Source organism: Oncorhynchus clarkii, chromosome 18 (assembly GCF_045791955.1).
Source record: "Oncorhynchus clarkii lewisi isolate Uvic-CL-2024 chromosome 18, UVic_Ocla_1.0, whole genome shotgun sequence".
NCBI lineage: Eukaryota > Metazoa > Chordata > Actinopteri > Salmoniformes > Salmonidae > Oncorhynchus > Oncorhynchus clarkii.
The window spans coordinates 49,434,775-49,506,863 of record NC_092164.1 but is presented as its reverse complement, the minus strand read 5'-3'; the positions used below and the strand labels follow the sequence as shown (position 1 = coordinate 49,506,863).

The 72,089-nt window shown below is 43.1% G+C and overlaps 1 protein-coding gene across 1 annotated transcript; it reads left to right on the top strand.

Annotated features, from left to right (window-relative positions):
- Positions 1-30,215: 30,215 nt before the first annotated feature.
- On the top strand, positions 30,216-45,620 carry LOC139372690 (homeobox protein MOX-2-like). The gene is made up of 4 exons (XM_071112475.1): positions 30,216-31,232; positions 36,581-36,753; positions 44,853-45,110; positions 45,233-45,620. Exons 1-3 carry the CDS (start codon positions 30,698-30,700, stop codon positions 45,072-45,074), a joined length of 930 nt encoding a protein of 309 aa, XP_070968576.1. The 5' UTR covers positions 30,216-30,697; the 3' UTR covers positions 45,075-45,110; positions 45,233-45,620.
- The last annotated feature ends 26,469 nt before the right edge of the window (positions 45,621-72,089 follow it).

The following is a 72,089-nucleotide window of genomic DNA, read 5'->3' as shown; positions in this document are numbered from 1 at the left end:
CATCACCATCGATCCACCTCATCACCATCGATCCATCTCATCTCCATCGATCCATCTCATCACCATCGATCCATCTCATCTCCATCGATCCATCTCATCTCCATCGATCCATCTCATCACCATCGATCCATCTCATCTCCATCGATCCATCTCATCTCCATCGATCCATCTCATCACCATCGATCCATCTCATCTCCATCGATCCATCTCATCACCATCGATCCATTTCATCTCCATCGATCTATCTCATCACCATCGATCCATCTCATCTCCATCGATCCATCTCTTCACCATCGATTCACCTCATCACAACCAAACATTACATCCCTTTTGCACAGCATAGCACATATTGGCCATAGTTTAAATATAATGACGTCTGCTCTTGAAATGCCAGTCTATTCCCAGTATACAACAGTTGAAGTCGGAAGTTTACATACACCTTAGCCAAATACATTTAAACGCAGTTTTTCAAAAATCCTGGCATTTAATACGAGTAAAAATTCCCTGTCTTAGTTCAGTTAGGATCACCACTTTATTTTAAGAATGTTAAAACGTCAGAATAATGGTAGAGATAATTTTTTATTTCAGCTTTAATTTCTTTCATCACATTTCCAGTGGGTCAGAAGTTTACATACACTCAATACACACTTTCAGATTATGTCGATATAGGACTTGTTTTCCTGTGGATATAGATACTTTTGTACCTGTTTCCTCCAGCATCTTCACAAGGTCCTTTGCTGTTGTTCTGGGATTGATTTGCACTTTTCGCACCAAAGTACTTTCATCTCTTGGAGACAGAACACGTCTCCTTCCTGAGCGGTATGACGGCTGCGTGGTCCCATGGTGTTTACACTTGCATACTATTGTTTGTACAGATGAACGTGGTACCTTCAGGCGTTTGGAAATTGCTCCCAAGGATGAACCAGACTTGTGGAGGTCTACAATGTTTTTCTGAGGACCTGGCTGATTTCTTTTGATTTTCCCATCATGTCAAGCAAAGAAGTACTGAGTTTGAAGGTAGGCCTTGAAATACATCCACAGGTACACCTCCAATTGACTCAAATGATGTCAATTAGCCAATCAGAAGCTTCTAAAGCCATGACATAATTTTCTGGAATGTTCCATGCTGTTTTTTGGCACAGTCAACTTAGTGTATGAACACTTCTGACCCACCGGAATTGTGATACAGTTAATTATAAGTGAAATAATCTGTCTGTAAACAATTGTTGGAAAAATTACTTGTGTCATGCAGAAAGTAAATGTCCTAACTGACTTGCCAAAACTATAGTTTGTTAACAAGAAATTTGTGGAGTGGTTTAAAATAAAGTTTTAATGACTCCAACCTAAGTGTATGTAAACTTCCGACTTCAACTTTTTGTCTGCTTCCAGAATAGCACCCCTGTTTATAGTGGCTAGTGTGTAACATTTGGCCAGAGCCTTGTAGATGGACGGCGAGCCGGGCGGTCTCCGTGTGTGTTCTGATTCTGAACCAATAACCAGGGTGTCAGGAGACGGCTGCCTAATTCTCAGAGAGAGGAGTTTAATCTCTGCGATGCACACACACACACACACACACACACACACACACACACACACACACACACACACACACACACACACACACACACACACACACACACACACACACACACACACACACACACACACACACACACACACACACCTGGTTCTCATTCCTGCAGGATGTTACATCCAGACCTTACAGAATTTGTCAAGCAAGACAAAGACAGTCTGTGCTTGGTAGACTACGACAGGCCCAGTGGAGGTCCCAGGATTTCCGTTTCTAATTGATTCAATTATACATTTGTTTCTGCTGGAGAGGACATTGGTGGAATATACAGTGGCAGTTGAGCTCATATGTAAATTGAGGAGAAAAGCCAGTGTCCATATCGACTTGAAGCATGAGCTTAGAAGTGCAAATGCTGCTTTTATTAATTTGATTCTATGTTTTACATTATATGAAACTTTCATTGCTATGCGGACGATACACAGCTGTACATTTCAATGAAACATGGTGAAGCCCCAAAATTGCCCTCCCTGGAAGCCTGTGTTTCAGACATAAGGAAGTGGATTGCGGCAAATGTTTAACTTTTAAACCCGGACAAAACAGAGATGCTAGTTCTAGGTCCCAAGAAACAAAGCGATCTTCTGTAGGATCTGACAATTAATCTTGATGGTTGTACAGTCGTCTCAAATAAAACTGTGGACCTCTGCGTTACTCTGGACCCTGATCTCTCTTTTGACGAACATATCAAGACTATTTCAAGGACAGCTTTTTTCCATCTACGTAACATTGCAAAAATCACTTCTGTCCAAAAATTATGCGTAAAAGTTAATCCAGGCTTTTGTCAATTCTAGATTAGACTACTGCAATGCTCTACTTTCCGGCTACCCGGATAAAGCACGAAATAAACTTCAGTTAGTGCTAAATACGGCTGCTAGAATCTTGACTAGAACCAAAAAATGTGATCATTATTGTTCCAAGGCTAGCCTCTCTACACTGGCTTCCTGTTAAGGCTGGGGCTGATTTAAAGGTTTTACTGCTACCCAGCAAAGCATTACATTGGCTTGCTCCTACCTATCCCCCACGATTTGGTCCTGCCGTACATACCTACACGTACGCTACGGTCACAAGACGCAGGCGTCCTTACTGTCCCTTGAATTTCTAAGCAAACATCTGAAGGAAGGGCTTTCTCCTATAGAGCACCATTTTTATGGAATGGTCTGCCTATCCATATGAGAGACGCAGGCTCGGTCTCGACCTTTAAGTCATTATTGAAGACTCGTCTCGTCAGTAGGTCCTATAATTGAGTGTAGTCTGGCCCAGGGGTGTGAAGGTGAACGGAAAGACACTGGAGCGACTAACTGCCCTTGCTTTCTCTGCCTGGTCGGTTCCCCTCTCTCTACTGGGATTCTCTGCTTCTAACCCTATTACGCGGGCTGAGTCACTGGCGTACTGGTGCTCTTCCATGCTGTCCCTAGGAGGGGTGCGCCACTTGAGATCACTGACGATCTTCTGTCTGTGTTGGGAGATCCATGTGAGCTATACTCAGCCTTGTCTCAGGGTAGTAAGTTGGTGGTTTGAAGATATCCCTCTAGTGGTGTGGGGGCTGTGCTTTGGCAAATTGGGTGGGGTTATATCCTGCCTGTTTGGCCCTGTCCGGGGGTATCGTCGGACGGGACCACACTGTCTCCCGACCCCTCCTGTCTCAGCCTCCAGTATTTATGCTGCAGTAGTTTATGTGTTGCCGGGCTAGGGTCAGTCTGTTATATCTGGAGTATTTCTCCTGTCTTATCCGGTGTCCTGTGTGAATTCAAGTATGCTCCCTCTAATTCTCTCTTTCTCCCTCTCGCTCCCCTCGCGGAGGACCTGAGCCCTAGGACCATGCCTCAGGACTACCTGGCCTGATGACTCCTTGCTGTCCCCAATCCACGTGGTTGTGCTGCTGCTCCAGTTTCAACTGTTCTGCCTGTGGCTATGGAACCCTGACCTGTTCTCTGGACGTGCTACCTTGTCCCGGACCTGCTGTTTTTCGACTCTCTCTACCGCAGCTGCTGTCTCTAACTCTGAATGTTCGGCTATGAAAAGCCAACTGACATTTACTCCTGTGGCGCTGACCTGTTGCACCTTCTACAACCACTGTGATTATTATTATTTGACCCTGCTGGTCATCTATGAATGCTTGAACATTTTGGCCATGTCCTGTTATAATCTCCATCTGGCACAGCCAGAAGAGGACTGACCACCCCTCAGAGCCTGGTTCCTCTATAGGTTTCTTCCTAGGTTTCTTCCTAGGTTCCTGCCTTTCTTGGGAGTTTTTCCTAGCCACCATGCTTCTACATCTGCATTGCTTGCTGTTTGGGGTTTTAGACTGTGTTTCTGTATAGCACTTTGTGACATTGGCTGATGTAAAAAGGGCTTTATAAATACATTTGATTGATTGACTGATAAGTGGTTTATCCATGCTCTGATATCTGGTTTTATCCCATGCTCTCCACTTCCATACCTCCCCCTCTCTTTCTCCTCTTCTCCCTCTATCTCTCAGGTTTCATATGGATTATGAAAGACATCTTTTCTCTCAGCTGTCTTTCATTCTTGCCTTTGGCCTGATCACATGGACAACTTATACAATGTAACCCTTTGAGCATCTGAGTTTAAGTCCAACCCCTAACACGGGGATTATCCAAAGTACACCGAAACAGATATTTCATCAAGTGACATCTCACTCTATAATCAATGCTAATCAATGGTCAGTACATAACACATTTGAATATCTCAGGAAAAAAGATAACATTAACATATGTTAGGAAAATACAGATCAACATAAAACATACAAATGAATGAGCGGTGAGCGCTAGCACCTGCTTGATATCTAATACGCACATGACAGGCGCACACCCTCCAAACAAAGATAGTCTATTTATTGACAAGATAGTCATGTGACCGCTCTAATAATGGAACTACATGTCCTCAAAGATGGAAGGCAGGTAGGAGGAGGCGAGATCAGGTGGAACTATACTAGCCAATGAGAGGGCAGAAGGTGTGTGAAGATTTAATTTGACTTTGACAGGGAAGACATATTGAGATCTAGGTCTCTTTTCCAAATGTGCCCTGTATAATACAATATAAAATACACTTTAAACACAAATATATATACACACCACAGGAGGTTGGTGGTGCCTTAATTGGGGAGGATGGGCTCGTGGTAATGGCTGGAGTGAAATGAGTGGAATGGTATCAAACATAGAAGCCATGTGTTTGATGCCATTCCATTCCCCCTGTTCCAGCCATTTATATGAGCTGTCCTCCCCTCTGCAGCCTCCATTGCTACACACACATTAGAATACAAAAACATTGTCATGGTAAGGACAAATAAAACATCACAACTCACACAGAGAAACAGTTACATTCATCCACAAATAAATCCCCAATCAATACTTTAAATTGCCTGAACAGCACCAGAACATCAAGATGAAATGTATTTAGAGTTTTGTTCTAGCAATACGGTGCATTAAAACTGAAAGCAGATTTACATAGCTCGGTGGAGACCCTAGAAACCTCAAGAGTTAATCAGTCCTGCGAACGGGGTTAGAAAACTCAGCTGTCTATACTTCAACAGCAAAGTTAGATAAGACAGAATTTTCATGAAGTAGGGCCTTGTAAAAAACTGAGTAATGTAGAAATCTACGGGTCTTTAGCGAAGTCCCGCCAACATTTTGATACAGGATACAGTGATGAGTATCAAAACTGTCACCAGTAACAAAACAAAGGGCATTATGGTAGATGGCATCCAAAGGTTTAAGGGTAGTTGCAGCTGCACTTTGATGAATAATATCACCATAATCAAGAAAAGATAAAAAGACTGAATAATCTGCTTCCTACTGCTTAGAGAAAGGCACAATCTGTTTCTGTGGAAAAACCCAACTTTAAATCTTATCTTCTTAACCAGCTCATCTATGTTTTTTAAACGTCAAGTCCTTATAAATCCAAATGCCTAAGTATTTACATGCGTGAACATGTAGTTTATCTGAAACATTCTTCAGAGAGTTTAAAAACAACGTATGTTTTGTTTTGTCCGTAAGTTTTAAATCAGCAAGGGATTCCTGCATAGCTATAAAATCTGACTGTAGTTTTGACACAGTCAGGGCAATAGCATACATAATACTATCATCTGCATATAGATGAAGTTGACAATTTTCTACAGATTGAACAATGGTGTTTATATAAAGAGTGAAAAGAACAGGTCCCAATATTGACCCCTGTGGTACACCTCTGTGGCCTAATTTCATAATCGCCTGATTTCTGTCTCTAAAAGAATCATGAAACCAAGAACAGGTGTTGGAGCTCAGGCCTATAGAGGACAACTAATTAAATTGAATAGTATGAACAACAGTATCAAAAGCTTTTGACAGGTCCACAAACAAAGCACATTTCATTTTAGTGTCTAAAGCATTGACAAGATCAACTAAAGTGGTTACTGTAAAATAGCTATGCGCCGGCCTAAACCCTGATTGATTTACATTCAAAATACAGTTTTCAGATGAAAAAGAACAATGTGGTACATTTACCAAGGCTTTGAAAATCTTAGCTAGACAAGGAAGCCTTGAAATGGGAAAATAATTATTAAGATCTCTACTATCCCCACTGTTATGGAGTGGCAGCACAAGACCTGATTTATTTCCATACTTTTGGAATATTTCCTGATAATAATGTTAAATAAAAAACGTGGGTTAACTGAGCCTATAATGATGGACGCTGCACACTTAAGCAGACCAGGATCCAATTGGTTGGCCCCTGTGGATTTCTTGTCTATTGCTAGCAAAGCATCCTGGACTTTTTTTTCTGTAAATAGCCTAAAAGAAAAGCTTTGACTATCGTTTCTCTGATCACTCAGCGAGTTTCCCATATCAGCATCCAGCTCAGTATCATTGTGAATAGACTTAGAAGTTATTTCAAAGAGATAGCCTGCTGAAATAAAAATGGTGATTAAATGCATCAATGATGGCATTTTTTCTGTAATGAGGCCAGTGTCTGAATTAATTTGTTGTGGTAGAGAGGAGGAAGTAGAACCCTTCAGGGATTTGACCATTTTCCAGAATTGAGAATTTAGCAGAACAGGCCATAGCGATAGATTGAGGACTCATCTATGTGTCTGTGTCATTATACCGTCTGCGACAGCCTCAATGGCCTCACTGCCCATGCTATCTCCATTTTAAAGTAGTATATTTTCTTCTTCATTGGCTGATTGCGCCCAACTCATAGGAATTCCCACCCAGTTGACTGGTTTAAAATGGCAGAAGCCCTCAATGGCAATGTCCATTCTAAAATAGGTTTTATCCATGATGAGTCCTCTATCTATATCTATGAAAACAGGCACAACTCCGACATAAAGAAGATTGCCGAAATGCCATGTGCATCCACTTATATCAGTACATTCGTAACAACCTAACCATTACGAAACTTTAATTTGATGAAATAACCCCCACGTAGAAAATTAGCATTTAAATGTTTTGTTGACCAAATTCGACCCTCTCGTTGTTCTCCTTACAAAAATTCCTCGCTTCGTGGGCTTATTTTCGTGGACTGATTTAGGGGGAGTAAAACCTCTCACGTCCCCTCTTTCTCACTGCTCAAAATCAGTCCACAAAGAATCTGTGGTATTTTTATTTAATTTAACTAGGCAAGTCAGTTAATTAAGAACAGTTTTATCAAAGACTCAATCATGGACACTTACTGACAATGGCTGCTTTGTGTGATGTATTGTTGTCTCTACCTTCTTGCCCTTATACTGTTGTCTGTGCCTAATAATGTTTGTACCATGTTTTGTGCTGCTACCATGTTGTGTTGCTACCATGCTGTGTTGTTGTCTTAGGTCTCTCTTTATGTATTGTGTTGTCTCTCTTGTCGTGATGTGTGTTTTGTCCTATAGTTATATATATATATATTTTATTTATTCATTTAATCCCAGCCACCATCCCTACATGAGGCCTTTTGGTAGGCTGTTATTGTAAATAAGAATTTGTTCTTAACTGACTTGCCTAGTTAAATAAAGGTTCAATTAAAAATGCACAATTAGCATAGGGCCTACAGGTCGACGATACAATGTAACCTGAAACTCCTCTACAATGTTAACATTTCTACTCAAGTGTGATATTTTGAATAACAACTGTAGAACATGATTAGCAGTAGGAACGTACTTGAAAACGCTACTATGATAGCTAAACATTTAGCAAAGATTAGCAAACGGTGGTTGGCGCCAAATATGAGGAAAATGCAATTGAGTCAGATGTCGGAGGTTGATTGATATAGGCCAACTTAAAATGAATTGATGTCCTCTATTTGTGGACTGGATTTAGGACCTGGCAGAGTTGGCCAGGGGATTTTCATAAATTCAATCCTCAACCCAAAATCTATAAAATATTAAACAGTGTTCTCTTACAAAGAAGATTTTTCATCATTATCCTCACAACGTCACTAGACAGATGTTCATTTCTAGCGTTTTTCCTTTTCTCCTCATTGGCACCTGTAGGATTTTCCCTCATTAGTGAGAAGTGTTGGTTTTGTCACTTCATCTGAAGAGACAGCCATTTTAGTTTGGTAATCACATGGCACAGTAACTGGCAGCAATACTGAGAGAAATAAATGTCACAGGCAATGAAGAGTTATTTTGGCTCGATTATAATTGTTGAATGAGAGTGAAAGTGTGTGTGTATGTGTGTTCAGCGGTGGACAAAGTACTCAATTGTCATACTTGCAAGGTTGGGGAGTAACGGATTACATGTAAGGGATTACTTTTAAAAAACTGTAACTGTAATCTGTTACATTACCAGCCCAAATAATGTAATCAGTTTACAGATAATTTTGAAAAAAGAAGATGATTACTTCATGGATTACTTTTAAATTCTGAAAGGATGTTTGCGCAAAATAATATTTGACACTTCTCTAGTTTCTCAATGACATTCAAATCAACATTGAAAAAAAGTGCAAATTTAAGTTTCTTCCACCTGAGCGTGTCTGACCACAAGTCAGAGACACTATGATGACACATCAAATGTGTTTGATGGATGGCGGGAAAAGAGCAGGAATGGGCTTTTGTAGGCTACAGTCCAAGCTATGTCTTCCAATGGTGCAACTGCTCTCGGCATCCAAAAATGATCCAACTTGAATAAACGCTTGGAGGTAAGAGCCTATGGAATAAAAGTGGGGCTTTTATTGCTCAATCTAATACATGCTGATAAAAACTCGCCCACTTTTGATAGACTTAAAGGGGCAATCTGTAGTTGCTACATCCATTTTTGGACATATTCGTTATGTATGTGTATACTGTATATATATATATATATATATATATATATATATATGTATGTATGTATGTGTGCATTGGTTCTTGAAGTATATACCTTATAAATGTGCTGTCACACTCCAGGAGAACTCAAAATATAAGCATATTTTTCTCAAATGTTTGTAAACATTGTAAATGTAAACAAACACTGTATAGCCTCTTAATTAAACAATACTTTAGATATCATATCAAAAAGCTAAACAATAGGCCTATAGCAAATGCAGCATATGTTATTAATTCTCACATGTAAATAGCACTTTTCAGTGGTGCTCAAAGCATGCCATTCTATGAGCGCAGCATTTATTAATGAGCCCAATCAGTCCTCCATGACAACAAAATCATAAACAACAGAGTAGGGCTGGCTAATAAGTCCTTCGTTTTGGAGTTATGCTCAGGTAGAACAATTTGGCTAATCTACACTTCCATATTTCCAGGTCCTATTCTTGAAGATCAAGGGGTATAACATTTACTGGAATCACTCGAATTCTGATAGACTCGGTTTTTGTAAAGATTTAATTTACTGATTACATTTTTGGACAGGTAACTAGTAACTGTAACGGATTACATTTAGAAAGTAACCTACAAGCATCCTTGAGTAAAAGTAAAAGATACCTTAATAGAAAATGACTCAAGCAAAAGAGAAAGTCACCCAGTAAAATACTACTTGAGTAAAAGTCTAAAGGTTTTTGGATTGAAATATACTTAAGTATCAAAAGTAAACGTAATTACTAAAATATACTTAAGTACCAAAGGTAAAAGTAAAAGTATAAATCCTTTCAAATTCCAATAATTTTCTTGTTTATTTTAATTTACGAATAGCCAGCGGCACGCTCCAACACTCAGACATCATATACAAACGAAGTGTGTGTTTAGTTAGTCATCAGATCAGAGGCAGTAGGGATTACCAAGGATGTTCTCTTGATAAGTGTGTGAATTTGATAATTTTTTCCTGCTAAACATTTAAAATGTAACGAGTACTTTTGGGTGTCAGGGAAAATGTATGGAGTAAAAAGTATATCATTTTCTTTGGGAATGTAATGAAGTAAAAGTTAAATACCCCAAAAAGTAAAGTCGTTTTACATATGTACTTTACACCACTGTGTGTGTGTGTGCCTGCATGAGGGGGTACTTTCCACAGAGGCCCTTCATGGGTACTCATATCCATATCTTCAGCTTGTTCCTCTTACCTGACAGAGAGAGTAAGATCTCTGCCCCTTGAGAGCTTGGGGAGTGCTTCAGGACGTCTACATAGACATATCAAAAGTGAGAGTGGGTCTGAGTAGTTCTAGCCTGAGTATGCTCTTAACACTCTGACAAGTCAGAGCTGACAGGATGAATAAAATACACCTGATCGGGTCACATGGCAGACTGATTTAAGGCTAAAGAGTACAGTAACATTCTCATGATCCCAGTGGATGGTTGATAGGTAACCATAGAAATAGGATGACTACTATAATGGACATTCCCAGTCAAGTCAACGTTCTGTCACATTTCTAGTTCAGTGATAGTTCAGCCCCTCACCATGACATAGACACCAGATGGGTAAATGAATAAAGTTCCTAAATGTGAACACAATATTCATAATGATTATTGTGGTGAAAATACTGTTAAGAGATCCTGACAGTCAGACAGACAGACATGTTATGTGATGTTGTTTCTCCTGCCATTCTGTAGTGTTGGTGTTGATTAATGTGAGTCAACAGTTCACTGTCAGACATCGCCACCTTGTTATATGAGGTAGGGTAGCTGTGCTGTGTACTGTGTCTTGTGTAGTATACATTTATGATGTTGAAATCCCACTTGGAGGAGCGATTCAGCATTTTACTCAGCCTGTGGCTCTCTGTGTTGTCCTAGGTGTGCCATAAAAATTAAGCCTGTCATGTCATCAACTGCAGAAGGCAAAGAGTTTGTCACCAAGCTTTGTTGCCAGGATGATGATAAGCATTTCTTCCTCCTGGTGAGTGCTCATCAGTCATCGCCAGGGGAGATCACTGGGTTCTACTTGGGTGGGCTGGCTGGGGAGTATACTCCGGACATCTGCAGTCAGACAACTGAGAATGAGCTAGTCCAGGAGGACATCTGCAGTCACATAACTGAGAATGAGCTAGTCCAGGAGGACATCTGCAGTCACATAACTGAGAATGAGCTAGTCCAGGAGGATATCTGCAGTCACATAACTGAGAATGAGCTAGTCCAGGAGGACATCTGCAGTCACATAACTGAGAATGAGCTAGTCCAGGAGGACATCTGCAGTCACATAACTGAGAATGAGCTAGTCCAGGAGGACATCTGCAGTCACATAACTGAGAATGAGCTAGTCCAGGAGGACATCTGCAGTCACATAACTGAGAATGAGCTAGTCCAGGAGGATATCTGCAGTCAAATAACTGAGAATGAGCTAGTCCAGGAGGATATCTGCAGTCACATAACTGAGAATGAGCTAGTCCAGGAGGACATCTGCAGTCACATAACTGAGAATGAGCTAGTCCAGGAGGACATCTGCAGTCATATAACTGAGAATGAGCTAGTCCAGGAGGACATCTGCAGTCATATAACTGAGAATGAGCTAGTCCAGGAGGACATCTGCAGACATATAACTGAGACTGACCCACACCAGGAGGACATCTGCAGTCACATAACTGAGAATGAGCTAGTCCAGGAGGACATCTGCAGTCATATAACTGAGAATGAGCTAGTCCAGGAGGATATCTGCAGTCATATAACTGAGAATGAGCTAGTCCAGGAGGATATCTGCAGTCACATAACTGAGAATGAGCTAGTCCAGGAGGATATCTGCAGTCATATAACTGAGAATGAGCTAGTCCAGGAGGACATCTGCAGTCATATAACTGAGAATGAGCTAGTCCAGGAGGATATCTGCAGTCACATAACTGAGAATGAGCTAGTCCAGGAGGATATCTGCAGTCACATAACTGAGAATGAGCTAGTCCAGGAGGATATCTGCAGTCACATAACTGAGAATGAGCTAGTCCAGGAGGACATCTGCAGTCACATAACTGAGAATGAGCTAGTCCAGGAGGATATCTGCAGTCACATAACTGAGAATGAGCTAGTCCAGGAGGATATCTGCAGACATATAACTGAGAATGAGCTAGTCCAGGAGGATATCTGCAGTCACATAACTGAGAATGAGCTAGTCCAGGAGGATATCTGCAGTCACATAACTGAGAATGAGCTAGTCCAGGAGGACATCTGCAGTCACATAACTGAGAATGAGCTAGTCCAGGAGGATATCTGCAGTCATATAACTGAGAATGAGCTAGTCCAGGAGGACATCTGCAGTCATATAACTGAGAATGAGCTAGTCCAGGAGGACATCTGCAGTCATATAACTGAGAATGAGCTAGTCCAGGAGGATATCTGCAGTCACATAACTGAGAATGAGCTAGTCCAGGAGGATATCTGCAGTCATATAACTGAGAATGAGCTAGTCCAGGAGGACATCTGCAGTCATATAACTGAGAATGAGCTAGTCCAGGAGGATATCTGCAGTCACATAACTGAGAATGAGCTAGTCCAGGAGGATATCTGCAGTCACATAACTGAGAATGAGCTAGCCCAGGAGGATATCTGCAGTCACATAACTGAGAATGAGCTAGTCCAGGAGGACATCTGCAGTCACATAACTGAGAATGAGCTAGTCCAGGAGGACATCTGCAGTCATATAACTGAGAATGAGCTAGTCCAGGAGGACATCTGCAGTCATATAACTGAGAATGAGCTAGTCCAGGAGGACATCTGCAGACATATAACTGAGACTGACCCACACCAGGAGGACATCTGCAGTCACATAACTGAGAATGAGCTAGTCCAGGAGGACATCTGCAGTCATATAACTGAGAATGAGCTAGTCCAGGAGGATATCTGCAGTCATATAACTGAGAATGAGCTAGTCCAGGAGGATATCTGCAGTCACATAACTGAGAATGAGCTAGTCCAGGAGGATATCTGCAGTCATATAACTGAGAATGAGCTAGTCCAGGAGGACATCTGCAGTCATATAACTGAGAATGAGCTAGTCCAGGAGGATATCTGCAGTCACATAACTGAGAATGAGCTAGTCCAGGAGGATATCTGCAGTCACATAACTGAGAATGAGCTAGTCCAGGAGGATATCTGCAGTCACATAACTGAGAATGAGCTAGTCCAGGAGGACATCTGCAGTCACATAACTGAGAATGAGCTAGTCCAGGAGGACATCTGCAGTCATATAACTGAGAATGAGCTAGTCCAGGAGGACATCTGCAGTCATATAACTGAGAATGAGCTAGTCCAGGAGGACATCTGCAGACATATAACTGAGACTGACCCACACCAGGAGGACATCTGCAGTCACATAACTGAGAATGAGCTAGTCCAGGAGGACATCTGCAGTCATATAACTGAGAATGAGCTAGTCCAGGAGGATATCTGCAGTCATATAACTGAGAATGAGCTAGTCCAGGAGGATATCTGCAGTCACATAACTGAGAATGAGCTAGTCCAGGAGGATATCTGCAGTCATATAACTGAGAATGAGCTAGTCCAGGAGGACATCTGCAGTCATATAACTGAGAATGAGCTAGTCCAGGAGGATATCTGCAGTCACATAACTGAGAATGAGCTAGTCCAGGAGGATATCTGCAGTCACATAACTGAGAATGAGCTAGTCCAGGAGGATATCTGCAGTCACATAACTGAGAATGAGCTAGTCCAGGAGGACATCTGCAGTCACATAACTGAGAATGAGCTAGTCCAGGAGGACATCTGCAGTCATATAACTGAGAATGAGCTAGTCCAGGAGGACATCTGCAGTCATATAACTGAGTATTGTGTGACTGGAGATGAATACACAAAAACCAGCGGATTATACTGCTCCTCTATGGATGACTTCATGGATATTTGCCTCTTACAAACTGAATACGCCATGCACCATGCACCATGCACCATGCACCATGCTCAGAAATGACAGAGAAAAGAAGTGTTAGCACTCATGTACACTCTAATGTAGAGTACGCTAACCTGGTACAGCGAAGGAAGAACGGCCTCACCTCTTGAGAGATGGGCTCCTCTCAAGGTTTCTTCCTTCTGTGGAATCTGTCCCTGTCACTGTGTTTCTGAGTTTTGGGATCTAGTCCAATGCTATTGATGTGAACAGACACTAAAGTCCTCAGGGGCAAATAGAGGGTAAAACGTTTACCAAACATACAAATGGCAACCCATTATCTCTGTGGGTGATTGACAAAGCTCCACAGACCAAGGCTGTGTGTATAAAATAGTTTAGTGGGGAGTGTGAATGGTTTAGTGGAGGGTAATGGAAAAGGGAATATGTTGTAATGGTGAATAATAGTTATATTCTGGGAAAAGAACACTTCTCTATGACAAATTAGAAGTGCAGCTTTCGAATCCTAAAAATCTGTTTGGAGTTACAGAGGAAGTGCTACTACTTTGCCGAATAGCATTGTGAGCCCCACTGACGGAGTTGGCCTCTTATAGTGAGCATCAGATTCCAATTAGGACCATGCAGAATACATACCTGGGTTCTAATAGTATTTCTTTCTTTCAAATAGTTTGAGCCTGCCTTGGAGTGCCATATGTGCAGGGGCTTGCACTTTGGGACTATTCCATTGGTTCCATTGTACCAGGCAAGCTCAAGCACGGCCGAAGCGTTCAAAATAAAACAAAAACAAGGTCTGTGCAAAATACAGACATAGTGGATTACTTTCTAAAGTCAAGTCCTTTGTCTGATTTTTGGATGTAAGATTCTGCTGTAGACGAATGTGTTATAAAGTTGTCTGATGTCTTGTTTTAAGTGGATACACCAGAGTAGATGTGTTACTGGAGCTAAAAGGCCTTCTAGACTAGAGAGGACCTACAGCAGTGAAAAATCACACGCTTTGGATCATTTGTCAAGGATTTGTCCATTTATAGACTCAATGTGTGGTTCTGAAGTTCTGCCCCCGCATGCTTTCCCCGCCCAAACGCCAAAGGATTTACATGCAACTCAATATTAGAAAGGTGTTTCTCATGTTTGGTATAATCAGTGTATCTTGAGATACTGTACACGATTAAGAGATTGTGTTATGAAGGGTTAGGGTTAGGGTTAGGGTTAGGGTTAGGGTTAGGGTTAGGTCTAGGTGTTCTCATGGTCTGCTGACTGGTGTTCCTGTCCCATGGGGACGTGATCTGTTCAGTTGCCAAGCTCCATAACTATGAGACGCCTCTAGCAGGAGGACCACCACTTCACATCTTACTGGCGCTATTGACAAATTGGACACCTTTATCTTGAAAACTATGAGAGAGAATTACTATGATCACCATTTTACTTGACTCAAGTTCATTCAGCCATAGCGACATTAGACAGTATCAAAGGGAGCTGTTGACATACAATGGGTTGCTATGTAATTCATAGTGTCTCTTAGCAACTTAACATTTGTTTCAGCTTCATTGCGTGAGGTGTCCTATCACAGCAGGTAGACCAGCCGCTGCACCAGTGTTTGTATTGTCTTACTGTAGGGTACGCTACTGTGTAGTAGGCCTAGTGAAGCAGAACTAAGGGTTTTGCTGTGAGAGGTATGAAATGCATCAGGAATGGACTAAGACTGGTTACAAATCGTTTCACCAGCTTTTGGGAATTTTTGGAAAATGTTTGAAACGCAGTCATTATATTTGACTGCTTCTGTCAGGCTCATGAAAACCTACATTTTACTCATGAAAACCTTGTTTCATTTTACTTTCACAACGTCTAGTCTAAAGGAGGCCGTTCGCTGTAACGATGACCTGACAGACTGTGTTTTATGTTCTGTTTTTATTGGACAGATGTCTCTTTTCTCAGATCGCTTCACCATAATGAGAAGGCTGTCCGTGTACACAGAGGACTACTATCGACAACATGCGTATGAATCTCTCCTGGCTCGGACTAGAGGAGAGATTGACTGCATCACTACTGGTCTTCGTGAGAGGTGTTGACATGTTAAAAAGTACCGAGTTGTCTGTTCAATCAGCTTACACACAGCTCAGACACTCATACATACCCCACAAGACATGCCACCAGAGGTCTCTTCACAGCCCCCAGGTCCAGAACAAAGGTGAGGAAAGTCACAGTACTATATAAAGCCATGACTACATGGAACTCTCTTAGTACCTCAGGTAACTCAAACAAGCAGTAAAATCTGATTTATTAAACACCTCACGGCACAATGATGACTGTGAAGAGACACAAGCACACGCACGCACGCACACACACACACATTATTCCTAGTATTGTCATGTAGTACTGTAATATTGTACTGTAATAATGGAGCAATGTAAATTTGTATAATGCACAATGTTTTGTTTGATGTAATGTTGTATCTATGTTTGGACCCCAGGAGAAGTAGATACTGCCTTGGCAACAGCTAATGTTTGGACCCCAGGAGAAGTAGATACTGCCTTGGCAACAGCTAATGTTTGGACCCCAGGAGAAGTAGATACTGCCTTGGCAACAGCTAATGTTTGGACCCCAGGAGAAGTAGATACTGCCTTGGCAACAGCTAATGTTTGGACCCCAGGAGAAGTAGATACTGCCTTGGCAACAGCTAATGTTTGGACCCCAGGAGAAGTAGATACTGCCTTGGCAACAGCTAATGTTTGGACCCCAGGAGAAGTAGATACTGCCTTGGCAACAGCTAATGTTTGGACCCCAGGAGAAGTAGATACTGCCTTGGCAACAGCTAATGTTTGGACCCCAGGAGAAGTAGATACTGCCTTGGCAACAGCTAATGGGGAGCCTTATACCGTTTTTGACAATTGCTTCCACATGATTTCTGAAACTATGGCTCTCTTTTCTCTACACACAAAACCCCAAAACACACACACACAACATGCAAAATGCCACACATCTCTTGCAAAACCAAACACTTCATTCAAAACTATTTGAACTCTTCTCAAAATGGTGTTTTTGGGTCAAAACATACAAACCATAAAATGATTAGCTCTTATATACGCCAACTACACACTGATGTGACAAATGTAAAACACTACAATCTTGTGTCTTTTGCATGTTTGTCATAGCACTCACAGGTACATGTTTGTCATAGCACTCACACGTACATGTTTGTTATAGCACTCACACGTACATGTTTGTCATAGCACTCACACGTACATGTTTGTCATAGCACTCACACGTACATGTTTGTCATAGCACTCACGCGTACATGTTTGTCATAGCACTCACGCGTACATGTTTGTCATAGCACTCACGCGTACATGTTTGTCATAGCACTCACACGTACATGTTTGTTATAGCACTCACGCGTACATGTTTGTCATAGCACTCACACGTACATGTTTGTCATAGCACTCACAGGTACATGTTCGTCATAGCACTCACACGTACATGTTTGTCATAGCACTCACGCGTACATGTTTGTCATAGCACTCACAGGTACATGTTTGTCATAGCACTCACGCGTACATGTTTGTCATAGCACTCACACGTACATGTTTGTCATAGCACTCACACGTACATGTTTGTCATAGCACTCACATGTACATGTTTGTCATAGCACTCACACGTACATGTTCGTCATAGCACTCACACGTACATGTTTGTCATAGCACTCACGCGTACATGTTTGTCATAGCACTCACACGTACATGTATGTGCACAGATATATACAGTATGTATGTATATTCAGTACATATTTACAATATAAACAGAAATACAAGGGGGGGGGAAATAAAATGTATTTCTTTCTCAAAACATTGTATTTTCATCCAGATTTCGGGATGAACATTAACAGACAAAAGAAATAGGCTTGTTACAATAAAGAAAAAACTATTAGGGTGCATCCTGTCTCCTATTTGGGTCTGGCCACAGCACCTCATCGACATCACAAGCCATGTTCTCTCTGGCTCAACAGCGTCTGGAGTGGAGTATCCAGCTCTGGCATGCCCCCTCGTCTGTCACCACAGAACTCCTTGTCCACGTCCTCGTCCCCCTCTTTCTCTCCTCTTCCTCTAACACGCTCTCCAAAATTGTCCTCCATTGTTGTCCAAACAAAGAAAGCAAACCTGAATCCTATTTATCGTGCCCAACCTCTGATTTCTAAGTTAAGAAATGAGCTATAAGTGTTTTCACACGTGAGCGCTGGCTGTAGGTAATCGGTAAATGAGTGTGGCATTTTGAATGGCAGTGTTTTCCAAACCAAACACAAGACATGTTCATTTTGAATGACAGTGTTTTCCAAACCAAACACAAGACCTTTTGAATGACAGTGTTTTCCAAACCAAACACAATACCTGTTCATTTTGAATGACAGTGTTTTCCAAACCAAACACAAGACCTTTTGAATGACGTGTCTAATGTAGAGAACTGTGTTTTGCCAAAAGTGTGTTTTACAATTGCAAACTGAGTGTAAAGCAGATAACGTGCTTGCAGTTTCGCAGACTTGGTCTGAAGATTAGGTACATGAGTTAATGGTTTCAATGAGTGTGCCTCAAGTACCACTTTTGGTGTGAGAGCGATTGTAAAAAAAAAGTAAAGTAAAACTTTAAATACTTAAATACGCAATCTGAATTATGAGAGGACAGTGCCACCTGGTGGTGTGAGGCAGTAATTCTAACCGTATGGAAACTGCTTGAGATACTTTTCCATTGAGATGACGAGGGCAGAGAGGAGGGCTTTAATTAAGTGGGGAGTCACATGGGTGGTGTTCATTGGGCATTAAGGTTATACCTGAACTTGTCCAATAAGAAAGGCTTGTTTTTTTGTTTGAACAAGAGCCTAGTTTGTGGTTAGGGGTGAGAGATCAGGAAAGGGTCTCACACATCTCAGGGCTGGGTGTCTACAGTAAGACCACAGAGCTGTGGACAGACATAGTCTAAGACAGAATAAACATCAAACTTGCCCTTCCACACCACAACACTCTGGTGGTTTTGGTCTTTCTGGTTAGAAGAGAAACACACGTAGGCCTTTAGCCACAAGGGAGAAGGGAACCGACTGACTGTTGAAGGAAATATTATGCCAGTGCCAGTTCTGTTATTTGCTTTCTGAAAATATACAAACCCAAGACAAATAAAGTGAAATGGACCAAGAAATCACTCATTACCACGGCAATTTACCGCACTCCTGGCAGCCAATGGAAATGCAGCGTGTTCACTCTCTGTATTGTTAGTTATTGATGTGAACTGATATTTCGAGTGGGAATGAAGGGGTGAATGTTTCTGGAGGAGAATATTCATAACTCTATGCAGCATCATTTGGCTTGTTGTACATTCGTTTTGCTGTCCTTTCCTTCATCTCGAAGGAGAATGACCTTGTTTTCCTCAATGTACTGCTCTACACACCTCAATGTACTGCTCTACACACCTCAGCAGATTATCATCACCCTTTATACCTAACTAAAGCCATGGCAATATATGTCTTTTAGGGGAGCATGAAAAAAAAATTGATTTGCAGACATTTCCACTTCCAGCAGGTACAGGTTATTCGAGTTATATAATTGAGACAACCCAGGATGGAAACCTCCAATGTGGTGACAAGTTTAGGTTACCACACTGTGAGATGGGTCCTTGGCTGGCCAGAGAAACTATATTGGCAGCCAGGCATAGATATATAATACTAGAGTGGCAGATGTCATAAACCTACACAGCTCTAGAATGTATTATAATAATGTTTCTATGCTGACAGGTCACAAGAGAGCAGAAAATACACTGAGCGATCCATGTGGTGATTCTGTTGCAGCCTTTGTCAACACAAACACAAGTGGAAAAAAATAGGGATAAAATGTTTCCTCATTTCCTTGCTATCCGTGACAAAAATAGTTTTCTTTGAGATGGAAAACACAGTGCCAGAGACTCATCGTCGAAACCCTGTCAGCACGATATCTGTGAAATGGATTTGCAGTGTGTACATCTGGCTGTAACTATACTGTAGCAAAGCGTTGTGCTGAATGACCTACACTCTCTAGTCATCAGACATGGAGTATCCCAAGGTTTGAAATAACATGTACAGCTGTAGGATCTTGTCATCAGACATGGAGTATCCCAAGGTTTGAAATACCATGTACAGCTGTAGGATCTTGCAGGTTAACTGTCCAGTGTATTTGAGGTTAAGAACGGCTTCTGAAGTTTGTAAATTCGACTTTGACATTTCAAACTAGATTTTTCCCTGTATCAATGTATCAATCCACATAATACTTCACATTTCCTGTAGCAAACTGGCTCAAGTTAAGATCCTACATCTGTAGGCCTATTGTCACGTTCTGACCTTTATTTCCTTTTGTTTTGTCATTATTTAGTATGGTCAGGGTGTGAGTTGGGGTGGGCAGTCTATGTTTGTTTTTCTATGATTTGGGTATTTCTATGTTTCGGCCTAGTATGGTTCTCAATCAGAGGCAGGTGTCATTAGTTGTCTCTGATTGAGAATCATACTTAGGTAGCCTGGGTTTCACTGTGTGTTTGTGGGTGATTGTTCCTGTCTCTGTGTTTTTGCACCAGATAGGACTGTTTTGCGTTTTCACATTTCTTGTTTTTGTTAGTTTGTTCATGTGAAGTGATTTATTAAAACATGAATAACCACCATGCTGCGCTTTGGTCCGCCTCTCGTTCAGATGAAGAAAACCATTACACCTATGTCTTAAATCCACATACTCCTATATGACTTCCCCCCACAGACCATAGGACCATAAACAGATCAACACAGAGAAGAGTAGAGTGCAAGGTGTAGAGCAGCTTACTCACCATGGTTATAGACTAAACTGTGAATCATATCCCCTCATACCTCTCATATATTTTATTACGTCTCTCTCTCTTTCTTTCTCTCCTTCGCTGGAAAAAGTACCCAATTGTCATACTTGAGTAAAAATATAGAAACCTTAATAGAAAGTTACTCAAGTGAAAGTCACCCAGTAAAATACTACTTGAGTAAAAGTCAATGTATTTAGTTCAAAATATGCTTAAGTACCAAAAGTAAAAGTCTAAATCATTTCAAATTCCTTATATTAAGCAAAGTGGATGGCACCATATTTTTAATTTTGTTAATGTACAGATAGCCAGGGGTACACTCCAACACTCAGACATCATTTACATTTGTGTTTAGTGAGTCTGCCAGATCAGAGGCAGTAGGGATGACCATGTGTGCTCTTGATAAGAGCGTGAATTGGACCATTTTCATGTGCTGCTAAGCACTCAACATGTAACGAGGACTTTTGGGTGTCAGGGAAAATGTATGGAGTAAAAAGTACATTATTCTATTTAGGAATGTAATGAAGTCAAAGTTGTCAAAAATATGAATAGTAAAGTACAGATACCACAAAAAAAGTACTTAAGTAGTACTTTTGAAATATTTTTACTTGAGTACTTTACACCACTGCTCTGCCCCCTCTGACCATACTTAGCATGCTAAGACGTTGCTGCCTCTCAGTTTGTGGTAAAATGGTGGTGGTGAGTCATGTTGGAGAAGCTCTTGTCTCATGTTGGTAGGCCCCTAGATGGAAGATGGAGGCACCATGCCCTTCCAGGGGCCTCTTTTCTTTCCTAACATCTTTAATGAGAAAGTTTTGGGACTAACTCCACTCCACCAACTTCAATCCTCCTCTCCACCCTCCACCACTCTCCACCCTGCACCCTGAACTAGCCCCCCTTCTGTCCCTCTCCAGCATCCCACAGGAAATTACATCATCTTGGTGATTTAGATGGCATGCGGCTAGCGTCACCCAAACAGTATGCTGACAAAATGACTTGTGTGATGTAGACATTAACTAATGTGGGGACTCTAGATTTACTGTGTGGCTCACGCAACCAGGAGTCTGCGATCAGCCCAGTTGGCCCGGCGGTACTGACATTCTGGGGCCCGGCCCAGACACATCAGCACTGGGTTGGGGTTGGGTTCCTGAACAGCCAATCATGAGGTAGGAGACATGAGCCACCGCAGCGAATTGCAAACATGTGTTAGCATTGGCTGTATTATAGTGTGTCGTGCTGAGCTTGTTCCAGGTGATAATAGGCACATTGGTCAGTCAGTCATCTGAGGCCCTGTGGATTACCAGTGGGGGGGGGGGGGGGGGGGGGGGGGGGGGTGCTCGTGTGACATCTTTAGGTCGGTCGTCCACAGGGCCTCATCTGGCTATAAATAACACCACTTTCTTGCTGGAGGAGAACTACCTGTGTACTGAACTTCCCGCCCAGAGAGGGGGAGGAGCTGTGTCTTTCATCCTTCATGACACATTAGTCTTGTCTTCAACTAGAGATGACATGTGGAGGATTCAGCCGTGGTCAACCTCTAGATCCATATGTCTTCAGCTTTCCTTAGGATCCTGATTATTATGATATTGTTTTACAATAGTGGTTCTTACAGTATAGCACAATGTGAGTGAGAGAGAAAGACAGGAAACAAAGAGAGAAAGAGACAGACAGGCAGACAGGCGAAGTGGGTTTCCGTTGTTAGGCTGGATTAAGGGTTTGGACTGTGAGTAACATCATTTTATATTTTATTTTCATATACTCTGTATATTCTTATACTCTGCCTTATATGGAGTCCTGTACCAAGGTCAGAGACTATGGGGCAGGTGAAAGTCATGTTTCCTCTAATCCCACCCAGCAGACTGTTTTAAAATGAAAATACATTTAAAAAATCAAACACAAAAAGTATTGTGTTGTCCTCCAGACAGAACTGAGAGAACAGAGCCAGGCTCTGCACTCTGTCAGACTCCCACAAGTGGTGGTTTAAACACATCTGTTTATCACAGTGTTTATGACTGGCAGTGTGATCACAGAAACAGATTTACCAACTATTTACCCTTCACCATCACCATCATCACGATAAAGAGGATGATCTCCTCTTAAATCAAACTTTCAGATAAATACCCGTGTGTGTGTGTGTGTGTGTGTGTGTGTGTGTGGGTGTGTGTGTGTGTGTGTGTGTGTGTGTGTGTGTGTGTGTGTGCGTGTGTCCAAGTCTGTATTACCTATGTACACAGAGGGAAGTAGAGAGAGTGTAGCTATCTAACATTGAAGGTTTTCCCTTAATTGGGCCTACAGTGTTTTGGATGAATCAGTTCTGTAAAGAGGTCAATCTGGCTCCATGTAAACATGGCTCAGCACTGCGACATGGCCCATTAGTTAAGAAAATGCTGCATTCTGGCCTTTTTGATTGTGGCTTTTAAGAGCTGTACGTGCTGTATTTACGACCACACCACAACGCGAACATGGCAGACATGATGCTGTGTGTGTACGCTCTCTCTCTGATCGGCGTTCTAGGGTAATTTTTTTGAAACTGTGCCCCTGATTAGAGAACAACTAGGACTCTCTCTCTGTGTGTGTGTGTGTGTGTGTGTGTGTGTGTGTGTGTGTGTGTGTGTGTGTGTGTGTGTGTGTGTGTGTGTGTGTGTGTGTGTGTGTGTGTGTGTGTGTGTGTGTGTGTGTGTGTGTGTGTGAACATGTGGGCTGGTGATTTACGGGCAGAATTAAACACTTAGCCTCAACTGGTGTCTTGTTTAAAACAGGCTGATTGAAAAACCTCATGTATAAACATAAGGGATTCTAGGTTTTGTGTCCAATCTGTGAGAAAGCTCTGTGCTGGTTTTGGGGGTGAACCAAGCAATGCTTTTGTTCTTGACCAGCTGCGTCTCAGGATCCTGGGTAGGTGAATCAGCTGTGTTAGAGCAGGACTGGAGCAAAAGCCTGCATACACAGTTGGCCCAGTTGGTCACCCCTGATATAAGGAGCAGCCTATAGGACCTTGGATGGAGTTCAGAGGCAGACCTTATACTCTCCAGCTGATGTTACTGTACAGATATAGGTTCTTAATTTGAGACCGTTTGCTACAGCAGGAAAATCAAAGGAAATGTGGATTATAGTTCATGGACATTTTTGTAGGGGTTAATTGAATCAAGTCTGAAATTTCAAAGTGGAAATGACCAGCTTCAGAAGCCTTTTTAAACCTCAAAAACATTACAAGTTTTACATTTCCTTCTTTGCAGGACAGTTCTCCTGGAACAGGGTGATCGAAATACGATCCTATACCTGTATTATCTGGACCTTAGTGTGTAGTATCACACCAGACCAGTAGAGGGCAGTGTGTTCATACAGTAGCCGACTATGTTTATGTTTTATTTAAAAACATTATATTTAACCTTTATTTAACTAGTCAAGTCAGTTTAGAACTAATTCTTATTTATAATGACGGCCTAACCCGGCCAAACCTGGACGATGCTGGGACAATTGTGTGCCGCGCTACGGGACTCCCAATCACGGCCGGATGTGACACAGCCTGGATGATGCAAACCTCGGGCCATCAAATACACTTTAAGGATCAAATTGAATGTGGCCCATTCAGTTCCTATGGGCATGACACCTCCGCTGTAGTAAATTGGTATCCAGTCTCAGAGTACATGGTCTGGTATGTTCTGTATAGGCATTGAATAGTCACCAGCCCACATTGAACCACAGTTCATATATTGGAACATATTAATCATTGGACATGATCAGAAATGCAGGGAATGCGTGCAACACATTTAGGAGAAATACATTTGTTATATTCTGTGGCGGCAAGAAAACCGCTAGATGAATAAATCATGCATTTAAAAATCATTAGTCATACACTTAGATCTATGCGGGTAATAGCAGTTGCTTAGTACAAAGCCATTTGCAGAATGAAATAGCAGTTAGGAAGTTGGCCAGAGAGCCTGAAGACCTTAAGAAGAGAAGTAGAGGAAACCTTTCAATCATATGGCATGTCAGCTTTAGAGGGAGGGGAGAGAACGAAAAGGAGTGAGGTAGGGAGGGAGGGAGGGAGGGAGGGAGGGAAGGAGAGAAAGAGGTAGGGAAGGAAGCAGAGAGAGAGGGAGGGAGGGAGGGAATGAGAGAGAGAGGGAGGGAGGGAATGAGAGAGAGAGGGAGGGGAGAGAATGAGAGAGGGAGGGAGGGAGGGAGGGAGGTGGGGGAGGGGAGAGAACTAGAATGAGAGAGGGAGGGAGGGACGGAAGGAGAGAGAGAGAGAGGGAGGGGGAGAGAGAGAGGTAGGGAAGGAGGGAAGGAGAGAGAGAGGTGGGGGGAAGGAGAGAGAGAGGGAGGGAATGATAGAGAGATGGAGGGAGGGAGAGAGAGAGGGAGGGAAGGAAAGAGAGAGGTAGGGGGAAGGAAAGAGAGGGGTAGGGGGAAGGAGAGTGAGAGGGAGGGAGGGAAGGAGAGAGGGATGGGGGGAAGGGAAGGAGAGAGAGAGAGGGAGGGGGAAGGAGAGAGAGAGGGAGGGAGGGAAGGAGAGAGAGAGGTGGGGGGAAGGGAAGGAGAGAGAGCGGGAGGGAAAGAGAGAAGGAGGGAGGGAGAGAGAGAGGGAGGGAAGGAGAGAGAGAAGTGGGGGGAAGGAGAGGGAGGGGAGAGAGAGGGGAAGTGAAGATAGAGTTAGGGAGGGAAGGAGCGAGAGCGGGAGGGGAGAGAGAGGGGGAGAGAATGAGAATGAGAGAGGTAGGGAGGGAAGGAAGGAGAGAGAGAGGGAGGGGGAAGGAGAGTGAGATGTGGGGGGAAGGGAAGGAGAAATAGAGGGAGGGGGAAGGAGAGAGAGAGGGAGGGGGAAGGAGAGTGAGAGGGAGGGGGAGAGAACGAGAATGAGAGAGGGAGGGAGGGAGAGAGAGAGGTGGGGGAGAGAGAGAGGGGGGAGAGAACGAGAGAGAGGGTTGGGGGGAAGGAGAGGGAGGGGAGAGAGAGAGAAAGAGGTAGGGAGGGAAGGAGAGAGAGAGAGGTAGGGAGGGAAGGAGAGAGAGGGAAGAGAGGGAGAGAGGGGGGAGAGATCGAGAATGAGAGAGGTAGGGAGGGAAGGAGAGAGAGAGGGAGGGGGTAGGAGAGTGAGAGGGAGGGGGAAGGAGAGTGAGAGGGAGGGGGAGAGAACGAGAATGAGAGAGGTAGGGAGGGAAGGAGAGAGAGAGGTGGGGAGAGAGAGAGGGGGAGAGAACGAGAGATAGAGAGGTAGGGAGGGCAGGAGAAAGAGAGGTGTGGGGAAGGAGAGGGAGGGGAGAGAATGATAGAGAGATGGAGGGAGGGAGAGAGAGAGGGAGGGAAGGAAAGAGAGAGGTAGGGGGAAGGAAAGAGAGGGGTAGGGGGAAGGAGAGTGAGAGGGAGGGAGGGAAGGAGAGAGGGATGGGGGGAAGGGAAGGAGAGAGAGAGGGAGGGGGAAGGAGAGAGAGAGGGAGGGAAGGAGAGAGAGGTGGGGGGAGGGGAAGGAGAGAGAGAGAGGGAGGGAGGGAGGGAAGGAGAGAGAGAGGTGGGGGGAAGGGAAGGAGAGAGAGCGGGAGGGAAAGAGAGAAGGAGGGAGGGAGAGAGAGAGGGAGGGAAGGAGAGAGAGAAGTGGGGGGAAGGAGAGGGAGGGGAGAGAGAGGGGAAGTGAAGATAGAGTTAGGGAGGGAAGGAGCGAGAGCGGGAGGGGAGAGAGAGGGGGAGAGAATGAGAATGAGAGAGGGAGGGAGGGAGAGAGAGAGGTGGGGGAGAGAGAGAGGGGGGAGAGAACGAGAATGAGAGAGGGAGGGAGGGAGAGAGAGAGGGGGGAGAGAACGAGAGAGAGGGTTGGGGGGAAGGAGAGGGAGGGGAGAGAGAGAGAAAGAGGTAGGGAGGGAAGGAGAGAGAGAGAGGTAGGGAGGGAAGGAGAGAGAGGGAAGAGAGGGAGAGAGGGGGGAGAGATCGAGAATGAGAGAGGTAGGGAGGGAAGGAGAGAGAGAGGGAGAGGGTAGGAGAGTGAGAGGGAGGGGGAAGGAGAGTGAGAGGGAGGGGGAGAGAACGAGAATGAGAGAGGTAGGGAGGGAAGGAGAGAGAGAGGTGGGGAGAGAGAGAGGGGGAGAGAACGAGAGATAGAGAGGTAGGGAGGGCAGGAGAGAGAGAGGTGTGGGGAAGGAGAGGGAGGGGAGAGAGAGAGGAAGTGAAGAGAGAGAGAGAGAGAGAGAGAGGGGTAGGGAGGGAAGGAGAGAGAGTTTGGGAGGGAAGGAGAGAGAGTTGGAGGGGAGAGAGAGAGGGGGAGAGAATGAGAATGAGATAGGTAGGGAGGGGAGGAAGGAGAGAGAGAGGGAGGGGGAAGGAGAGTGAGAGGGAGGGGGAGAGAACGACAATGAGAGAGGCAGGGAGGGAAGTAGAGTGAGAGGGAGGGGAGAGAACGAGAATGAGAGAGGTAGGGAGGGAAGGAGAGAGAGAGGTGGGGGGAAGGAGAGTGAGAGGGAGGGGAGAGAGAGGGGGAGGGAGAGAGAGGAAGTGGAGTGAAAGAGAGAGAGAGAGATCGGGACTGAAGAAGAGAGAGAGAGGGAGAAAGAGAGACAGGGAGAGTCAGAAGCAGAGAGAAAGAGTGAGAGAGTGAGAAGTTGGAAAGACAGGAGGATTTACAATAATAGATCATACAAAGAAAACAAAAAGACTAACTCATTTATCAATATGGCTGACTGGCTGTCAGTGGATTTTGTCTTTGTTAGAAACCAATCAGTTTAAGAAGGTTTGACAGTGTGGCGTATACAGCATGGAATACTTTATTCCTGATAGTGGTGAAGAGAGTTTGAGTCACAGACTTGTGTCAGATGGTCTCACATAGATACACACTCTGCACAGTGTCAAATATCTGCTGGATTCATACTGTATTACGGACTTGAACCCGATTGAGCATCTCTGGAGAGACCTGAAAATAGCTGTGTTGCGACGCTCCCAATCCAACCTGACAGAGCTAGAGAGGATCTGCAGAGAAGAATGGGAGAAACTCCCCAAATACAGGTGTGCCAAGCTTGTAGCGTCATACCCAAGGAGACTTGAGGCTGTAATCGCTGCCAAAGGTGCTTCAACAAAGTACTGAGTAAAGTGTCTGAATACTTATGTAAATGTGATATTTCAGTTTTTTATTTGTAATAAATTTGCACACATTTCTAAACCTGTTTTTGCTTTGTAATTATGGGTTATTGTGTGTAGATTGACGAGGAAAAACAATTTAATCAATTTAAGAATAAGGCCGTAATGTAACAAAATGTGCAAAAAGTCTAGGGGTCTGAATACTTTCTGAATGCACTGTAAATTATACTGTATGTTATATATTTTAAAAAGTCTGAATTGCTTTTACATTTGTTGAAATAACATTATCCCTGTGTTATGATTAATTGAATACACCATGACAACTATGAAACATGACGTTGTTGTAGAAAGAGTCTGAAACGTCTTTACATGCTTTGAAATAGTTTTATCTCTGTGAAACAGTAGCTGGCATCTATAGAAGAAAGATGCCACGGCTGTTGAGTCTATCTGATACAGTGGCTGACGGAGGGATTTACAGTTAGTCACACACACACACACACACACACACACACACACACACGCACATGCACGCGCACGCGCACGCGCGCACACACACACACACACACACACACACACATTTCTGATATCACAAAGCAGCAGAGTTAGTTTGTATTTCAGTGAGGAAGGATCCAGGGAAACTCTCTTTGAGGCTCAACAATAAAAGCACCACAATAAAGCAACAGAACCAAAGTTAGGCTTCATTACTGTTCTTCCTTTGGAAAGTTGATGTTTTAAAACTCATCAAATTAATATGTAGCCATTTAAAACTTCAGACTGCATTGAAGTTGAAGTTCAGAGAAATCCCAGTACAAAAGACAGAAACCTAACAGGCCGCAAGTAAACTGTATTTATTTATTAATTAATTTAACTAGGCAAGTCAGTTAAGATAACATTCTGATTTAACGGAACTGCAGCCTATACACATTATTGATTTTTATTTCAATTTATTTTAACATGAAACATTTTAAGACTAAAATCCGAAGAGGATTCAACAAATTACAAGCACAATTTTGATCCATATGTATATTTGAATTGTAACTGTTACATCTCAACAAACGGAGCTATTGAGGTTAGTGAGGGACTACTGTTTCTAATGCATCGTCTGCTAGCGGGATGCGAGCTCTGTAGGTAATGCACAGGCTATCCTTCTCACACTGTCAACCCAGACTGATTGACAAAGCCAGGTTGCAGGGTGAACCAACAGCAGCAGTTAAATGTCTATCATATTCACTATAGAGGCTATATAAACACACACAGATACACACACCGCCTCAACCCCTCACACACACATTGACACACACCTGCAACGGCCTGCAGTGTGAAAAAAGTGAAAGGAGTCACCTGTTGAAAATCCAACCGGGTGTTAGTTATGGAGGGTTAGGGGTCTCCTTTGTGGTGTGAGAGTCTGCAAAGGAGACTGAGGCTGAGCTGGGGAGAAACATCTACCCCTGGGGGCACCTACCTTCATTCTACTGTACAGCCGGCCTCCATACACCAGACCAAAACGAAACCATATAATCATAAATACTCAACGAGGGCTTAAACCCACAAATCACTTTACACAGTTACTAATTGGCCTAATTTGTAAACACAGTGTTTTTCTACAGGACCCCTAGCTCCATGACCCCTAGCTCCAGGACCCCTAGCTCCAGGACCCCTAGCTCCAGGACCCCTAGCTACAGGACCCCTAGCTACAGGACCCCTAGCTCCAGGACCCCTAGCTACAGGACCCCTAGCTCCAGGACCCCTAGCTCCAGGACCCCTAGCTCCAGGACCCCTAGCTACAGGACCCCTAGCTCCAGGACCCCTAGCTACAGGACCCCTAGCTCCAGGACCACCGGATGTGCTGGTGCAGCCTAAGAATCTTTGTATACGGCTACAGCGCTGAGAAAACTCTACTCTAACAACGCATGGTATCCAAAGTGCTAGTTATGTTATAGTATTCATTATGTAGAAATTCATTTGATGAAATGGTAAGAAGGAAATACAAATCTGCTTGAAATTATGAATCGCATAATACTGATAACTTGGCACTGAAATATATAACATTTCTAAGAATCACATGAATCGCACTGATATATAGGTGGTACAGATTTGTTGATTCTGATAAAAAAAGTTTATATTTATCACTCAAGTACAGGGCCACATACAGAAAACATATTTTCAAACCACCTACACACCTAAATATTAATGCATCAGCCCCTATTGCAGTAAACACACAAACAGCAGATAATGTTGGGGTGTTGAACCCCCGAACCCCCATATCCAACCCCCTGAAGTATGACGCAACACTGCACGTCTAAAAAAGTGTATAGACGGGGGTCAGGTGGTTTCAAAATGAATTGCCCATTTTTTCCTGAGGCCAGGCCATTGGAATGGTTCAGATTGATTGTGCGTTGCGTTTTGGAGGAAGATCGTATACATGTGGTCAGTAGCCTAGCAGTGAGCCAGTGACCCGGCCTCCCTCTCACGTTACGTCCTATATATAACATCGCCCCTCCTCGGCCTCCTCCCACCCACCCACCCTCCCTCCCTCCCTTCCCCTCTCTCTCTCTCTCTCTCTCTCTCTCTCTCCCAACTTCCCTGGAACCACCTTCTCCCTGGAACCACTCTGGCCTCAGCCGTCTCTCTTCTCCTCCGTCTCTCCTCTCCTCCGTCTCTCCTCTCCTCCGTCTCTCCTCTCCGTCTACCATCTCAGCATAGTCAGTGTTTACCAGCGCTGCGCCTGGCAACAAGCTGCATGCTCAGGATTACAGGAGGCCTTACCTTTCAACACTGTGAGCTCTGCCTTCCTGCTTCGATCTCTCTCCTTGGGAACTAACGCGGGGCACACGGAGGTGCGAGGTGAGAGAGCCGTGGAGGAGAGCCCTGATTTGAGGCGCCGTGTCCGCACACCTCCCTCAACTGGCTTCAGTCCTCTCTACTCTCTCTCTGTCTTGTGGTCTCTATTAGTGTCTGGTTGTTCCTGGAGGTTTTGGTGGTTGTGTGTGTGGTGGACTTAGGGGATTTCGTCTCACGGGTGGATCTCGTGGAGCACCGTGATGGATCACTCCCTGTTTGGGTGCCTCCGTAGCCCCCACGCCCCGGCCCAGGGCCTGCACCCCCACCCTGCCTTTACCCAGTCCCCGCTGGTGCTGCACGGACGCTCCGACCACATCTCCTACTCCAACCTGCCCGACTCTTCGCCCCCCTGTGGGGGGTACCCTGGACCTGGGGGGGAGGAGGCGTACGGAGGGCAGCAACACCACCATCGTGGAGGACACCTCCATCAGCATCAACAGCATCCCCACCACTCACAGCACCAGGCCCATCAGACCCCCTGGCATGTCCCCCAGATTCCCTCACCCAACACCAGGCATGGCCTCTGCCTGCCTCCTCCGGACAGGCAAGTCTCAGAACTGTGTGGTGGAGGGACCGTGAATCTGTGTGGATTCCAGACTAACCCCGGTCTAGGAGGTAGTAGTGACCCTACAGGTGTGTCGTGTGTTCCTGGGGACGTTGGACGACAGACGATGTCCCCGGACGAGACGGAACAGAGACGGAACAGTAAAGGAAAAGATGACTTGCACAGCTCAGGTAAGATGAGGACAATGATTATTCTCTCCTCTTCTCTTCTCTTAGCTTTGACTTCAGTGTCACGCCCTGACCTTAGTTATCTATGTTTTATGTATTATTTTGGTCAGGTCAGGGTGTGACGAGGGTGGGTATGTGTGTTTTTGTCCTGTCTAGGGTTTTTGTATATCTATGGGTTTTTTGTATTTTGTATTTTGTATTTTGTATGTCTAGGTCTATGGTGGCCTGAATTGGTTCCCAATCAGAGGCAGCTGTTTATCGTTGTCTCTGATTGGGGATCCTATTTAGGTTGCCATTTTCCATTTTGGTTTTGTGGGTTATATTCTATGTTTAGTTGCCTGTTCTGCACTAGCCATATTGCGACATTCAGTCTCAAGGTTTTGGTAGTTTCTTTCAAAACTGACTGAGGAGTTTTCATCACCTAGCGAGGGAGTATAATGATTTGAAGTGTTTGGTTTGTCTATTCTCATATCTCTGTGTCAGCAGACAGTTCCACAGATGTCAAAACAGCAGAGAACAGTGTGTGATACAGTAATAAAACATCTATTTGTTGCATTTTTTGTTAATTGGCTCATGTTTCCATGATCACTGAACGCCCTGCAGTTTTATGTGTCAGCGATCCTACATTGGAGAACCTCATGAGAAGAGTCCAGCGCATACCTTTTAGTTCTTAAAGTTCTTAGTTTTAACCTCACTTACTAGTAGGCTTGTTTGAGCGTTTGGGCCTTGTTTTTACAGTAGTTGTCCGGATAATACTGATGGCCATATGTCAATACTTTTGTGGTATAAATATTCAACTTCAAGGTTATCTGAAATAGCCTTAGTTCTGATGATTACAACTGATGTCTTATTCGATTACCGACTGCTTGATGCTCATAGTTTAATGTTAAATATCATTTTGTTTTCTTAATTGTCTAATTGCAAGTGTAATTTGTTCATTTCAATTACCAGCTACTGCACAAAGGTTATCTGTAATTTAACACTTAACTGTACTAACATACCGGGAAGACATTTCACTATAAGACCTTATGTTATAGCTTCTTTAAATATCTTCTATTATCTTGATACATTGATTGTCTTATATTAGCTTATCTCAACTGTTTTCCATACTGTATTGACATTCATTCATCTCCGGAATGAGTGTTTACAAATGAACGAGGTAGAATTAGGCTAACTTTATTTGCTAATTCATATTTAAAATAAATGCAGGCAAGCGCTTCTTAGAAACAACATCTTATTATGTGAAACCCTAGGCAGCAAGGCCGTAAACATCAAATATGATCTTGTACTTCATTTCACCCAAGCGCAATTAATACAATTATTCTCATACCATCATTTTGTTCCCTTTTCAGTAGAACAACATATATTAAATGAATTAATCTATTAAAGAAATCTTTTTGGGAAGCAAAATGATCAAAATTCAATTAAACCATTGGACTAAAAAAAGCTTAAATTATCTTTATTAATGCTAAGGTCAATAGTCATACTATTCCATTGACAATCTTATATAAAGACATGAGCTAGTGAGATACATTACTGATTTGCAGTCATCTTCTGTTATGTGAAGCATTAGATCCATTGCCTTTCCATTTGTCTCAACAGCAGATATTAAGATACTCTCTCAGCGGTACTGTAATCAGGGTGATGATTTACCTCTGTCGTTTGCAATGTTTACATAGATGGATTGACTCACTTTTACCTCAATCTACCATTCTAATTAGACTATTAAACTGTTTCTCCTTTAACGTTCTTCAATCTCAACAGCCCTCAAACCAATGTTATAGGTTATAGCCCGGGACAGCCAAGTTTTTCTTTGTCTCTCTCTTCAGGCTCCCAGGGATAATCAACAGGGACATTTTCCTCCAGGGTATTAATGTCCTACCGGTGTTATTTCTGTGACGCCACCTTTTAAACTATTAGAACGGCCACACCTGGGCTTTTTGATAGGTTTAAACCTACATAGTATTTATGGCTGTAGAATGTATGTACCTATAGCATTAGCCGCAACAGCTGTGCGCAAAAGCAGGCTTATAATGGTAGTGGAGAATTCATCCGTACTACTTTTGGATACCACTGCAATATGGATGATAGAATGGAATGGAACGGAATGGAATGCAACGGAACGGAATGGAATGGAATATAACTTTATTGCCCATTAGAGACAGACATTCTCATTTTTGTGCAGTGAAGAGTTACATAATAAAAAAAGGTTTATGTTAGGTCCCATTTCCACATTTGTTAAACAGCTATTTTGAGATGAGCACAGTCAGTGGCACGTGTGAGTGTGTACATAAGTCGGTGATATAATTTTACACCCTGGCCACTGAACGACTGTGTTGCCTTTGAGAACGCTGAGGGTGTAAGGGACAAACTGATCTGGACCCCGGGTGGAGTCTCAAAATGGCCGATGGCTAAATGCGTTGGACTCGTCATTCAGGGCACAGCACTAGACCTAATATGGCTGTATATGGCTGTAGCCGTCATTATTATCGACAGACACCATAATAATGCAAGCCCCATCCATTTAGAGACTAGACACATCAGGTCCTTAATAAGGACAGCACAGTGGCTGTACTTCCTGGCGGCTACATGTATGCAAACACAAGGGCTGATTCTACATCAGCGGAGGGTCACGACAAGAGGACTGCTCTCCGTATCCAGAAGCCATTTCACTGACACCTGCTTTCAGTGGCGTCGTGCAACAACACATTTTATTGGGGCACTGATAGGATGGGCACATTTGATTTGCATGTATCTGTGTTATTCTCCCAGCAAGCACACGTGCAATTGTGTCCAGTAGTTAACTTTCCTCCTTCACTTCCCATCTCTCAGGTCAGTTTTACACCAGGGTGCAATTCTGATTGACAGGTAGTAGAAGTCTGAAGCATAACCCAGGAGCTGCCATGGACATTTGGAACACCTCTAACACAAATCACAGTTCCTTATTTTCCCTGGCACATTACAAAAGGCAACCTGGTCTTTTTTAAAGTTTCTATTTCTGATGAGGCAATGGTATAACAATGATGTGGCAATAGTGAAATAATGGTTGAAATTCACCTTGGTAAATAACAAAGAATGCAAAACAAAGTTTAAAATGAATTGTAGATTAATTTTGTGGGAATATTAAAGGAGTATTGTAATATATTGTACGGTATAAATCATTAAACAATTGTTTCAAATTAAATATAATCCCCAAACTGTATGAAAGACAATTTGTTTGAAAACTTATTTCCAGAAACTTCTTTGTCCCATATTCTGTTTTTACAAATGGAGGTGCCATGAATAGAGGGTACAAGCTGTGCTGTGACTGTGTGATGTGGCAGACACAGACTCTTTCCTGACACTATTTGGTTTGTCAACATATCCAACACATCCAACATTTACAGTTGAACTAAGAAAATGTCAGCTGGTTTTGTGTGGCGCGGACTAAAGAACAGCGCGTAAATTACAACTCCATGCATTTGACGCCCTGAAGTGTGATGTTTAGAGAAATCCATTGATGTTTGCCCAATTTTAAGCCACATCTATAAGGGAAAATATATTTGAAAGGATTTCATTAATGGACCCTTTTCAGAATCCAATTGAGCAATCTGGATTAAATACAGGCAATTGGATCAAAAGGAATTACAATCTGGATTAAATACAGGCAATTGGATCAAAATGAATTACAATCTGGATTAAATACAGGCAATTGGATCAAAAGGAATTACAATCTGGATTAAATACAGGCAATTGGATCAAAAGGAATTACAATCTGGATTAAATACAGGCAATTGGATCAAAAGGAATTACAATCTGGATTAAATACAGGCAATTGGATCAAAAGGAATTACAATCTGGATTAAATACAGGCAATTGGATAAAAAATAAATTACAATCTGGAAAGTCTTTCTCAAGTCTACTTAACTTCAATCAAATATACAACGAATCACACACACAACACTCTCCTCCCTGTCATCGTCTGAATTGCTTTAGCCATGTAGAGTGGGCTGGTGTAAGTTTTCAGACCATGCTCCATTTTCTGTCTAGGCCCATGGTTGGTGCTCAGATGATCTGTGTATCTATTGGTCTATTGTTCAGCCTACTAGGTGATAGCTGGGAGGTCCACACCCTACTGTCCCACATTACCACACCACATTATCACGCTACTACACACCACACATAGCAGAGGCAGCATGAACCTAATTTTTATGGGGTCAGTTCATTGGCAATTTCTCGCATGGAATAGCCTTAATTTCTCAGAACAAGAATAGACACGAGTTTCAGAAGAAAGTTCTTCATTTCTGACCATTTTGAGCCTGTAATTGAACCCATAAATGCTGATGCTCCAGATACTCAACTCTTCTAAAGAAGTGTTATTGCTTATTCAATCAGCACAACATTTTTCAGCTGTGCTAACGTAATTGCAAAAGGGTTTTCTAATGATCAATTAGCCTTTCAAAATGATAAACTTGGATTAGCTAACACAACGTGCCATTGGAACACAGGAGTAATGGTTTCTGATAATGGGCCTCTGTACTCCTATGTAGATATTCCATAAAAAATCAGCCGTTTCCAGCAACAATAGACATTTACAACATTAACAATGTCTACACTGTATTTCTGATCAATTTGATGTTATTTTAATAAGCAAAAAATGGGCTTTTCTTTCAAAAACAAGGAAATGTATAAGTGACCCCAAACTTTTGAACGGTAGTGTACATTACCGCTTCACATTACCACCAGAGATGAGCTCTTGGAATCACTTTTGTCTTTCAACAATAGAGCTACAGTCTTGAGTTGGCTAGCATCAAACATTACCTCTCCTTTTGGATAAAACTTCTATTTCAAAAAAGTGATAAAGTACTGGAGAGAGGCTGAGACAATTTCACCAGCTTTCCAGTTAAACAAATGATTGTTATAGGACATATTCTCTATGTCGCCTAGGTTTCAAAGAAATGAGGCTTTGGCAAATTGATCTGTGAAATGTTCACATACAGTAAGAATGTGTTACAACTTAATGGTATTTGAGAGATATCAGTCCGTTTGTTTCTATGCTCTAAGGAGCGAGCGAAGATGAGTGAGTCTGTTTCGGAGAAAGAGCATATTTGGAGGTTGCCTGAGTGAGCTGGGCTCTGGGACAGTACTCCCTGCATGGCTCTTCTCATGCAGCCCCTCCCCCAAGAAGACACTATAGTGTGCATGACCAATATCCCCATAATAAAAGGTGATTGGCACTGATAATTGTTTAGCTCTTGGTTTGTGTTTCAGCAGTTTATCACGCGATCCCTTCTTTTCTCCCACCCCTTTTATTCTCCTTTCTTTTTTGGCGACTCAACTGTGTCTGGAAAAAGTTCTGTTTTTCATTTTAGATTCCCAGGACGGGAGCTATAAGTCTGACGTGAACAGCAAGCCCAGGAAGGAGAGGACAGCGTTCACCAAGGAACAGATCCGGGAACTGGAGTCAGAGTTTGCGCACCACAACTACCTGACGAGACTTAGGCGATATGAGATAGCAGTCAACCTCGACCTCACAGAAAGACAAGTATGTTACCTGCATATGAAAAAATGCAAAATAAGTTGCATGTGAAAAGTGAAAAAAAATGTAAATGTGAAAAAGTAAGACCTGTTGTCTTGCTAAAAAAACCAAGTTACAGTTTTTTTCGATTGCTAAACGACAGTGGGCACAGCTGGAGTCACATGTGCAAAACTCTAACTACAGTCTGCACTACCAACAGTCACCTGAGCTAAACAGTTCACATCACCTGCAAAACTCATTCCAAGCAACACAACTCTTAACACATGGCTCAAAACACGCTCAGTGCAGCCAAACACTATGCACAACCCTCACTGAGATAACACACACTGTCACTCAGAACACACTGAGAGTAAAAACACTAGCATCAAACACCAATACAGAAAATACAAACTCTTCATCTTTACAGTTTGAACAATTTCAGTGACTTCATACAAAGTAATATTTTTCTTCGAAGAAAAGAGTGACATTCTTTCACATGATTTATATATTTTTTTAGAACATAACAATTCTTTAAGGTAAATGAAAATTAGCAGTTTGCTTCAATAGTCTGTAGTAATTTACGGAATTACAGTAATGAGAAAAAAAAGGTAGAAACTAAAAGTACATACTGTAATTCAAACAAATAATTGAGGGGCTAATCCTGCCTCTCTCTAGCATCAGGCCACAGGTTTTCTTCAACATCACATCTAATGTTTTCTCTTGCCATGCACCTGGGGAAGAACCTTCTGGAGTGCCTTATCCATCCCTGGCAGTCCTCTGGACTCGTGTCCTCACATCCGGCACGCATGGCTTCCAAAAGAGACATTTGGTCATGTGGGTGGTGACCAAACACTTTCCACCTCCAGGCAGATAAAAACTCCTCTATTGGGTTGAGGAAGGGTGAATATGCAGGCAGGTACAAAACCATAAATCTGTGATGTGCTGCAAACCAATCTGTGACAGCTGCAGAGTGGTGAAAAGCAACGTTATCGCAAACTATGACAAAAACTTGGGGGTTTCTTACTGGCTCCCCCTGTTCTGCTGGCACTAGCTGAGCATAGAGCGGTTCTAGGAAAGCTATAAGCCTTTCTGTGTTGTATGGGCCAATGAGTGGTGTGTTGAGAAGCAAACCATCATTGGCCATTGCAGCACACATGGTGATATTTCCCCCCCTTTGGCCTGGAACCTCCACAGTGGCCCTTTGACCTATAACATTCCTTCCTCTGCGCCGTGTTTTGGCAAGGTTAAATCCAGCTTCATTGATAAATACAAATGAATGTGGTCTTTCCAGTGCTTCCACCTCCATTACTCTCTGAAAAACAGTAAGTGCACAGTTTTACTGTAGAAATGCTAGTGTTTTTTTTTACTGTAAATGTTTTGTATAGCTGTGTACGTAACCTCAGACGTCTTACCTGGACATATTGGTATCTTTGCTCTTTTACCCGTTCACTGTTTCTCTCGAACGGTACAGTGTATAACTGTTTCATTGTAACATGGTGTTTCTTTAGGACTCGAGCAATAGTTGTTGTGCTGACAGAATTAACATTTTCAAATATATCATTATCAGCCAGCACTCTATCTTGAATCTCCCGCAGTTTTATTGCATTGTTGACAACAACCATGTCAACAATAGCATTTTCCTGCGCATCTGAAAATATTTTTCCTCTTCCCCCTGTTGGGGGCAGCCTTTGGGTCCTGTTGTAAAAATATATTTTACAGTCAAACTTACTGTAATATATATCTGTTTAAATATTCTATAATTGCAATACAAAATAGATTCCTGTAATGTTTTCATTTACTGTAAGGATGTAACTCTCACCTGTTTGCATGATGGAAAATTCGCATTACAGATGCCACTGTGGATCTTTGCAGATTGGGTTGCACCCTCAACCCTGCCTCTCTCAATGAGAGACCATGGTTCACGACATGGTCTATAAGTGTAGCCCTTATTTCATCTGAAATAACAGCTCTTTGTCTTCTTTGTCTTCCTCCACGCATCCGCCCTCTCCCTGCCACCCTTCTCCCTCCACGAACCCATCTTCCTTGTTCCATTTCCAAAATGAGTCTTTCTGAGCTCTACCTATATATACTGTAATATGTGTGTGTGTTCACTAACAAGTCTAAAACAAGACACCTGCTTAGCCTTTCAGCTGAAATTGCAATCAGCAGTGTTTGAAAGGCAAAAGGCTGAAATCTATTCCGTTTTGAATGTGTGGTTCACAGTTTTGACAGCAGTGTGTTAGCATTTGAACAAAGTGCTGTAAATCCACAGTGTTGTGCAGGTTGTGGTTAAAGTCATGGGATAAGTGTGTAGAGTTTTGAAAACTGTGTTCAAGCAATGAAAAACGAACTAGAGTTTGGTCCACATGAACTGCTGCTGTGCAGACTGTAGTTAGAGTTTTGCACATGTGACTCCAGTTGTGTCCACTGTCATTTAGCAATCGAAAAAAACTGTAATAGCAAAACACGATGCAGTTTATTTCTCCCTTTGATGATCAAATAAATCAGAAAATTGGCAGCTCATGTGTGAACAAAATAACTAAAGGAATCGCAGTTACAGGATTAATACTGTAATTACGCTAATAACTCAGACACTTGTATTCAAAGAGTCACAGTGAAGTGAACACTGAAAATGGCAGCTAACGAAAGTTGATATGGATTCTATTAAAAACCACGGAATGAAAAACTCTGTATGTTTTTGACACTAGCAAACGCTTGGACATGTCATGCTAACGCACTGAATGTAATCACTTCCAAACCAAACCACAGAGGCTCTTTGATGTACAGTATCTGTGCAGTGTGTGTGTGTGTGTGTGTGTGTGTGTTGGCGTGTGGGCGCGCGCGTGTGTGTGTGTGTGCGTGTGTGTGTGTGTGTGGGCGCGCGCGCGCGTGTGTGTGTGTGTGTGTGTGTGTGGGCGTGTGGGCGCGTGTGTGTGTGCGTGTGTGTGTGTGCGTGTGTGTGTGTGTGCGTGTGTGTGTGTGTGTGTTGCCAGCACTGCTGGTCTGGCTGTCTGTGGGTGTGCAGGGACAGTCTGATGGCATGTGTCAGAGACCAGATGTTTCTCTAATTCCCTTCCAACACCAATAGGAAATACACTGGACATTAAGGGACAGATTTCCACACACTACGCTCAATGGAGAACATCCATTCAAGGTGTTCTAGGAGTCTAGGAGAGTATAGGTTTAATCTCCCCTTAATGTATGGCAGTGAAAAAGCTTCTTATTCTCTGCTATATTTCATATGAAAAGAGATCAACTTTGAATTGAAAAGCCTTTTTTTAAATGAATAATTTATGCCTAATCTGCCTGCATAAAACGGTTAAAAACGATGCGTTTAACTAAATGAACTTCCACACTCAGCACACCCATAAGGGCTTTTGAACTCATCATCTTTTGTCTAAATCCAATCAGAGTGTATTGGCTGCAGCCAGGCCAAGCCCAGGCAGCCAGGCAACAACCCAACCAGGAGTTGGCCCTTCCTGCTAGGAGCCCTGTCCCTCACCATCCCTCCCCACTCCTTCTCATACTGACTGCCTCTCCTCTCTTCTCCTCTCTTCTCCACACAATCCCAATACAGGGCCCATAAATCTGGATGTGTGTGGGGGTTGATCCTGTGTGTAAGTGTGTGTGTGCGTGTGTGTGTGTGTGTGAGGGTTGACCCTGGATGTTATTAAAACCAAGTCTAACATCCTTCTGGCTATTATCTTACAGTGCAGCTTCTATCCCCCTAATCATGCTATTAACTACTGTATAGCTTTACTAACAACGATTGTACAAGTCGGGCCTCAGCCCAAGAGCCCCTCACAACCCTGGAGGTCTTGTCTCGCAACTGAACCTTGTGAATGGGTGTGTGTGGTTGTGTGTGTGTGTATGTGTGTAACAACCGTCTCAGGTAACGACTTACAAATTACTTATTGCACAATTAGGACTGCACCCAAGGGAGTATACAGTGGCAGAGGATTGTGTGTGTGTGTGTGTGTGTGTGTGTGTGTGTGTGTGTGTGTGTGTGTGTGTGTGTGTGTGTGTGTGTGTGTGTGTGGTTGTGTGTAACAACAACTTACAGAGGACTTTTATGAGGCGGTTGACGCTTATAAGCCTGTTTATTAGAAAATTAGCCACACATGCCTGTGTTTACTCTGTAAACTTAACTCCTATCTTTGGGCTGTGAGTGGCAGGCTACAATGCCTAAAATAAATCCTACAGAGGAGCATAGGGCTCCTGTGAGAAAGCAGGTCGCTCGGACGCTGGGTAAGAGGGGGGTCGGGGGGATCAGGGGCTTGTTGGAGGGGGTTGCAGTTTGTGGGGCAGGGGGAGGGCCAACAGGAAGGGGTAGGGTGGTGTAGGGGCGTCAGGGGGGTTGGGTTGGGGGATGGATGACACAAGGGCAGTAGGTGACGTGATGGGGGAGGGGGGGATGGGAGAAGGGGGGGGGCGGGGCTTCGCTCGGTCTCGATCCGATCGGGCCGTTTTAGGCAGCAGCTTTATCATCACAAAGAGGAGCCGCGAATACTGGAGGATCTGTGGAGTCAGGAACAAGATCCGAGGCAGGATCAGCACATACCTGGCCATGTCGAAATAAGACGCCTCAACAGTCAACACTAACCACGAAGTCCAACGTGGCTGCCAGTCGCCTGCTCAGTTCACTGTCACCCAGCGTTATACATGCTATAAACATCAGGGGCTTACTGCAGATATAGGATCTTCATTTGAGACAGTTTGCTACATTAGGAAAATAATCCTGCAGCAACAGGAATTGTGAATTATTATGTTGATTGTAATAAATGGACATTTCTTGTAGGGATTGATGACAATTTTGTTACTGCAAATCAATTCTGAAATTATAAACTGTAGCCTTTTAAAGCCTTTAAAACTTTGAATAAACTACTGAAGTGTGGGAAAATTCTCAGCAACAAAAGAGTGAAACAAAAGATCTGTATCTCCGTACACTACCTACAACGTACACCCAGAGTTCAGTGTCACCCTGTTAAACATACATCGTACACAGTGAGGTCAAAATGACCCAAAGTACCCCGTTGACGGCAACAGGGGATCCCAGACTCAATTGGTATGCGACAGCGACTAATGATCTTGTAGAAAATCATTTGGCTCTCGGCTGCCAGCTCCGGTAGATGAGGTGTCGCTTGGGGTTTACAGTGCCTTGTGAAAGTATTCGGCCCCCTTGAACTTTGCGACCTTTTGCCACATTTCAGGCTTTAAACATAAAGATATAAAACTGTATTTTTTTGTGAAGAATCAACAACAAGTGGGACACAATCATGAAGTGGAACGACATTTATTGGATATTTCAAACTTTTTTAACAAATCAAAAACTGAAAAATTGGGCGTGCAAAATTATTCAGCCCCTTTACTTTCAGTGCAGCAAACTCTCTCCAGAAGTTCAGTGAGGATCTCTGAATGATCCAATGTTGACCTAAATGACTAATGATGATAAATACAACCCACCTGTGTGTAATCAAGTCTCCGTATAAATGCACCTGCACTGTGATAGTCTCAAAGGTCCGTTAAAAGCGCAGAGAGCATCATGAAGAACAAGGAACACACCAGGCAGGTCCGAGATACTGTTGTGAAGAAGTTTAAAGCCGGATTTGGATACAAAAAGATTTCCAAGCTTTAAACATCCCAAGGAGCACTGTGCAAGCGATAATATTGAAATGGAAGGAGTATCAGACCACTGCAAATCTACCAAGACCTGGCCGTCCCTCTAAACTTTCAGCTCATACAAGGAGAAGACTGATCAGAGATGCAGCCAAGAGGCCCATGATCACTCTGGATGAACTGCAGAGATCTACAGCTGAGGTGGGAGACTCTGTCCATAGGACAACAATCAGTCGTATATTGCACAAATCTGGCCTTTATGGAAGAGTGGCAAGAAGAAAGCCATTTCTTAAAGATATCCATAAAAAGTGTTGTTTAAAGTTTGCCACAAGCCACCTGGGAGACACACCAAACATGTGGAAGAAGGTGCTCTGGTCAGATGAAACCAAAATTGAACTTTTTGGCAACAATGCAAGATGTTATGTTTGGCGTAAAAGCAACAGAGCTCATCACCCTGAACACACCATCCCCACTGTCAAACATGGTGGTGGCAGCATCATGGTTTGGGCCTGCTTTTCTTCAGCAGGGACAGGGAAGATGGTTAAAATTGATGGGAAGATGGATGGAGCCAAATACAGGACCATTCTGGAAGAAAACCTGATGGAGTCTGCAAAAGACCTGAGACTGGGATGGAGATTTGTCTTCCAACAAGACAATGATCCAAAACATAAAGCAAAATCTACAATGGAATGGTTCAAAAATAAACATATCCAGGTGTTAGAATGGCCAAGTCAAAGTCCAGACCTGAATCCAATCGAGAATCTGTGGAAAGAACTGAAAACTGCTGTTCACAAATGCTCTCCATCCAACTCACTGAGCTCGAGCTGTTTTGCAAGGAGGAATGGGAAAAAAATTCAGTCTCTCGATGTGCAAAACTGATAGAGACATACCCCAAGCGACTTACAGCTGTAATCGCAGCAAAAGGTGGCGCTACAAAGTATTAACTTAAGGGGGCTGAATAATTTTGCACCCCCAATTTTTCAGTTTTTGATTTGTTAAAAAAGTTTGAAATATCCAATAAATGTCGTACCACTTCATGATTGTGTCCCACTTGTTGTTGATTCTTCACAAAAAAATACAGTTTTATATCTTTATGTTCGAAGCCTGAAATGTGGCAAAAGGTCGCAAAGTTCAAGGGGGCCGAATACTTTCGCAAGGCACTGTACATAAGATCATGCATTGTGAAGAGGCAGGTGGGGGAGCTAGAGAGGGTGTGTGGGGGGGAGCTGGTGTGTCGGAAGAAGTGTGTGTGTGTGTGTGTGTGTGTGTGTATGTGCGTGAAATGAGAGGTGGGGGAGCTGGGTTGTGTGTATGTGTGTGTGCGTGCGTGTGTGTGTGTGTGTGTGCATGCGTGTGTGTGTTTGTGTGTGCTCTGCTGCGCTGGCAGAGGTCTGTTTCACTGAGACCGTAAATCTCCCAGTCACATACACTGATAGAGGAGGGTTCACACCAACAGATTCAGGACATTGAGTTTCCCAACACACAGTGGAATGTTAGGGTTTTACTGAGGAGGGATGGGGGAAGAGGTAGGGGGACGCTAGGGTTTTACTGAGGAGGGATGGGGGAAGAGGTGGGGGGACGCTAGGGTTTTACTGAGGAGGGATGGGGGAAGAGGTGAGGGGACGCTAGGGTTTTACTGAGGAGGGATGGGGGAAGAGGTGGGGGGACGCTAGGGTTTTACTGAGGAGGGATGGGGGAAGAGGTGGGGGGACGCTAGGGTTTTAGTGAGGAGGGATGGGGGAAGAGGTGGGGGGACGCTAGGGTTTTACTGAGGAGGGATGGGGGAAGAGGTGAGGGGACGCTAGGGTTTTAATGAGGAGGGATGGGGGAAGAGGTGGGGGGACGCTAGGGTTTTACTGAGGAGGGATGGGGGAAGAGGTGGGGGGACGCTAGGGTTTTACTGAGGAGGGATGGGGGAAGAGGTGAGGGGATGCTAGGGTTTTACTGAGGAGGGATGGGGGAAGAGGTGGGGGGACGCTAGGGTTTTACTGAGGAGGGATGGGGGAAGAGGTGCGGGGACGCTAGGGTTTTACAGACGGGTCTATTTGCCAAGAACTCAATCTCCAGAACCCTACAACCAACGCACCCACAGTGGCATTGAGTTACCTCAGACCCTCACACTCCATCTACACCCCATCTCCACTCTCTCACAACAAGGCCTTAAGACTACAGTTAAACTTTGTGCAATGAAAAGTTGTTGATGTTTTCTTCATGTGGTTATTATTACTAACCTAAATATACTTTCTAAAATCTTGGCTAATATTGCCCTTGTTATTGAGAAGGGCTATGATCAACTCACTTTCCTGCAAACGATCCAAGTGTCAAACTCCAGTCCTTGAGAGCCACAGCATCTGCATGTTTTCCTTCCTCCCTAGGAGTGTCTAAATCAGACACCAAAGGAAAGAGCTGAAATTAGCAGTCACTGTGGTCCACCAGGTATTGAGTTGGACCCCCCTGTCATATAACTTCCACTAATTTCCCTGTAAACCAATTGGTCTCCTTTCCTCCAGGTGAAGGTGTGGTTCCAGAACAGAAGGATGAAGTGGAAGCGTGTTAAAGGAGGTCAACAGGGGGCAGCAGCCCGGGAAAAAGAACTTGTCAACGCGAAGAAGGGAACGCTGTTGCCGTCAGAGTACTGTGGCATGGTGGGAGGATTACACCACTCCTCCAGTTCCCCTGGTAATGAGGACAGTCACGACAGCGACCAGAGCTCAGAGCACGCTCAGTTATGACCCTGACCCGCCACATAGGCCACGCAGTGGTCAAAGGTAAATTTTGTAGCCATTTGGACAAACGTCTAAAATTGCAGTGAGTTGATGTGATCATGTTGCATTTGTAGGTACATAATTACATACATAGGCCTACATACTCACTATGCTCTCATGAGTAGAAAGAAGACATGGGCTTATACTCTCTCAAGAAACAGCAACGGGTGTTCTGACTAAAGGTGTTTGTTGATTGGCTAAGGAGTGGAGGAAGAAAGATAAAGTAAAGGTAAGCAAGAAGAGGAAGGAATGGAACGAGGATGGAATGATCAACTGGATGTGTAAGATCAAATAAAAAAATATATGCTTGTGAGCAAAGCCTCAAGCTCCTGAGACTGTAAATTGGGAATATAACAGGATATTATTGTGAACATTCCACAAGTGCCTTGCATTGATAAAATGGCTTGGATTTTTGCACTGTCAAAGACTAAATTCTACTGTATTTTCTCGGTTTGGAATACAACAATCATGCAATGAGCTTTAAGTAAAAATGTGGAATTGAATTGAATAGTAGGCTAATACCGTGAGTCCTATTATTCTGATTTACTTACAACATAACTGAATGATGCATATTAGTCAACATCTCCCAACTGTTGATCCATTGGTTTTACATTGTTCTCCCACTAAGTCTTAAAAGTTTACCTTTGAGTGAAATATATATATATATATATCATTTTATTACATATACATCTGGGACATAATGGTTTCTTAAGTGAATAAAACTGATCAATCAAAAAATGTATTTGTCATTGTCAGGTTCTTGAACATTCTCACAATATTACACCATTTTTATGTAAATATAGTAGACATTATAAGTAAAAATGACTGAATATTGGAAATACTGTAAGCATTTATTTGCCTTCTGTATGAGTGTGTATTCTAATTTGTGTTTTAGAGTGGCGTTTTGGCAGTTGCAGAGCTGTAACCTCCTACGGTACACTACCAGCTGGTTTTGGCCGTGGCAGAGTCGTAGCCTCCTACAGCACAGGACCAGCTGGTTATCCAATAGCTCCACAAGTTTGGATTTAACTGATTTGTGGCTTTCCAGCTCCCTCAGAATCACATACACAACATGAACAAAGTGGATTTGTGTTCAGTTGTGGTCAGACTCCATCAGACTTCAGAACCCTGCCTTCTCTCTCTCTCTCTTTCTCTCTGTTTTTTTGATTAGCCGACAGTCTGATTTAGCTGTTTGTATATGACATGGCCTGATCAAAGCAGAACACAGAGACACTCTTCAGGAAGTGAGTCAGAGCTGTTGGAGAATAAATGAGGATAAATGAGGAACGTATTCATGAGGCTTTATAGTGAAGCTTAGCCAAATGTCCAGCTGGAGTTCCCAGAGACCTGTCTAAACAGTGTGATGAATTTCTTGAATTGAATTTCCTCCCAGTGTGGATTTGATGTGCCCATTGTGTAGACAGCTAACGCAATCTTCTCTAATTCCATTTCAATGATACTCCACTGTTCTGTATTACAGTGTGAAGGGAAGGTTTGGTAGACAGCCTGCTGTTGTGGAATACCTCTGGACTGTGTAATGTCTGATCTTGAAGGAACCTTCTACCTTGACCCCTTCGGGAGCAGCTTTCCTTCTGCAGGAAGGGTAATGTTGTCATTTACAACCCTCCATGCCAAGAACAACACACGTCAACTAAAGACTTTTCCACATTGGATCTGAGCGTCTCCTTTGCTTTTCCAACTGAAAGGGATTTCGGATCATTCTCAGTATAGGGTAGGTGTTGACAGATGATGTCCACTGTAGTACGATACCCCAAACTGTAGTGAAGATTGTGATTTATGTTTCTCTCTGGTAGGAGAATATGTTTTGATCCAGACGTTGACTGACAGGATCCGTGTCCTGAATCTAGAATCGCTTTCCGGCGACACAATGTAAGCAGATACAGAAATATCAGGGTTTTCAAAGCGAGTTTGAACATTTTCAACTGTTTCTCAGCGGCTGAGTTGCTTTAAAAATGACATTGACCATGGATATGCCTGGGTTTAATTTCTCACCGTTTTTACTGACAGTTTGGGACATGTCCAAGACATGGTTCATCTGGGATACATAAAAAAAAAGGCCATCTGTGAAAAATCTACAACTGCTGCACGTTTATTTAAATAATTAGGCATAACTCGCAGATCAGGTCTGGTTAGCATTCCATGGTGTTTAAGGTCTTCTTGACCTGGGTATTCTATCATAATGATCTGAACCAAACAGCACTCTGACCAATAAATACTATAGGTCTACTTATCAAGGCTCAAACGGACACCATGAAGTTCTTCAGCATCACAAAATGACTCAGATATTGACAAAATGGCAAATGGTCAGTTACGTTACTGTTTAATACAATAATGATGGAATTTGTGTAATAACATAATAATAACCCACTTAAGTCTAATACCATACTGTAGTTATAGCTGTGACAGTGGAGAGAGCAGAATATGTGGGACTAAGGGATTGGACTTGTGCTCAGGAAATTGTTCCAAATCACAAGATTATTGCTGGATGAAATTCGATGACGAAATGCAGGAAACCATAAGCCCTCCAATAATCTTGCAGGGGACCATGAGTGACAGCTGTTTTAGGCATTTAGAGCCATTTTTATTGGCATAAGAGCCGCTTTCACAATAGCTGGTATGGAGAAATGGTTCTGTCTGGGCCAGGAACTGAAGGTAAGGGTGCTGATGTGTCACTTCACACCATGAGTGATAAACGACTCAGTCACGCATATTAATACTGCAGCCAAAGTAGATGCTATCATAAACAATACAGACATCATAGAAAAGTATGTATATTATATGTAAATTATACTTTTAAAGATAATTAGCTAAAAATGACTTAGTTATCACAAACATCTTCATCTCTCATCAGAAAAGAATTAGAAACAAAAACAAACTTGGTCACAAAAAAAGAAAAGAAGTATAGAAGGTCCTATTTCAATTTAAAGGCAATGTTCCCGCGTTACTGGAGACCGCATTCACGGTAAACTGTCACATCCTGATCTGTTTCACCTGTCTTTGTGCTTGTCTCCACCCCCCTCCAGGTGTCAACCATCTTCCTCATTATCCCCAGTGTATTTATACCTGTGTTCTCTGTTGCCAGTTTGTCTTGTCTTGTCAGGTCTTACCAGCGTGTTTTCCCGTCACCCTGCTTTCTCAACTCTGTTTCCTAGTTTCCCAGATTCTGACCATTCTGCCTGTCCTGACCCCTAGCCTGCCTGCCTTTCTATACCTGCCTGCCCTGACCCCTAGCCTGCCTGCCTTTATATACCTGCCTGACTCTGACACCTAGCCTGCCTGCCTTTCTATACCTGCCTGTCCTGACCCCTAGCCTGCCTGCCTTTCTATACCTGCCTGACTCTGACCCATCTACGAACCTCTGCCTGTCCTGACCCCTAGCCTGCCTGCCTTTCTATACCTGCCTGCCCTGACCCCTAGCCTGCCTGCCTTTCTATACCTGCCTGCCCTGACCCCTAGCCTGCCTGCCTTTCTATACCTGCCTGCCCTGACCCCTAGCCTGCCTGCCTTTCTATACCTGCCTGCCCTGACCCCTAGCCTGCCTGCCTTTCTATACCTGCCTGACTCTGACCCGTCTACGAACCTCTGCCTGCCCTGACCCCTAGCCTGCCTGCCTTTCTATACCTGCCTGCCTCTGACCCGTTTACGAACCTCTGCCTGCTCTGACCCCTAGCCTGCCTGCCTTTCTATACCTGCCTGACTCTGACCCGTCTACGAACCTCTGCCTGTCCTGACCCCGAGCCTTCCTGCTGTTCTCTGCCTTATTGACTCTGCCCTGGATTACGGACCTCTGCCTGCCTTTGACCTGTGTTTTGCCTGCCCCCTGTTTTGGTCAATAAACATCTGTGACTCTAGTTGTCTGCATCTGGGTCTTATCCTGAGATCTGAAAGTAAACGCTGCATATGTCGGCTCAATCGGAAATTACCTTTACATTTTAAGGCAAATCTTCCGCGATACTTTGATAATGTGGATTGAATAAATATCACTGAGTGGGGCTCCCAAGTGGCGGCTGTGATTGGGAGTCCCATAGGGCGGTGTACAATTGGCCGGGGTAGGTCGTCATTGGACTGTAATTGTAGACCCTGCTCACATTTTACAGTTGTACCAAAATATAGGCTATTACAACTTACATAATGTGTACTACACTATAAATTGTGTTACAGCCTGACTTCCTCTATTTAAGCATGTCATTGTTGTTTGAAATTAAATCAAGTTTTAATAAGTGGCCATAAACATTACAAATTAAAACTTGTTATATAAAGCAGGACTATAAAGGAAAGTATCTTAATTCCAAACTATGAAGCAACATTTATTGGTGTGTGTGTGTGTGTGTGTGTGTGTGTGTGTGTGTGTGTGTGTGTGTGCGTGCGTGTATTTTCGTTCTATCAAAAAAAATCATTTTTTCTTCAGGACAGAAATAAAAAGCTTTCTATACGTTACTGGACCCAACAAAAGGAATATGATAATCTATTAAAGTTGACTGTGATTAAATGCTCAAAGGATTTTTTTGTTGTTTTTAAATGTGGTGAATCTGGACATTTTTCCCTTCACACACAGCACAGCAGCCATCCTTAGACTTTCCAGATCGTTCACTTTGAACACAACACAAACATCTGCTCAACAAATGCTGTCATTTTCTTTCCATGCAAGCCCTGAGCCCAGAACTTGACTTACTGTGAAACTGCATCAGTCTTAACATTTGGCAACTAGCACGTAACGGCCAATTATTGAGGGTTTACTGACTTTGTCATAAAGCACAATGTTTTATTTTTCTGAAAGAAAATGTTTGAATGTAAATAATCCGGTGGTGATTTTTATGAATTGTTCAGCAGTCTAATGGCTTGGGGGTAGAAGCTGTTGAGGAGCCTGTTGGTCCTAGACTTGGCGCCATGCACTTATTCTACATTGTAGAATAATAGTGAAGACATCAAAACTATGAATCATGTGGTAGCCAAAAAATCTATTTTATATTTGAGACTCTTCAAAGTAGCCACCCATTGCCTTGATGACAGCTTTGCACACTCTTTAAATTCTCTCAACCAGCTTCACCTGGAATGTTTTTCCAAAAGTCTTGAAGGAGTTCCCATATATGTTGAGCACTTGTTGGCTGCTTTTCCTTTCCTCTGCGGTCCAACTTTTTTTTAAAATACATTTTATTTAACCTTTAATTAACTAGGCAAGTCAGTTAAGAATAAATTCTTATTTACAGTGACAGCCTAACCAGGCCAAACCCTAACGATGCTGGACCAATTGTGTGCCCCCCTGTGGGGTGCGCAATCACGGCAGGTTGTGAAACAGCCTGGACTCGAATCAAGGTCTGTAGTGACGCCTCTAGCACTGAGATGCAGTGCCGTCGACCGCTGCACCACTCGGGAGAAAGTGTGGAGGCCAGGTCATCCGATGCAGCACACCATCACTCTCCTTCTTGGTCAAATAGCCCTTACACAGCTTGGAGGTGTGTTGGGTCATTGTCCTGTTGAAAAACAAATGATAGTCCCACTAAGCGCAAACCAGATGGGATGGCGTATTGCTGCAGAATGCAGTGGTAGCCATGCTGGTTAAGTGTGCCTTGAATTCTAAATAAATCCCTGACAGTGTCATCTGCAAAACACCCCCACACCATCACACCTCCTCCTCCATGCTTCACGGTGGGAACAACACAATGGGGAGATAATCCGTTCACCTATTCTGCGCCAAAGCAAGTCTTTTCTTATTATTGGTGTCCTTTAGTGGTTTCTTTGCAGCAATTCGACCTTGAAGGCCCGATTCACGCATTCTCTTCTGGGCAGTTGATGTTGAACTCTGTGAAGCATCGGTTTGGGCAGCAATTTCTGAGGCTGATAACTCTAATGAACTTATCCTCTGCAGCAGAGTTAACTCTGGGTCTTCCATTCATGTGGCAGTCCTCATGAGAGCCAGTTTCATCATAGCGCTTGATGATTTTTGTGACTGTGGCGAAGGGTGACTAGTTTGAAGAATCTCAAATATAAAATACATTTGGATTTGTTTAATATGTTTTTGCCATGATTCCATATGTGTTATTTCATAGCTTTGATGTCTTCACTATTATTCTACCATGTAGAAAATAGTCAAAATAAATAAAACTTTTTACGGGTATACTGTATGTATATTCTTTGCACACCCTCTCCAAATTCATGGGTAGTCCGTAAACGAGATTGGAAAATCAATATGAAACTCAATTTCTAAAGAGTGAAAAAGTCAAATGACTTCCAGAAGCTTCCATGGTTCTGCCACTGGTTTCAGACCAGGATTTGCATGTGAGACATTAGAGCCTCCTGCCATACATAGTCTGGTCCCATGTGACTGGGATTTCCCCAAGGGCTGACAATGACAGACACACTTCCCAGTGCCCACACACACCACACACACCACAACTCATCTTAGATGGCATTCCCAGGCCTTCTGCCGTAGGAAAAGTGTATTTGAGTGTCCTGAAAAGCACAAATATCTATTATTATATTGTGTATTAAAAATAAAATGTATGTGTTATTATTAATCTCTCATGTTCTATAATGTGTCTTCTTCAGAATTAATATTTGTGGCTGGGTGTGTTTCCTTCCCCGAGGACTTGATACATCTTCCCAGACAGGGATAATTCATTCTAACCCCCTATTTGACTCCAAGGCTTACAGCTGTGGCTACTGTGAACTTTCCAGCAAAGAATAAGTCACCATGCAATGAGAAACAGTAACATGGTCAGCTCCCTCAGTAGGCTAGGAGAAGGAAAGACTACTGGTTATGGAAGATATGGTTATAGAAAATCACTGTGAATGAAACTGAGAATGCATCTAAGAAATATTTCATTTAGGGGGGCTAGCTGTCTTTTTCCATAATGGTTGAGGTGGGCTGTGGACTCATATTGGTCATTAAGTTTGGAACAATAGTGCTGTTCTATAACTTTTGCACAATGGATGATTGTTTCAAGAATGCTTGAAGGTTCCAGTGACAGATAAAGTGCAGAACTACGAGTGTTTTGTGTGCAGCTCTCGCAATAAAAACCTGTGTAAAAATATACACTCCTAAAAAGCTCTCCGAGTTTTCAATGAAGCTGAAAACATCTGCCCAAAGATGACTGATTACTGCAGAAGTGTCATCTGAAAGGCCCGTCAGAACGTTCCTAACCCAGTTGGTGATTTCAGTGGTCAGGAGTGGACAGAAGTGTCATCTGAAAGGCCCGTCAGAACGTTCCTAACCCAGTTGGGGATTTCAGTGGTCAGGAGTGGACAGAAGTGTCTTCTACACTGTTACACAACATCAGAGTAACATTGAGACATTGCGTCCCATATGCAGATGTAGGATCTTAATTTGATCACCATGTTGCATGAGAACTTTCCTGAGAATTTCCAGTGTATATGAGGTTTAAAAAGGTTTCTGAAGTTTGTCATTTTCACTTTGAAATTTTAGACTTGATTTTCCCTTATGAAAACTATATCAACTCCTACAAAAATGTCCATTAATTATAATCCACATCATAATTCACAATTCCATTCGCTGCAGGATTATTGTCCTGCTGTAGCAAACTGGCTCAAATTAAGATCCTGCCTATGTAGACTGTACCATGTGCTCTCTCCCTCCCTCCATCTCCCTCTCCCTACCACTCTCTCCTCCCTCCCTCCCTCCCTGGGCTCTCTGCCAGAGATATGCACCTGCATTAGAGGTCTACCCTGTCCCCTGTCATATGAGGGACTCTGTCTAGTGAAAGTGTTTTTAATAACGAGTTTGTCTTCACTCACACATACAGCCGCTGGCTGCAACTCAGTTTCCCTTTTTACTCTATTGTTCTGAAGCTGTTTGGAACTGTTATGTACAGTACAGATTGGTATCTTGCCCTGTAATGGATGGGTCTGAGGTAGAAAGTTTGAGTTCTGACAAATGAATCGTTGTGTCAATGTACAACTCCGGCAATCAATCACCACCTTCAAATGTCTTACATCAAAATGTAGTAGAACAAGGATTGGAATTTATGTTTGAAAGCTGATTTTCTGGGTGATCAAAAGGACGAGTCAGATCTGTTGTCTGTTGTTGATCTCGACAGTTGTCACAGTTTGTTTTGTGATTTACATCACAGAATTGTTCAAAAGTCATTATTCCTTCCTGGGGTTGCATTCCGAGTGGTAAAGCATTGCTGCCGTATCCTGGTCCCAGATCTGTTGGTCCTGTCTTGTACAATTTGACGTGACAATGACCATAGGAGCAAGCAAGACAGCACCAACAGATCTGGGTCCAGGCTATTGCTATGGCATTTAGGCCAGTGTTATCCATAGTAATAGAAGTGGTAGTTTAGTTAATACCAAAAATGGTTTGCAGGCTGTTTTATTGTCTTTAAAATGGAATCCAGACCCAGTTTGGAATGACATAAGAGTCATTGCCTTGACCCATGACACAGTCGTAGACATAGATGTTACCCACATTGCACTTTTGATCTATGTCAATGTTTTTTCTTCTTCTGGGGTTTTCCAAGGTCTTCCCTAGCTCTTCTAAGGCTATTTTCTCTCTAGTTCTCCACCATACTTCTGTCAGTCCAACATGTCTGTCTCAGTCCCAGCCACTGAGCAATTTTCCATTTTTATTTCCCCCATCAGGTCATTTTAGTTTACCACTCTACAGTTTCCTTTACACATTCTTACTCAATGATATTGAAATTGGCCATCAATGCCACTTCAAAATAGGGGCATGACACTTCTGTGAGGAACAGTGCTGATGGTTCATTGTCATGTCACTAACTATCCAGGTGTATATTAAACAAGGCGGCTAGAGAAAGAGAGGCACACACAGGCTGAGTGACGGAGGGAGAGAAAGAAAGGAGGAGAGTCTAAATAAAGGGGTTTTGGTGAAGTGGGTCTGGTGGCAGGACAGTGGTTGGTCCTTGGGGATTAAATAAATCAGAAGACCAGAGCGAGGGCAGTGGAGGAGAAGTGAAGAGAGGAAAAGAGAGGGAGGGAAGGGGAAGAGAGCAGGTTGTTGACAGACAAACCCTCTACTCTGTCTGGGCGTCTCCAAAGAAAATCTGTCTGTTTCAGTCCTGTCTGTTTCTGTCTGGCTGTATCAGTCCTGTCTGAGTCTGTTTCAGTCCTGTCTGTTTATGTCTGTCTGTATCAGTCCTGTCTGAGTCTGTCTGAGTCCTGTCTGTTTCTGTCTGGCTGTATCAGTCCTGTCTGAGTCTGTTTCAGTCCTGTCTGTTTCTGTCTGGCTGTATCAGTCCTGTCTGAGTCTGTTTCAGTCCTGTCTGTTTCTGTCTGTCTGTATCAGTCCTGTCTGAGTCTGTCTGGCTGTATCAGTCCTGTCTAAGTCTGTTTCACTCCTGTCTGTTTCTGTCTGGCTGTATCAGTCCTGTCTAAGTCTGTTTCAGTACTGTCTGTTTCTGTCGGGCTGTATCAGTCCTGTCTGATTCTGTTTCAGTCCTGTCTGTTTATGTCTGGCTGTATCAGTCCTGTCTAAGTCTGTTTCAGTCCTGTCTGTTTCTGTCTGGCTGTATCAGTCCTGTCTAAAATTCCTGTCTGAAACGCAATGCATACAGTGGGGCAAAAAAGTATTTAGTCAGCCACCAATTGTGCAAGTTCTCCCACTTAAAAAGATGAGAGAGTCCTGTAATTTTCATCATACGTACACTTCAACTATGACAGACAAAATGAGAAAAAAAATCCAGAAAACACATTGTAGGATTTTTAATTAATTTATTTGCAAATTATTATGTGATTTTCTCTCATCTTTTTAAGTGGGAGAACTTGCACAATTGGTGGCTGACTAAATACTTTTTTTGCCCCACTGTATATATTTTTTAAATCTATTGAATTCCCTCAAGTAAATCTTAATTCATCACAACACAACCATGGTATACTATACAGTGAAAACATGTTGGCTGAACTCCTACCACAGGGATACCCCTGGAGGTCCAGTTGAGGTTTTATCACTATTCCACACACACCACACACACACACTAACACACACTAACACACACACACGATGGTGACGTTTTAACACTGCTGAAGACAGACATTTAAGCAGTGTGCTAGATTGAAAAGCCTGGGCAGGTGTGTTTGTTTGATAAAGGATGGAGTGAAGTAGAGAGCTGTACAGAGAGGAAGAGAGGAGAGCGCAGGGCTATAAACAAATGGGGGAGTGACGTGAGTGACCAGCGCTTTCCTCTTTCCTCTTGGCCACAGAGCTTGAAGCACTTTACAGCCTGTGAGGGTATAGAGCAGTAACCAGATCACTGGGGATTATTCACAGTCGAAGAGTAGGAGTGTTGATCTAGGATCAGTTCTGCCCTTTTATAAAACATAATGAATAGGGGGACCTGATTCATGAACAACACTCCAACTCTGAGACGCTTTGTGAATATTGGCCCAGTACACTAGGTACTGTGTACTGTGTATTCACAAAGTCTAAGAGTAGGAGTACTGATCTAGGATCCGTTTAGCCTTTTTTTTTCATAATGATTGAGACTTAAAACACAGCTCAGAAGTCCTCAAAACCTTGGTGGATTATCCGTGTGTGTGTGTGTGTGTGTGTGTGTGTGTGTGAGGGATGCTACTCTGCTTTCTCAGCGCTTGTTCCCTATTAACTACAGCAATTATTGGTCATTAAATAATAAACCAAGACTGTTCCTGTCAAACTGAAGGTAATGAAATACCCAAAGGTGCTAATGAGAGTCTCCTGCACATGTTATGACTGGTCTTTCATCACTCTCTCTACCCCCACACACAATTCTGCCTAGACTGGAGAGATCTGGCATATGTTAAACTGTCTGTAACAGGAGAGAGAGAGAAAGTGGAAGAGAGGGGAAGTAGGAGAGGGAGAAAGAGAGGTAGAGAGAGAGCGGGTGAGAGAAAATGAGAGAGAGAGAGGGCCAAGTGGGGGTGGGAAGCAAAGAGAAGGAGAGGAATTGGAATGTATCGTGTAGGAAGCGTATGAACAAAATGAAATAAAACAAACTGTGAGGTACTTCTCAAAATGCTTCGTCAGCAATATTACTCTGAACATTACACTTGTGTTGAACCATTCACTCTTTTCTTCTATGAGTCGGATGCGAGGGATACGCTGTTGACACCCGACCAGGCCCCGATCCCCGTGATTCACTGGAGAAGGAAACTGATATTTCGAGGCAAAAGATCCTTGTGAGGACCAGGCGACGAGTGGATTATTTGCCCTTGCCCTCCATTCTGCTAGCTAACGTTCAATCGCTAGAAAATAAATGGGATGAACTGAAAGCATGTATATCCTACCAACAGGACAATAAAAACTGAAATATTTTATGCTACACCGAGTCGTGGATGAACGACAACATTAAAACTTCTTCGGGATCAGTGTCCCTTCGGTTGAGCTAATGTAGGCTAATGCGATTGGATGAGGTTGTAAGTAACAAGAATATTTTCCAGGACATAGACATACCTGATATTGGCAGAGAGCTTAAATTATTGTTAATCTAACTGCACTGTCCAATTTGGTCTATAAAAAAGTGGTCAGATGAAGCAGATGCTAAACTACAGGACTGTTTGCTAGCACAGACTGGAATATGTTCCGCAATTCTTCAGATGGCATTGAGGAGTACACCACATCAGTCTCAGGCTTTATTGATAAGTGCACCGAGGATGTCGTCCCCACAGGGACTGTACGTACATACCCAACCAGAAACTGTAGATTACAGACAACATTCGCACTGAGATAAAGGGTAGAGCTGCCGCTTTCAAGGAGTTGGACTCCAACCCGGAAGCTTATAAGAAATCCCGCTATGCCCTCCGACGAACCATCAAACAGACAAAGCGTCAATACAGGAGTAAGATCGAATCGTACTACACCGGCTCCGACACTCGTCTTATGTGGCAGGGCTTGCAAACTATTACAGACTACAAAGGGAAACACAGCCGAGAGCTGCCCAGTGACGTGAGCCTACCAGACGAGCTAAATAACTTCTATGCTCGCTTCGAGGCAAGTACCACTGAAACATGCATGAGAGCACCAACTGTTCCGGATGGCTGTGTGATCATGCTCTCCGCAGCCAATATATATTTTTTAATATATATTTTTTTATTTCACCTTTATTTAACCAGGTAGGCTAGTTGAGAACAAGTTCTCATTTGCAACTGCGACCTGGCCAAGATAAAGCGTAGCAATTCGATACATACAACAACACAGAGTTACACATGGAATAAACAAAACATACAGTCAATAATACAGTAGAACAAAAGAAAACAAAAAGTCTATATACAGTGAGTGTAAATGAGGTAAGTTAAGGAAATAAATAGGCCATGGTGGCGAAGTAATTACAATATAGCAATTAAACACTGGAATGGTAGATCGGCAGAAGATGAATGTGCAGGTAGAGATACTGGGGTGCAAAGGAGCAAAATAAATAAATACCAGTATGGGGATGAGGTAGGTAGATAGCCCATCTGTAAAAAGCCCATCTATATACAGGTGCAGTGATCTGTAAGCTGCTCTGACAGCTGGTGCTTAAAGCTAGTGAGGGAGATTTGAGTCTCCAGCTTCAGAGATTTTTGCAATTCGTTCCAGTCATGGGCAGCAGAGAACTGTAAGGAAAGACGACCAAAGGAGGAATTGGCTTTGGGGGTGACTAGTGAAATATACCTGCCATTGCTGCTATGGTGACCAGTGAGCTAAGATAAGGCGGGGCTTTACCTAGCAGAGACTTGTAGATAACCTGTAGCCAGTGGGTTTTTGCGACGAGTATGAAGCGAGGGCCAACCAACGAGAGCGTACAGGTCGCAATGGTGGGTAGTGTATGGGGTTTTGGTGACAAAACGGATGGCACTGGGATAAACTGCATCCAGTTTGTTGAGTAGAGTGTTGGAGGCTATTTTATACATGACATCACCGAAGTTGAGGATCGGTAGGGTGATCAGTTTTACAAGGGTATGTTTGGCAGCATGAGTGAAGGATGCTTTATTGCGATATAGGAAGCCGATTCTAGATTTCATTTTGTATTGGAGATGCTTAATGTGAGTCTGGAAGGAGAGTTTACAGTCTAACCAGACACCCAGGTATTTGTAGTTGTCCACGTACTCTAAGTCAGAGCCATCCAGAGTAGTGATGCTGAACGGGCGAGCAGTGATCGGTTGAATAGCATGCATTTAGTTTTACTTGTGTTTAAGAGCAGTTGGAGGCCACGGAAGGAGAGTTGTATGGCACTGAAGCTCGTCTGGAGGTTAGTTAACACAGTGTCCAAGGAGGGGCTAGAAGTATACAGAATAGTGTCGTCTGCGTAGAGGTGGATCAGAGAATCACCAGCAGCAAGAGCAACATCATTGATGTAAACAGAAAAGAGAGTCGGCCCGAGAATTGAACCCTGTGGCACACCCATAGAGACTGTCAGAGGTTCGGACAACAGGCCCTCCGATTTGACACACTGAACTATATCAGATAAGTAGTAGGTAAACCAGGCGAGGCAATCATTTGAGAAACCAAGGCTGTCGAGTCTGCCAATAAGAATGTTGTGATTGACAGAGTCGAAAGCCTTGGCCAGGTCGATGAATATGGCTGCACAGTAATGTCTCTTATCGATGGCGGTTATGATGTCGTTTAGAACCTTGAGCGTGGCTGAGGTGCACCCATGACCAGCTCTGAAACCAGATTGCATAGCGGAGAAGGTATGGTGGGATTCGAAATGGTCAGTAATCTGTTTGTTAACTTGGCTTTCGAAGACCTTAGAAAGACAGGGTAGGATAGATGTAGGTCTGTAGCAGTTTGGGTCTAGAGTGTCACCCCCAGGGGGATGACCGCGGCAGCTTTCCAATCTTTGGGAATCTCAGACGATGCGAAAGAGAGGTTGAACAGGCTAGTAATAGGAGTTGCAACAATTTCGGCAGATAATTTTAGAAAAAGAGGGTCCAGATTGTCTAGCCCGGCTGATTTGTAGGGGTCCATATTTTGCAGCTCTTTCAGAACATCAGCTATCTGGATTTGGGTAAAGGAGAAATGGTGGGGGCTTTGGTTGCTGTGGAGGGTGCCGGGCAGTTGACCGGGGTAGGGGTAGCCATGTGGAAAGCATGGCCAGCCGTAGAGAAATGCTTATTGAAATTCTCAGTTATGGTGGATTTATCGGTGGTGACAGTGTTTCCTAGCCTCAGAGCAGTGGGCAGCTGGGAGGAGGTGCTCTTATTCTCCATGGACTTTACAGTGTCCCAGAACTTTTTTGAGTTAGTACTACAGGATGCAAATTTCTGTTTGAAAAAGCTTGCCTTAGCTTTTCTAACTGACTGTGTATATCTGTTCCTAACTTCACTGAAGAGATGCATATCAGGGGGGCTATTCTATCCTAATGCAGAACGCCACAGGATGTTTTTGTGTTGGTCAAGGGCAGACAGGTCTGGAGTGAACCAAGGGCTAAATGTATTCCTAGTTAAACATTTTTTGAGAGGGCCATGCTTATTTAAGATGGTGAGGAAGGCACTTTTAAAGAATAACCAGGCATCATCTACTGACGGGATGAGGTCAATGTCATTCCAGGATACCCCGGCCAGGTCGATTAGAAAGGCCTGCTTGCTGAAGTGTTTCAGGGAGCGTTTGACAGTGATATGGGGTGGTTGTTCGGTTGCAGACCCATTACGGATGCAGGCAATGCGCCAGTGATCACTGAGATCTTTATTGAAAACAGCAGAGGTGTATTTGGAGGGCGAATTAGTTAGGATGACATCTATGAGGGTGCCCGTGTTTACTGATTTGGGGTTGTACCTTGTAGGTTCATTGATAATTTGTGTGAGATTGAGGGCATCAAGCTTCGTTTGTAGGATGGCCGGGGTGTTAAGCATGTCCCAGTTTAGGTCACCTAGTAGCACAAGCTCAGAAGATAGATGGGAGGCCATCAATTCACATATGGTATCGAGGGCACAGCTGGGGGCAGAGGGAGGTCTATAGCAAGCGGCAACAGTGAGAGACTTGTTTCTGGAAAGGTGAATTTTTAGAAGTAGAAGCTCAAATTGTTTGGGTACAGACTTAGATAGTAATACAGAACTCTGCAGGCCATCTTTGCAGTAGATTGCAACACCGCCCCTTTTGGCAGTTCTATCTTGGCGGAAAACGTTATAGTTAGCAATGGAGATTTCAGTGTTTTTGGTGGTTTTCCTAAGCCAGGATTCAGACACGGCAAATACATCTGGGTTAGCAGAGTGTGCTAAAGCAGTCAGTAAAACAAACTTAGGGAGTAGGCTTCTAATGTTAACATGCATGAAACCTAGACTTTTACGTTTACAGAAGTCAACAAATGAGAGCAACTGGGGGGTGGGAGTGGAGGTAGGCACTGCAGGACCTGGATTAACCTCCACATCACCAGAGGAACAGAGGAGAAGTAGGATAAGGGTACGGCTAAAGACTCTACGAACTGGCCGTCTAGCACGTTCAGAACAGAGAGTGAAAGGAGCAGGTTTCTGGGCACGATAGCATAGATTCAAGGCATAGTGTACAGACAAAGGTAAGATAGGATGTGAGTACATTGGAGGTAAACCTAGGCATTGAGTAATGAAGAGAGAGATATAGTCTCTAGAGACGTTTAAACCAGGTGATGTCATCGCATATGTAGAAGGTGGAACAACATGGTTGGTTAAGGCATATTGAGCAGGGCTAGAGGCTCTACAGTGAAATAAGACAGTAATCACTAATCAGGACAGTAATGGACAAGGCATATTTATATTAGAGAGAGGCATGCGTAGCCAAGTGAACATATGGGTCCAGTGAGTGGTTGGGCTGGCTGGGGACACGGCGATTCAGACAGTTAGCAGACCGATGCTAACAAGCTAACAGTTAGTAGGCTGGGGCTAAACAAGTTAGCAGCTAGTAGACCGGGGCAATCTAGCAGTTAGCAGGCCGGGTTAGCAAGCAAGCAGTTAGCATGGGCTATCAGTTACAGACCGGGCAGGTAAGCTAGCAGTTAGCAAGGGCTAGCAGTTAGCAGACCGGGCAGGCAAGCTAGCAGTTAGCAGACCTGGTTAGCAAGCAAGCAGATAGCAGGGATAGAAAGTTTGCCTTTGGGGGACGTCGTGGTGGGGGTAAGTATATGAGTAAGACCTTTAACTTGTTGAGTGTAGGGGGCAGTATTTTTATGTTTGGATGAAAAACGTACCCAAATGAAACTGCCTATTTCTCAGGCCCAGAATCTAGAATAAGCATATAATTGTCAGATTAGGATAGAAACAGAACTGATTTTGCAGGCGAAAACCTGAGGAAAATCCAACCAGGAAGTGCTGTTTTTCCTGAAACCTCTCTGTTCCATTGCATGCCTTCCCTTCATTTAAAGGGATATCAACCAGATTCATTTTCCTATGGCTTCCATATGGTCTGAACAGTCTTTAGACATAGTTTCAGGCAATTATTCTGAAAAATGAGCGAGAAAGATCACATCGCGTCAGTGGATGGCTGGGTGCCAGCAGTGTTTTGCATGCGCGAGCAGCTTGAAGCAGACATTTTCTCTCTCACTCCTATTGAAAAAGCTATGGTCCGGTTGAAATATTATCGATTATATATTGTAAAAACAACCTGAGGATTGATTATAAAAAATGTTTGACATGTTTCTACGGACTTTACGAACTTTTCACTTTACGGTGAGCGCTCGAGCCTGTGGATTTCTGAACATAACGCGCCAAACAAATGGAGGTATTTTGGATATAAAAATAATCTTTATGGAACAAAAGGAACATTTATTGTGTAACTGGGAGTCTCGTGAGTGCAAACATCCGAAGATCATCAAGGTTATTGATTCAGTTTATTGCTTTTCTGACTTTCGTGACCAATCTACTTTGCTGCTAGCTGTTTGTAATGTTTTGTCTGCTGAGAGAGATGTCCTTACATAAACGCTTGGTATGCTTTCGCCGAAAAGCTTTTTTGAAATCTGACATGCCAGGCGGATTAACAACAAGGTTAGCTGTGTTTTGCTATATTACACTTGTGATTTCATGAAAGTTAAATATTTTTAGTAATTTAATTTGAATTTGAATTTTGAAAATGTTGACGAAAATGATCCCGCTAACGGGATGGGTCCATGAAATGCTTTGAAAGTTAAACAGGTCAACATTCACAAGGCCGCTGGGCCAGACGGATTACCAGGACATGTACTCCGAGCATGAGCTGACCAACTGGCAAGTGTCTTCAATGACATTTTCAACCTCTCCCTGTCTGATTCTGTAATAGCAAACATGTTTCAAGCAGACCACCATAGTCCCTGTGCCCAAGGATACTAAGGTAACATGCCTAAATGACTACCGTCCCATGGCACTCACGTCTGTAGCCATGAAATGCTTTGAAAGGCTGGTCATGGCTCACATCAACACCATTATCCCAGAAATCCTAGACCCACTCCAGTTTGCAAACAGATCCACAGATGATGCAATCTCTATTGCACTCCACACTGCCTTTTCCCACCTGGACAAAAGGAACACCTATGTGAGAATGTTATTCATTGACTACAGCTCAGCGATCAACATCATAGTGCCCTCAAAGCTCACCACTAAGCTAAGGACCCTGGGACTAAACACCTCCCTCTGCAACTGGGTCCTAGACTTCCTGACGGGCCGCCCCCAAGTGGTAAGGCTAGGTAACAACACATCCGCCATGCTGATCCTCAACACGGGGGCCCCTTAGGGGTGCGTGCTCAATCCCCTCCTGTACTCCCTGTTCACTCATGACTGCACGGCCAGGCACAACTCCAACACCATCATTAAGTTTGCTGATGACACAACAGTGGTAGGCCTGATCACCAACAACGATGAGACAGCCTGTAGGGAGGAGGTCAGAGACCTGAGCACATGGTGCAAGGACATCAACCTCTCCCTCAACGTGATCAAGACAAAGGAGATGATTGTGGACTACGGGAGAAAGAGGACCGAGCATGCCCCCATTCTCATTGACGGGGCTGCTGTGGAGCCGGTTGAGAGCTTCAAGTTCCTTGGCATCCACATCAACAACAAACTAACATGGTCCAAGCACACCAAGACAGCCGTGAAGAGGGCACGACAAAACCTATTCCCATTCAGGAGACTGAAAAGTTTTGGCATGGGTCCTCAGATCCTCAAAGATTTTACAGCTGCACCATCGGGAGCATCCTGACTGATTGCATCCCTGCCTGGTATGGCAACTGCTCGGCCTCCGACCGCAAGGCACTACAGAGGGTAATGCGTACGGCCCAGTACATCACCGGGGCCAAGCTCCCTGCCATCCAGGACCTCTATACCAGGCGGTGTCAGAGGAAGGTTCTAAAAATCGTCAAAGACTCCCGCCACCCTAGTCATAGACTGTTCTCTCTGCTACCGCACGGCAAGCGGTACCGGAGCACTAAGGCTAGGTCCAAGAGGATTCTGAACAGCTTCAACCCTCAAGTCCTAAGACTCCTGAACAGCTAATAAAACGGCTACCCAGACTATTTGCACCCCCTCCCCTCCCCATTACACTGCTGCAACTCTCTGTTATTATCTATGCAGAGCCACCTTGACAACCCTACCTGCATATTCATAATTATCTCAAATACCTCGACACCGGTGCCTCCGCACATTAACACATTGACTCTGTATCGGTACCCCCTGTATATAGCCCCACTATTGTTATTTACTGCAATTATTTGTTTTTCTTATCGCATACTTTTTAAAACGTTTTATTTTTTAGGTATTTTCTTAAAACTGCATCGTTGGTTAAGGGCTTGTAAGTTAGCATTTCACTGTATGGTCTACTCCTGTGGTTATTCGGCGCATGTGACGAATAAAATGTGATTTGATTTGATTAAAGTCATGGACAACAGTAGCTCTAAACTAGAGACGGTCTGTGTTCTGTACAATGTTGCCTGGTCACGGTCAATGGGATTGGTCACAATATGACCGTCACTCAATGGTGTTTTCATGGACTTTATGCTGTGTAATGACATGCTAATACAATATTATTACTAGAGTGATTACAGTGTTATTATGCAGGCAACTTAATGTGATACATTTTCTGTTATATCTGCTTCTGATAATGTCCCTAGAATGCCACATAGAACCCTTATTGAAGTAACTGTCAGTGATGATAAGATGCTACATTTGGCCAGCCCAGCAAAGCCTGGGCACTGCTCTGCCATCCCAGAGAGTTAAAGTATATGACCCATAGAGTTCCATCTCATCTCTCTTCTGTGGTGGGTTGGTTGGATGTTATTGTTTAAAGAACAAACCCCTCTGCTCTCTGCAGAGAGCCTGAGCCACCGACAGTGAGGGGATTCATAAATCTTCACTGTGACTGGAAGTTCCTGGCTGTTTGTGTGTGTGTGTGTGTGTGTGTGTGTGTGTGTGTGTGTGTTTGTGTGTGTGTGTATGTTTCTGTGTGTGTGTGTTTGTGTGAGAGAGAGATAGTTGAAAGGTGCACAAAAGCACCAAGCCAAAACGCTCAACTCAGCTCCTCTCAGGATGTGGAGAAACTGCAGCGCTGTGCTGCAGTGTGTTGTCATGTGGGGCCCCCAGGGGCCGTGAAATAACATCATGAGTGGCCCAGGCAGCATGTGTCACCTGAGTTATGGGGGTCATGTAACGTGTGTGTGGACTGTGTGGACAACGTGAAAAGAGGTGTGTGTGTATGTGTGTGGACGGAAATGTGAGAAAAGGGAGGAGGAGTGTTCTGTCTGTGGGAAGCAGGTGTGTGTGTTTATGTGTGTCTGCATGTGTGTGTGTATGTGTGTATGTGTGTGTGTGTGTGTGTGTGTGCCTGAGTGCGTGTGTGCGTGTGTGTTTGTGTTGCTGTTTCAAAACACATCCTGCGGGCAAGTATGGTCCTAGTATGGTCTCACCCACTGCTCTGCCGTAGGCTAGACTGCCCTTGTGTGATCTCCAACCAATGTGTTTCCTGTCTGCCTCGACAGCCTAGATCAGGGATCATCAACTAGATTCAGCCAATCTTTTCTTCTTCTTTTCTTTTCTTGTGGTCAAGGCGCCGGAACATAATGACAATCATTTGTAGAGTGGAAATTGACCGCAAGAAGCCCTAACAGATTTTATTTTGACTAAAACATTTGTATACAATCGCATACACTGAGTGTACAAAACGCTAAGAACACCTGCTCTTTCGATGACATAGACTGACCAGGTGAATCCAGGTGAAATCTATGATTTCCAATTGATGTTGCCTGTTAAATCCACTTCAAACAGTATAGATGAAGGGGAGGAGACAGGTTAAAGAAGGATTTTTAAGCCTTGAGACAATTGAGACATGGATTGTATATGCGTGCCATTCAGAGGGTGAAAGGGCAAGACAAAATATTAAAGTGCCTTTGAACAGGCATGTTAGTAGGTGCCAGGCGCACCAATTTGTGTCAAGAACTGCAATGCTGCTGGGTTTTTCATGTTCAACAGTTTTCCGTGCGTATCAATAATGGTCCACCACCCAATGGACATCCAGCCAACTTGACACAAAAGTGGGAAGCACTGGCGTCAACATGGGCCAGTATCCCTGTTGAACGTTTTCAACACCTTGTAGAGTTGATGCCCCGATGAATTGAGGCTCTTCTGATGGCAAGAAAGAGGGGTACAACTCAATATTAGGAAGGTGTTCTTAATGTTTTGTTCACTCAGTGTATATCTCTTTATTATGCGTGGAAATAATGTTTTATGTCCTATTACCAGAGAAAGTGAAACTTTCCTTGATATGAAAAAGACCCAAGCTGCTAATAACAACAATGCAAGCCTATCGATACACTTTCTTACCCATTCATTGCAGCTGCAGTGCTGGTTGTAGTGCTAGTGGATGTAGGGATAATATTATGGCTTATAGAAGTGTTGAATAAAAAGTGTTGACTGATGCTGAGTAAAAATGTAAACATGAACACATAAAAACATCAGCTCTTTACTGTATTCATCGATAGTTCCTCTCTAGTCATGTTTTTAAAGTTTAGAAATCTCACAGTCTCAACTTTGTTGTATCTTTCTTTTACACCTGCTACACTACGGCAGACACGGTAATCTGAAAGCTGGTTGCAATTTCAGTTTAATCCACCAGAACAGACAGAACAAATTCTACAACAAATATTACAGTTGAACACAAATATGCTAACTGAAATTTTTTAAATAGTTTAATCTTTGTAAATTATATCATAAATAGGACTGGTGAAGTTATGTCACACATGCAGCTAACAAAAATATATGGAAATGTCTTCTCTACAACCAACTAATCGCAGCATTACGGTTTTCTCTCAGTCCAACTTCCACCTTCCGCCATATTCCGCTTATTTTTCTTCCTCCTGTTATGCGAGTTGTCAATGGTCTATTGTACAGACGAATAATATAACAAATCCCTTCCCTACCTCTGTAGGTCTCAAGCTGAGGTCCAATTCCAGTTTTGAAAGAGTGGTTTTCTGGCATTAGAGAGAGAGAGAGAGAGAGAGAGAGAGAGAGAGAGAGAGAGAGAGAGAGAGAGAGAGAGAGAGAGAGAGATAACGGCAAGAGAGAGAAAGAGAGAGAAAGATAGAAAGAGAGAGAGCTCACTCCTACATTTTCCTTCTCTGACTTCCACATCCACAGGATATGCACCATATATCTTTGGCTGGGCGGTGGTGGAGACAGTGTGAAGTATTGCGTTGACAGAGAATGGTTTGTCGAGTGTCCTGGGGCTTAAGCCTCTCTTTGGGTTGGCGCCCTGTGTGCAGGGGATCTCTGGTGCCAAATACCAACAGCCTCCCTCTCCTCTCACACCCCATTGATAACGTGATTGATGGGGCATCCAGTTAGTCAACGGATCGCAAATCAATGCTTCATTGGAGGCCATAATCCGTTTAAGGCCTTGGTGACTACATAGAGGCTGGCTCTGCACATCTACGTGATTACTTTGTGTGTGTGTGTGTGTGTGTGTGTGTGTGTGTGTGTAGGGGGGTTATGTTATTTGCTGCTGTGTCATTTTGTGACCAGAACTCTTCTTTAGAATATTTCACATAGTATAAGTGTGAATGTGAGTGTGTGTGTGTGTGTGAACCAACAGGCTGCTGGCACCAGGGATTAGCCATCTTCAGCGTTTCTTCTCCTTTCCTCTCCTCCCTTCCAGTCTTCCTTTCCTCTCTTCCCCTCCGCAGTGTCTCCTGACAGACTCCACAGCGTCACACTGTGCAGAGGAATGAGGATATGAGAGATGCCTGGCCCTTTCAAAGTGTGTGTGTGTGTGTGTGTGTGTGTGTGTGTGTGTGTGTGTGTGTGTGTGTGTGTGTGTGTGTGTGTGTGTGTGAGACACCCTGGATCAATGTTCCATTATAAACCATCCAGAGAAAGAAGGGAAGAACAGAGGAAGAGAATCAACAATGGTCTCAGTTTTCTATGGTAGATGTCTGAAGCTGGACATAAGGTGTGTTTAAATGTAGAGACACAGATGGTTAACTGGTGGGGCTGTTTGAAAAGACCAACATGTGAACACAAGCAAGTGTGTGAGTACGCCTGAGTGTGTGTGTGTGTGTGTGTGTGTGTGTGTGTGTGTGTGTGTGTGTGTGTGTGTGTGTGTGTGTGTGTGTGTGTGTGTGTGTGTGTAGACAGATCTGACAGATGATTCAGGAGGAACTCTCTAAAGCAGTGGTCACTACTTTGTTTGAGTGGAGATGTAGTGAGGTGTGTACTGGCGGCAGAGAAGTCAGGCGCAGGAGAGCGAAAGCTGATTTACAACGGTGTCCTTTAATATCCATAAACCACCTTCAACAGAACAATACAATAAATGGGTCAAACAAAACCCGCTAACTACCAGCATACCGTGCATAAGCACTACAAGAAACAACTACAGACAAGGACATGGGGAGAACAGAGGGTTAAATACACAACATGTAATTGATGGAATTGGAACCAGGTGAAGACGAGACGAAACCAATCTAAAATGAAAAGTGGATCAGCGATGGCTAGAAGGTCGGTGACTTTGACCGCCGAACGCCGCCCGAACAAGGAGAGGGGCCAACTTCGGCGGAAGTCGTGACAGGAGATCACTTTTTGAGTTAAAATACAAGCCGATATCTACCGTTCAGATTTTTTTTTAACATACCATAAAAAACGTAAGCCTATGCAACATTAAACCTATTAAAAACAGTATTGGAGTAATGAGGTTTGTGCAGTTGGCTATTTGGCCCAAAACATTATCATCGCATTTTGGCTTTGCTTGAATTGCCCTGCCAATGCATTGTTGTTCATCTCAGACCATTAAACAAACAAAACATTTGAGGTAGGCTATATGATCACACTGGTAATAGATAAGTTGTTGTATTTATTGTGAGGCACAACTAAGTGAGCATACATTTAAATAATTTCCTTTTTTATTTTACTGGGCTTATGATCCTGCATCTGATTGTTTGTCTCAGTGAAGGGAGAAAGAAGCATCCTTTCACTTTCCCTTTCCTCCACTGACACTGACCAAAAAGGGACACCGTGTTCCAGCTGATGGCGAAACTCGAGTAGCGCCAAATTATTTCTGTTCATGCACAAATTCATTTTGTTACTCCTATGACCAGAGAAAGTGAAATATTCCTCAATATTAAAAAGACCCAAGCTGCTAATAACAACAAGCCTATCAATACACGTTCTTACCCATTCATTGCAGCTGCAGTGCTGGTTGTAGTGCTAGTGGAAGTAGGAAGAACGCACATATTATGGCTTATAAAAGTGTTGAATAAAAAGTGTTGACAATGCTGAGTAAAAATGTAAACATGAACTCATAAAAACAGCAGCTCTTTACTGTATTCATCGATAGTTTCTCTCTAGTCATGTTTTTAAAGTTTAGAAATCTCACAGTCTCAACTTTGTTGTATCTTTCTTTTACACCTGCTACACTACGGCAGACACGGTAATCTGAAAGCTGGTTGCAATTTCAGTTTAATCCACCAGAACAGACAGAACAAATTCTACAACAAATATTACGGTCAAACTCAAGTATACAAATTGAAAATCACCCCCCCAAAATATATGTGTAATCTTTGTAAATAATATCATAAATAGGACTGGTGGAGTTATGTCACACATGCAGCTAACAAAATATATGGAAATGTCTGCTCTACTCAAAATTACAACCAACTAATCGCAGTATTACCGCAAAAATGGAAGAGACACGTGGAAGGGGGAGAAAGTAAGGAACTTGTCTGTCTACCCTGAATTAAAGACCAACATTTGCTAAACAAAATTGTGATGAATAAGAAAATTTACCAGTTTAATTTAAGGACCAAAAAATTGACAGCTGTGTCATAGTGATTGCAAAAGCGATTTTCGATGTACCGATTCCATGACACATGGTTTATGAACTGATACACAAAACAATGCTGGATACAAAAGTTAGTTTTTAAGTTGAAAGTATTTTACAAAATTGCAACCAGTAGAATGTTATATATTTGGGGGATACAACCATCCCAGCTCTGCAGATTTTGCCCCGAAGAGACAGAATCATTGGATCATTTGTTTTGGTACTGCCCATAAGTGGCTTGTTTTTGGTCGCAGGTTCAGGAATGTCTGAAGAATTGCAACATTTACCTGGAGCTAACTCTGCAAATAGCACTGCTGAGTGATTTAAAAAGTCATAGTCAATCAATCAATAATATAATAATACTCTTAGCAAAAAAATATATTTGTGATTTACAGTAAGTAGAATCTATGAGAATAGAAAGGTTTGTGTGAGACATCACAGAAGATTTGAAAAATATATGACAAATAGAAATCATAACCGGATGGTGTTCAGAGATAGATGGGAGGGTTGAGTGGAGCTGAATGATGGGACTAAAATCAAACAAAAGATAACTATTGTAAAATATACTGTGACCGTAAAATATATATAGTATGTATAATCTGGAAGGAGAAGCCTAAGAGTTGTTGTCCATTAGTTTACTCTAATCACAGGATGGTAGGGTTAGGGGAAAATAATAAAGGAAATATATATCAAAATATGTATTTCATATATTTACAAAAAATATATTGGAGATTGGAAATGATGCAGACAATAACATTGATGGAACAAACAATCTACCTGAAATATTAAAGCTGATCTTCTCCCTAAAAAATACACAGTAATCTGAGTAATCTGATTGGCTAGTGGAGATTTGCTCCCTCCGGGAAGTCAGAGTTTGTACCTTCAGACATATGAATTGGTTCAAAATGGGAACACCTCAACTACCCGGTGAGCAGGGGAACTGAATCTGGTGCACCTACCATTCAACAACTCGAGATGAATGAACAAAATAGAAACGCAAGGCTTATTTGCAGGTTTTTCACAGAAATGTTTGACAATCGACTAGGAATGCCTTGGACATCGACCAGTTGGTGGCCACTGCTCTAAATTATTGCTACTACTAAATGTAAACAATAACATATCATTAACAAAAACCGAAGATGATATTCTGTCAGACGTGAGATTTTCCAGCTCCATGAGAATGTAAAGGTTCAGCCAATGTATGCAGCACACTGTAAAAACATTTCAACAACGTCATGCAGTTCTGTTTGGTTGACAATCATTTTTTGTGTATTTCGCTTGGCACCAAAAACCCCCTCCAGTCCTCAGCCTGAAAAATGTACCTAGCATAGACCAGACACAGTTTTCAAATTGAAATAACTATTGCTCCGTGAGGAAAGGTCTATGCCAAGGTGATGCAGCTATTATCACAACAACACTGACGAAGATGTTGCTAGGCCATGTGTTCAGTGATCAGTGTTACAACTGTCTGCTGAACAGCTGTGGGTAAAACAGTTTCTTTACAAGAAGCCCATCATTTCTATCCATATTACAGTCTCACGCTGAGCTAAAATGAGAGGTAGGTAGTCTGTAAAAACTCTCACTTCACTAAATGTACATTCAGCCAGAGACTAGATTCTACCAGAAACGTTACTGCAGCTGCTAATCTAGGAACACTCCTCATAGACTTAGAAAAATGAAAGGACTAATTGAAGCATACACACTTCGAAAAATGCTATCTAAAACCTAAAAGGATTCTTCGGTCGTCCCCATAGAATAACCCTTTTGGTTAGAGTTAGAGCTCGTTTGGGTTCCATGTAGGTGTCACGGTCGCCATAAAGAGGAGACCAAGGTGCTGCGTGGTAAGCGAACATAACTCTTTATTAAAAGAGAGAACACTGAACAGACCGTGCCGCAATATGGCTAGTGCAGAACAGGCAACTAAATATAGAATAACAACCCACAAAATAACCAAGGAACATGGCTATCTAAATATGGTTCCCAATCAGAGACAACGATAAACAGCTGCCTCTGATTGAGAACCAATCTAGGCAACCATGGACATATAAACACCTAGACTAGGGAATATACACCATATACACCTAGACCATATACACCTAGACTAGGGAACCCTTAGACATACAAAAAACCCTAGTCAATACAAAAACTAAACCAACCACCCTCGTCACACCCTGACCTAACCAAATAATAAAGAAAACAAAGATAACTAAGGTCAGGGCGTGACAGTAGGATCCTTTCCATAGAGGGTTCTACGTGGAAACCAAAAGGGTTCTACATGGAACCAAAAAGGGTTCTACTATCTGGAACCAAAAATGGTTCTCCTATGGGGACAACTGAAGAAACATTTCGGAAACCTTTTTTTCTAAGACTGTACAGTTATACAACAACATTCTGTTGTTAATCTGCTAGAAATACATGACATAACAAATCTGAGCCAAACACTCTGTGTATGTCTGTTATGACTTGGATCTTCCAAGGGTGATGACCAGTTTAGCAGCTTTTCTTCCACCGTGACAGCTAACATTGTTTAGGGTGTGACTGACTGATCAATGAGAGCCAGTATTATTGGGGTGTGACTGACCAATTACCAATGACCATCCCTTGTTAGAGAGGAGCCTGAGATCGATATGTTATGGTAAATCAAAACCAATCGGCCGCTAAGAAGAGATATTGACCAAAAATGACACCTGACAAAAATTGTAGTACTATGGCAATATTATCACACAAGTTTTGCCATTTGATGGGAGTTAAGAATCATCCTAAAGCCCAGAGGTAGAGTTGTAGATCCA

What these genes read in the sequence shown, in the direction of transcription:
- LOC139372690 (XM_071112475.1), top strand. Translation starts at nt 30,698, where the DNA reads ATGGATCACTCCCTGTTTGGGTGCCTCCGTAGCCCCCACGCCCCGGCC. An exon ending in AGATGACTTGCACAGCTCAG is followed by an intron (nt 31,233 to 36,580) that starts GTAAGATGAGGA and finishes TTTTCATTTTAG; the next exon opens with ATTCCCAGGACGGGAGCTAT. An exon ending in TCGACCTCACAGAAAGACAA is followed by an intron (nt 36,754 to 44,852) that starts GTATGTTACCTG and finishes CCTTTCCTCCAG; the next exon opens with GTGAAGGTGTGGTTCCAGAA.